The sequence below is a fragment of the Haliotis rubra genome, unplaced genomic scaffold, assembly GCF_003918875.1.
Source record: "Haliotis rubra isolate DU_JTF1 unplaced genomic scaffold, ASM391887v1 Scf426, whole genome shotgun sequence".
NCBI lineage: Eukaryota > Metazoa > Mollusca > Gastropoda > Lepetellida > Haliotidae > Haliotis > Haliotis rubra.
In genome coordinates, this window is record NW_025767109.1 from 301,335 (window position 1) to 373,423 (window position 72,089).

General features: G+C 39.2%; 2 protein-coding genes across 2 annotated transcripts; both read left to right on the plus strand.

Annotated features, from left to right (window-relative positions):
• Window positions 1–8,558: 8,558 nt before the first annotated feature.
• On the plus strand, window positions 8,559–22,469 carry LOC124288820 (ATP-binding cassette sub-family C member 5-like). The gene is made up of 10 exons (XM_046725375.1): window positions 8,559–8,673; window positions 10,348–10,630; window positions 11,887–12,073; window positions 15,807–15,896; window positions 16,411–16,603; window positions 18,281–18,440; window positions 19,002–19,083; window positions 19,619–19,732; window positions 20,904–21,068; window positions 21,628–22,469. The coding sequence occupies exons 1-10, from the start codon at window positions 8,658–8,660 to the stop codon at window positions 21,895–21,897; spliced, it is 1,560 nt and encodes a 519-aa protein (XP_046581331.1). The 5' UTR covers window positions 8,559–8,657; the 3' UTR covers window positions 21,898–22,469.
• Window positions 22,470–60,149: 37,680 nt separating this feature from the next.
• LOC124288836 lies at window positions 60,150–61,374 on the plus strand. Its single transcript, XM_046725388.1, has 2 exons — window positions 60,150–60,239; window positions 61,104–61,374. Exons 1-2 carry the CDS (start codon window positions 60,186–60,188, stop codon window positions 61,365–61,367), a joined length of 318 nt encoding a protein of 105 aa, XP_046581344.1. The 5' UTR covers window positions 60,150–60,185; the 3' UTR covers window positions 61,368–61,374.
• The last annotated feature ends 10,715 nt before the right edge of the window (window positions 61,375–72,089 follow it).

The window sequence follows — 72,089 nt, forward strand, 5'->3', positions numbered from 1 at the left end:
TATTGAAGGAATATTGCTAAAATTGGCATAAAACTAAACTCACTGACTCTTGCCATTTGTCACCTGTTTGGTAAATGTTGAGATAGACCAACATTACAATCTTAAGTTCTCTTGTCCATTATGATCTGAAAGATTATTTGTGTAATGTACATTTTTAAATCACTCACTCACAGTGGAGTTAGATTCTCACCCTTAAAGATCCAGGTTAGAACTGGTCTTCAGCAACCCATGTTTGTCATAAGCGGCGACTAACGGGATCGGGTGGTCAGGCTCGCTGACATGGTTGACACATGTCATCATATCCCAAATGTGTAGATTGATGCTCATGCTGTTGATCACATTATTGTCTGGTCCAGACTTGATTTTTTGCAGACCACCGCCACATAGCTGGAAAATTGCTGAGTGCGGAGTTAAACAACAAACAAACAAAACAGCAAGATTCCAGAGTGAAGTTTATAATTCCCTGAACCATGTTCTCAATCCTCTTGTCTGTCAGAAAGAATTACTCCACAACGAGGGTTTTCTCGGGCTTCCAGAAAGTTTCTCAACCGTCACCTTAGTCGTATGTCAACCCGTGAGGGCCTGCAGCCTCAGTTCAGTATTATATCCAACGTATCACATGGTCTGGAAGACTATGAATATGGTACGTATTCATCAGTACACCTCTGGGGTCTTCTCCATGTTCATCACTCTCCTTGTTGTGGACTTCTCTACAGGGGACAGGGCTTTTTCATTCTGGTCACTTAATAATTGTTTGTCACCATTTAAATGCAGGCAATGTTCTTTTTCTTTCAGTAGTGAAGTCTAATTTGTTTTCATAATGGTGTTTTCACAAATTAGGCCAGACCAATTTTATTTCTTGTTTTACGGATTTTTGTCCTCAGAAAACCTAAAGGCAGGAGGGAAATTATTTTTTTATAAAAATCACCAGTCAAAGTAATACCGGGATTTTCCGGAAAGCCGTCCACTCAATAAATCGCCCATGGGCACTTATTTTAGGTGGGCGATTATATGGGGTTAAAACTTCTTTTTTCATCACTGCTATCTAGAAATATTCCTTCTAAATAATAACAGTAATTTTCTTTTGGCAAGTTATGAAATGTATATGAGTCAAAAAACAATCAAAAAAAAATTCTTGTAAGTTTTCATTTATGGCCAATACAGACATTAGGATTTTATTTTTTGAGCGGGAAAATTAAGTTTTATTTTTGTTCTTATTCTTGAAAAAATACGACCGGCGGATCCGTAAAACAAGAAATAAAATTGGTCTGACTTTACAGTAGAATGTATCCAGCTTTCACTGGACCTCATGATCTCTTCTCAGACTCATGAATACTGACCTTGACTGACTGAGTTTGGTTTTGCGCCGCTTTTAGCAATATTCCAGCAACATCACCGCGGGGGACACCAGAAATGGGCTTCACACATTGTACCCATGTGGGGATTCGAACCAGGGTCTTCGGCATGACGAGCCAACGCTTTAACCACTAGGCTACCCCACTGCCCCAATACTGACCTTGAGTTCTGCTCAGGAATATTGTTATCCAATTCAGGAACCTGGAGTCAGATACATTTGTTCTTGAATCTGAGTCTTGAATATTAACCTTGGATCACACTCAGCCTGATATCATGATTTTGCAAACTTTAAATGACTTTCTGAATTCTTTTTTCTGGTTCCCTAATGAAGAAAACATATAGGCTGAATGAATTTGAATTTAAACAAACTTACTGTAATTGTTTGAAACTTGTGTGATTGGTGAGTGAATGTGTTGTGGGGTCTGGTGTTGTTGTTTTGTGCTTTGTTAGAAAAAAAATCCTGTTTTTCTGTTGTCCAAGTTTTCTTTGCAAAATGAAGTGGGTAGCCTAGTGGTTAAAGCGCTAATTCATCATGCTTGAAGACCCGGTTTGAATCCCCACAAGTGTGATTGTGTGAAGCCCTTTTTCTGCTGTCCCCTGCCGTTGATGTTGCTGGAATATTGCTAAAAGCGGCGTAAAACCAAAACTCAGTCAGTCTTGCAAAAGTCCCAAGAGTCCCCTGACCCTGTTGCTATGTATTGTAACAGGGGAAGCAGGAAATAAAAATTGTCAATTATATCAAAAATAATTCTTGATATCATTTCTGGTAATAGTATCAAGATTACTCTAGGAATCTTTTGTAGTGTCTGCTCTGAACACTTCTATAACATAGATTTTGTACATTATTATTTCAGCAACTGATCTTATATTTTGGATGACAGATTATTTAGAAAGAAGTAGTCATGTTTTTGTTTGTATTCTTTCAGTGGACATTGATGATCTAGTCTCTGCACAGGATGTAAACGACAGCCGAGTGTCGGTGCACATATACCACAAATACATCATGGCCGCCGGTGGATACTCTGCGGTGATGCTCATCTTCTTCAGTTTCATACTGAGTATCGGCATCCAGACTGCTGCCACCTGGTGGCTGTCCTACTGGCTGGAGCAGGGCGATGGAGTGAGTACCATGAAGCTTTACATCACCTCGTCAAAAAATGACTAACTGACTGACTGAGTTTAGTTTTACGCCGCTTTTAGCAATATTCCAGCAACATCACGGCGGGGGACACCAGAAATGGGCTTCACACATTGTGCCCATGTGGGGATTCGAACCCGGGTCTTCGGCGTGACGAGCCAACGCTTTAACCATTAGGCTACCCCACCGCCCCTCAAAAAATGAATGTAACTTGCACTTGTAGAGTGGTGAGCATTTCAAGCATACTGTCCGACAATAGAATCTGTGAGTGAGGGAGGGAATGAGTGAGTTTAGTTTTACACCGCACTCAGCAATATTCCAGCTATATGGCCACGCTCTGTAAATTTATAATCCAGTCTGGACCAGACAATCCGAGTGATCAATAGCATGAGCATTGATCTATACAATTGGGATACAATGACATGTGTTAACCAAGTCTACAAGCCTGACTACCCGAACCTGTTAGTTGCCTCTTACGACAAGCATGGGTTACTGAAGATCAATTCTAACCCGAATCTTCACAGGTTAGAATCTGTAGGCCCATACTGAACCATCACTTACCATCAGTAACAGTAGAAACGTTTGTCTGAATTCTTGCTACTTTGTCATTCATCTATGTCTAAGAAATGCGGGGCAGTGGGGTAGCCTAGTTGGTACGTTGTTCGTTCATCACGCCGAAGACCCGGGTTTGATTCCTCATGCACAAGGCGTGAAGCCCTTTTTTTGTGTCCTCTGCCATGATATTGCTAGAATATTACTAAAAGCAACGTAAAACTAAGCTCACTCGACGAAAATCTAATCAAATAATGCCTCAAATGTAGGATGAGTGTACATTGATTTGAAAGGATGTATTTGTGGCTGTAATCATGAGGACAATGTTTGTACATATCAATGACATAACGCTGTGAGCAGATCGTGCAGATCATGCAGATCGATGTCAAGGGATTGCTATGTAATCATGTAGTCAAACATACGACTGAGTATTGAAAAGCTGAGATAGTGAAATTGTCCTGCTGTAACATAACTGACGATACTAAGCTTCAGTACTTGGACTGACCTTCTCACTCCAAGCATGTGAGGTACTGGCTTCTGTGTATCAGTTTTAGACATCACTATGGTGATTACACAATGAGTAAATTCATAAGTTAAAATAGTTAAAATTGTTCTATTGATATCTAATGATATATTTTTTGTGTTTACAGAACCACACCAAGGTGTCTGACAACTCCACTGGGTATATGGGCAACGTGTCTGAGAACCCCGATGTGGATCTGTATGCACTTATATACGGGTTGTTTATTTGTTCCCTTGTTGTAGCTGTGGCCATCAGAGGGGTCATCTTCATGAAGGTCAGTGTCTATCTGTCTGTCTGTTACCATCTGTCTGTTACTGTTTGTTTGTCTGCCTGTCTGAATATGTGTCTGTCTACCTGTCTGCTTGTCTGTGTGTCTGTTACCATCTGAGTGTGTGTGTGTGTGCATGCATGTGTGTGTGTTATCCTGTTATTGCCTGTGTGTGTGTTATCCTGTTATTGCCTGTGTGTGTGTTATCCTGTTATTGCCTGTGTGTCTGTTATCCTGTTATTGCCTCTGTGTCCGTTATCCTGTTATTGCCTGTGTGTCTGTTATCCTGTTATTGCCTGTTATCCTGTAATTGCCTGTGTGTCCATTATCCTGTTATTGCCTGTGTGTCTGTTATCCTGTTATTGCCTGTGTGTCTGTTATCCTGTTATTGCCTGTGTGTCCGTTATCCTGTTATTGCCTGTGTGCCTGTTATTGCCTGTGTGTCCATTATCCTGTTATTGCCTGTGTGTCCGTTATCCTGTTATTGCCTGTGTGTCTGTTATCCTGTTATTGCCTGTGTGTCTGTTATCCTGTTATTGCCTGTGTGTGTGTTATCCTGTTATTGCCTGTGTGTGTTATTGTTGCCTTCTGTGTGTGTCTGTGTCTGCTCTCTCTCTCTCCTTCTCTCTCTCTCTCTCTTTCTCTCTCTGTTACTGTCTGTCTCTGTATTTCAGTCTGCTTGTCTGTCTGTTACCTTCTGTCTGTCTGATGTTTATTCTCTCCATGAATTTTGAAACATCCAAAGACTGGGTGAAGATGGAGGTTAACAATTCGACTTCAGCAACCCATCCTCAGCACCCCCATCCTTCAGCAAGCTGATCCTTGTCACAAGAGTTCACTGCCCTTGTCAACTATCTCGAGGTTGCATGCTCAGGCTTTATCCCTCTCAACGAACGCTTTTATGGGGTATTAAATGGACTCCGCGGCGTAAGTATAGGCACCGGGTCCGTCCGGTCTGCGGCACATTTGTCTTTTCCGAGCAGAACTCTAAAACTGTTCAATATTTCTTCACCAAACTTGGCACATAGATAGATCTGGTGGTGTACTGGTGCCTTTTGGTAGTTTTGGAATTCTGAATAAAACATTTTTGGCATTTCCATGGCAAAAGTTCGACTTAGCCTGAAATTGGTGGTAGTGCACTTTTCTCGAGCAGAACTCTAAAACCGTTAACTATTTCTTTTACCAAACTTGGCACATACATAGATCTGGTGGTGTACTGGTGCCTTTTGGTAGTTTGGGAATTCTGAATAAAATATTTTGGCGCTTCCATGGCAAAAAAGTTCGACTTAGCCCTGGAAATTGGTGGTAGTGCACTTTTCCTCGAGCAGAACTCTAAAACTGTTCACTATTTCTTCACCAAACTTGGCACATACATAGATCTGGTGGTGTACTGGTGCCTTTGGTAGTTTTGGAATTCTGAATAAAATATTTTGGCATTTCCATGGCAACAAGTTCGACTTAGCCTGAAATTGGTGGTTGTGCTCCTTTCCGGAGCAGAACTCTAAAACCGTTCACTATTTCTTCACCAAACTTGGCACATAGATAGATCTGGTGGTGTACTGGTGCCTTTTGGTAGTTTTGGAATTCTGAATAAAATATTTTTGGCATTTTCCATGGCAACAAGTTTGACTTAGCCTGAAATTGGTGGTTGTGCTCTTTTCCAGAGGTGAACTCTAAAACTGTTCACTATTTCTTTACCAAACTTGGCACATAGATTGGTCTGGTGGTGTACTGGTGCCTTTTGGTAGTTTTGGAATTGTGAATAAAATATTTTTGGCGTTTCCATGGCAACAAGTTGACTTAGCCTGAAATTGGTGGTAGTGCACTTTTCCGGAGCAGAACTCTAAAACCGTTCACTATTTCTTCACCAAACTTGGCACATACATAGATCTGGTGGTGTACTGGTGCCTTTTGGTAGTTTGGGAATTCTGAATAAAACATTTTTGGCGTTGCCATGGCAAAAAGTTCGACTTAGCCTGAAATTGGTGGTAGTGCACTTTTCCGGAGCAGAACTCTAAAACCGTTCACTATTTCTTTACCAAACTTGGCACATACATAGATCTGGTGGTGTACTGGAGCCTTTTGGTAGTTTTGGAATTCTGAATAAAATATTTTTGTCATTTCCATGGCAACAAGTTCGACTTAGCCTGAAATTGGTGGTTGTGCTCCTTTCCGGAGCAGAACTCTAAAACCGTTAACTATTTCTTCACCAAACTTGGCACATAGATAGATCAGGTGGTGTACTGGTGCCTTTTGGTAGTTTTGGAATTCTGAATAAATATTTTTGGCATTTCCGTGGCACCATGGCAACAAATTTGACTTAGCCTGAAATTGGTGGTTGTGCTCTTTTCCAGAGGTGAACTCTAAAACTGTTCACTATTTCTTCACCAAACTTGGCACATAGATTGGTCTGGTGGTGTACTGGTGCCTTTTGGTAGTTTTGGAATTGGTGATAGTGCTCCTTTCTGGAGCAGAACTTTAAAAACCTTTCAATACTCTCCTTCCACTTTTCTATAATACACACCTAAATATTTGACATAATCATACCTCGTAGACATAATCATGAACAGTATTTTGCCATTGCGGGGGATATTGATGACTTTGTCTTCTTGTTGACGCATGTTTTGGTTTCATAAACTGTGTAGATCAATACTTACTTGTTCGGCCTAGATCTGATTAGTTTCAGGCCATGTCATATGGCTGGAATATTGCATAGAGCGTCACTAAAATGTAACAGCGATATATGATTTGAAAACAGACGAATACTTGTAAGTGGTTCAGGGATTTATTGTCTTGGATGATGGATCAGGTGATAAAACCCTTGAAATAAAACATAAACATCTCAAATAACACAATTAAATACAATCTATATTACACAAACACACACACATGCACACGCACACACACACTCTTTCTCATGTCATCCATAATATGTACCTAATCTACAATGTATACACTATAGTCTACATTAACCAAACGTGTAATAATTATAATATATAACAGTGTGTCATGATATTAAGCATATAGAATATTTACATCATATCATCATGTAGATGATATTACAGCACATAATATATTTCAGACATATGATTAAAATGATAAATTAACTAGACTAAAACATCATATCCTAACCTCCTTATGATAATATACATACCACGACATCTAAAGTAACTTACCCCAATAATTTCAGTGCTGTGATAAAGGAGACAGAGTTGGAATTGTTGCAGTCAAGAGTTGAAATTGTAGCAGTGACCAGGACAAAGAATGTTGGGGTACATAAAACTCCAGATCTGGTCACATGCTCTAGAAACAATAGCAAATCAATCACTGGCCATGCCGTGGCTGGGCCAGGAGTCTGAAGAAAAATAGAACCCCATGCAGGCTTACATAACTTAACCTAGGGATAGTAGAGTGCTGTGTGAATTCAAAGGGTTGTTATATTGCTTAACTAAATTATATACTTAGGTTTAAAATACTGTTCACTATTTCTTCACCAAACTTGGCACATAGATTGGTCTGGTGGTGTACTGGTGCCTTTTGGTAGTTTTGGAATTGGTGATAGTGCTCCTTTCTGGAGCAGAACTTTAAAAACCTTTCAATACTCTCCTTCCACTTTTCTATAATACACACCTAAATATTTGACATAATCATACCTCGTAGACATAATCATGAACAGTATTTTGCCATTGCGGGGGATATTGATGACTTTGTCTTCTTGTTGACGCATGTTTTGGTTTCATAAACTGTGTAGATCAATACTTACTTGTTCGGCCTAGATCTGATTAGTTTCAGGCCATGTCATATGGCTGGAATATTGCATAGAGCGTCACTAAAATGTAACAGCTATATATATGATTTGAAAACAGACGAATACTTGTAAGTGGTTCAGGGATTTATTGTCTTGGATGATGGATCAGGTGATAAAACCCTTGAAATAAAACATAAACATCTCAAATAACACAATTAAATACAATCTATATTACACAAACACACACACATGCACACGCACACACACACACACTCTTTCTCATGTCATCCATAATATGTACCTAATCTACAATGTATACACTATAGTCTACATTAACCAAACGTGTAATAATTATAATATATAACAGTGTGTCATGATATTAAGCATATAGAATATTTACATCATATCATCATGTAGATGATATTACAGCACATAATATATTTCAGACATATGATTAAAATGATAAATTAACTAGACTAAAACATCATATCCTAACCTCCTTATAATAATATACATACAAAGACATCTAAAGTAACTTACCCCAATAATTTCAGTGCTGTGATAAAGGAGACAGAGTTGGAATTGTTGCAGTCAAGAGTTGAAATTGTAGCAGTGACCAGGACAAAGAATGTTGGGGTACATAAAACTCCAGATCTGGTCACATGCTCTAGAAACAATAGCAAATCAATCACTGGCCAAGCCGTGGCTGGACCAGGAGTCTGAAGAAAAATAGAACCCCATGCAGGCTTACATAACTTAACCTAGGGATAGTAGAGAACTGTGTGAATTCAAAGGGTTGTTATATTGCTTAACTAAATTATATACTTAGGTTTAAAATACACAATATTTACATTCTGCTACAAAAACAACAGACGAATGTCCATGAATCAGGATAGGTACTGTGTCTGTAGTGTATGTGACTGTATTCCATATAGACAAATGGCTTCCTTCTTTCAGATAATGTTGAGAGCCAGCAGCCGTCTCCATCAACAGTTGTTGAAGAAAACAATCAAGAGTCAGATGAAGTTCTTCGACCACGACCCCACTCGGCATAATACTCAATAGATACGCCATGGACATGGATGAGAGTACGGTTTATTCATCTTCCCTGTAAAAAATAGCTTCAGGGTTTCAGGATCAAACATGCCCTAAGTTAGCTGGTGCTTGGTGGGAGACATGGAAGATGTACCATAGCTTGAGGAAACGCTTGGGGGTTTTAAGATCAAACATGCCCTAAGTTAGCTGGTGCTTGGTGGGAGACATGGAAGATGTACTATAGCTTGAGGCAATGCTTGGGGGTTGTTTCAGATCAAACATGCCCTAAGTTAGCTGGTGCTTGGTGGGAGACATGGAAGATGTACTATAGCTTGAGGCAATGCTTGGGGGTTTCAGGATCAAACATGCCCTAAGTTAGCTGGTGCTTGGTGGGAGATATGGAAGATGTACTATAGCTTGAGGCAATGCTTGGGGGTTTCAGGATCAAACATGTCCTAAGTTAGCTGGTGCTTGGTGGGAGACATGGAAGATGTACTATAGCTTGAGGCAATGCTTGGGGGTTTCAGGATCAAACATGCCCTAGGGGTTTCAGGATCAAACATGCCCTAAGTTAGCTGGTGCTTGGTGGGAGACATGGAAGATGTACTATAGCTTGAGGAAACGCTTTTAGGGGTTTTTAAGATCAAACATGCCCAAGTTAGCTGGTGCTTGGTGGGAGACATGGAAGATCATTTAAGCTTTGGTTTCAGGAAACGCCTAAGCTTGAGACTTCAGGATCAAACATGCCCTAAGTTAGCTTGGTGGGGAGACATGGAAGATGTACCATAGCTTGAGGAAACGCTTGGGGGTTTCAGGATCAAACATGCCCTAAGTTAGCTGGTGCTTGGTGGGAGACATGGAAGATGTACTATAGCTTGAGACAACGCTTGGGGGTTTCAGGATCAAACATGCCCTAAGTTAGCTGGTGCTTGGTGGGAGACATGGAAGATGTACTATAGCTTGAGGCCATGCTGAAACAATGCTTAATTAGAACTGAGGCTATATACACTAGCCAAATGATTTACTTTGTTTTGAACATTTTTCTAAATATATTCATGTGTGAAGCCCATTACTGGTGTCCCCCACCGTGATATTGCTGGAATATTGCTAAAAGCGTTAAAACTAAACTCACTCAATCACTCACTCAACCGTTGACCCATAACTCATAGCCACGGTCAAGGTGATGTACTTGTTAAAGGACAGAGTATGGTCCAAGTCCAAGTTCCCAGTTTCTTCAGTAAAGGTCCAGACAGTGTATCTATAATACCTTGAGGAATAACACTAAAAATTATTGGGATGTTCTTCAACTGTTTGACAGATGTACATCTTTGAGTAATCAGAATAACAAAATGATGTTCAAAATAATTGAATAAATTTTGCCAGGAGGTCCAATTAGCCAGGGGTCAAGGTCGCTTGTTCATCATCCCTCTAACCTCTCAGGATCGCTCGCCATCTTCAAGATTGCTGTGACGATATATCTGATGAATATACCTGCATGGATGTTGAATGTGTTTTTGTTTATTTTCATAACATCAGTATATTTTTTCCTGAATGTGTATGTTATTTATTTTTTATTCTAACATAATGCAATGTATCTAAGATTCTTTAGCCTTATACTTTACGTTCTTAAACAAAAACAGTATTTATTTTATTTTGCATCTAAATCATATAACGGAATGATCGTATGACTGGTATTTCCATTATTTGACTGTTCTCCTTTTTTTCAGTTGATGTTCGATTGCCGTCTAACTGCGAGCTCTTCCTGCAGAATGTGTTCCTCGTGTTGTTTGCCCTTGTGATGATTTCTGTCGTGTTTCCGTGGGACCTGCTTGTGATTCTGCCTCTTGCCATTGTGTTTATTGTGTTGACTGTTGTGTTTGCTCCAGTCCTGCAGCAACTCAAATACGTTGATAATGTCACCCGCTCGCCATACCTTAGCCACCTCGCTGCGTCCATTGACGGAATCTCAACTATACATGTATTTGGGCAGTCTCAGCGCTTTATTAGACAGTAAGATATTACAATGTCGTCATAATATGCAATGTATTCATTTGTGGGGTAATATTGTATGGATGTCCTGCTTGAGATATATTTTTCAAAACACGTTAAAGAACTTGGAATTTGGAAGGTTGTGTTTTGTAAAACCCACAAGATTAACTACAGTGGAAGCTGTCAAAATCGGCACCTGTCCAATCTGGCAAGTTGTCAACACCGGCATAAAATCTCAGTCCAGTCCGTGGCTAGAACATTTGTCGTGATTTTAAAGCTCTGCTATCTGGCAGCTGTCAATTCCGGATTTTGCAGAAAATGAGACGCTCAAAATTGTGTTTATACAGTAATTAGCATTGTCTAACTCAGCGCATGGCGAGGAGTGGGCCCGGATGTGTATTGTCACAAATTAATCCTGCGTTGAAACTACATGAAGATAATTTAATCTTAGTTCAGTATGGGTATACTTGTACATGTAATTTGTGAGTATGAGCTCAAATGTTTGTCTTTTATTGTCAATGTGTGCTGTAATTGAGAGAATCACATGATAAAACAATGCACATTGTGTATGAGAGTGACAAATCTGGTACAGTTGTAGTCGATGGTAACCGTGTCAACTCTACAACCTGACACGCTGTCTAAACCGGATTATTTCTTCAATCATGACAAGTGCCGATTTAGACAGCTTCCACTGTATAGTCATGGGAAAAAACTGGGTTCTTGACTTCTATTGTGTAGTATACGTAAGGAAATCTGGTTGCCTTAATTCACCTGGTTCTGGTCACACAAAGCCATCATGGAGCTAAGGTGGCTGTAACTCCACAATTCTTGGACATTGGCTTATGACTTGATACATGTCATCGCATCCCAATTGCAATGAATGAGGTTCATGTGGTCAGTCATGGGATTGTTTGGTCCAGGATTGATTATTAACAGACTACCATCGCAGCTCAAAAATGACTGAGTTCAGCATTAAACAACAAATCAAACCAAATCAAACCAGCACTTTGGCCTCTTTCTAGGTCATTATTCCGGTAAACCTTCAAACAAATATTATGTAAAATTACCGAGTGCAGTGACAAACTAACAAGTGAATAAACAAACAAAACTATTGAGAGAAGAAATTTTCGTCACATTGAGTTTTCTCATATTGACAAATGTCCTTCATGTTTTCAGTAGAAATTACTTCTTGACAAACTAAAGGCCAGATATTTACATTGAAGAATTTGTTTGATTAAGTTGAATGTTTTCTAAGTTTCATTATATTTTTGTTTCAGATTTTGTGATATGTTGGATAAAAACTCATTGCCATTCTTCCTGTTCTATATGGCCAATCGCTGGCTTGCTCTCTTTCTTGATCTTATGACGATCGCCGTCATTGGTGCTACAGGATTTCTAGTCGTATTTACTCTGGACTCTGAGAATTCAGCTGATGCTGGCTTAGCCCTTTCTTTCGCCATTCAGGTAAGTAAATCTGTTATTGATCTCTATGTAAATCTGTAATTTCATTGTATTAACACATTGATTGGTGTAAGAATGTAGTCTGATAGTATTCATTGACATTGTACAATGGTTGGTATTAGTGGCTAAAGGATCATTAAAGGTCACATAAACCCTAGGGGGTAAAAATACATAAATCACTAACTGGCATCGGTATAAATGAAACCCCGTCATTAAAACTACTCATTTCGACCTTTAATTGACTTAAATCGACCTTTTTGACAACAGTGCACAATTCTCACCCCAAGAACGAAATTTCAACCAATCAGGAGCTGCGCACTCTGTGACGTCATATGAGGAATAACTTTTAGGGCCGATGCAGAATTCATCTACATTTTAGGGGGTAAATTATCTTGTTTACAGGCTTGTATAAACCTGAAATCGCGTGACAATTGTTGTGGAAAATGAAAGCTATATGTTCTCACAATCTACTGGCATTTAATTTTGTCTCCTGCTTTGCCTAGTTTCCGAGTTACAACTTGTTTTTTCATAGACGCTTCTGTCACAATTGATGGTGTCGTTAGGCCCTATTTGTATAATGACTGATCCAAATTGATCCCATTTCTGTGTTTTTTGACCTCGATATTTAATCATGTCATGTAAAAATCTGTTTGTATTCTCAAAACAGTGTCGGCCCATAAGTTTTCACATGCAATACAGCAATTAATACTCCCTTGTTGTAACCCGTGTTAGGTGGTATAAACCTACACATGTTATTTGTCATAATTCACTTGATGGTCAGTTAATGAATTTATAACAGGTATAATTAGTGGTAACACACTTAGATTACCCGACAAAGGTTCCCATTTGGCATTTCTTGTGTCTGGAGTAAATATTCAACATTATAAACATCGATCAAAGGATTAACCGATAACACGCTGATTGATTAATTACTTTTATCTTACACAGCGGATTGGTCAAAAGGTAGTGTTTATGTTTGTAGATTTACTAATCTATACTGAATACACTCTGCCGTAATCGGTGTCTCTGCGTGAAAACAACGTCCTTCTTTCAAAGGATTAACCGGCAATACATTGATTGATTGCCCATTATTGGCTAACTAAATTACTGTTTTTTAATGAAAGGCGGACATTATGCAATTAGTTGCCAGGTGTGCTATCTTGGGTGACCAATGAGACTATACACCAATACCTGAAAAGATTTATCACTTTTTCGTATATTAAACTGTTTAAAAGACACATCATTTGGAACAGTTTTGTGGATATTGATGGATACATTCCTCAAACAAGGTAATGGCCTGATATTGTTCCTATAACTTTAATCTGTTTTAATTTTAATATTTGCATTTTGTTTTTATTCATTTGTCGTAGCATTCAACAGAATCATTGTTTTTCGCCGTGAAGTGTAATGAGACAGACAACATACACTAGGTGTGTGTGCGAATTATGATTCACATTGGCAAACTATAAAATGTCTAGATATTACAGTTCTGTTATAAATTCACTATAAGTATCAGCAGGTCGTCAGCTTTTATTTAGTTTCAAAATGCATAAAAGTATGATAATAAACTAATTAGGATTATAAGACCAAATATAAAGACGCATTATTGACTAGTATCTACATACTGGTGAGTGGACATTAACCATGTGAATGTAGCAAGAAATTTATCGCAGTATTGTGACTTCGATTCCCCACCTCGCCGTGGAAGAAATCGTTATGTTATAAGTTGTGTCATGCAAAATCCTTTGGTTATGATTCCAATACATATTTAACTACGAGTAGAAAGTAGTTTTGATTTTCTAACTTGATGAAAACAAACTATAATCTCATTAATTCTAACAGACTTTACGATTTTCCAAAAATGATGCGCCTCTGTCGGGAACATCCGGCCAGTCTGTGGATAAATGCTATTTAGGTTTGTTTTCACCGAAGTTACAAAATCAAAACTACTTTTACTGGTAGTAAAATATGTATTTTATTGATGGCCAATAGGATTTTGCATGACATAGCGTATAACATAACAATTTCTCTCCTGGCAGCGAGGTGGGTGTCAATATAATACTACTTTACAATATTATTGTGACTTCGACCACAACCTCACTTCCGGAGGAAGAAATCGTTATGTTACAAGTTGTGTTATGGAAAATCTTTATGGTCATCAATCATATACATAATGTACTATAACTAGTAAGTAGTTTTGATTCTTTAACTCCGCGGAAGCCGATCTGAACACAAGTAAGATATCGTTTCAGGCTTCCACAACGCCGCTTCAAGACTCACAAACATAACCCATTTAGCACGAACTCCGCGGGTCCTGTGGAAATCTGTGCATGGTGACACCATCACCCCGACCCTAGGAGCAATTGACGACCAAAGCAACGATTCGGCATGTCGCCGTTGATGTCGAAATCATCAAAATGATGAGCGCAAGGCTACACACTTTCTATACAACTAACTGAAAATCGCTCCTCATATGACGCCAATGCAGTGCTCTGGCGACAGAGTTACGTGAACCTGTCTGTGGTTTCTAATTGGCGGTTAAGACCTGGGTTAAAATCGACCATCAGCAACCGATACATGTTGTAAGAGGTGACAAATGGGGTTAGAGACCATTCATAATTTTTGGCTAGGGGTGATAATGAGTTTTATGAGAAGATGTGCAATGGGACTGCCCCCCAAAAAAAATGTATGTACAAAGTAAGTGCCCCCCATGTCAGTGTACAAAATCAGTGACCCTCCCCTGCCTGCACTTGCACCACGCACTACTTCCCCAGAACAAAATGGCTGACCCCCCTTAAAATCATCACCACCACCCCCTAGCCATAAATTATGAATGTACCCTTAGGTGGTCTGGCTACTGACTTGTCAGCTTGTCCCACTTATGTGGATTCAGGGACATGATGTCAGTCACTGGATTGTCTGGTCCAGACTCGATTATTTACAGACTACTGTCGTATTGCTGGAATATTGCAAAGTATTGCGTGAAAACATGAACTTACAAAAATTAGAAATGGCATGTGGAAAGTAAAAACTAAAAGCAAAACAAAATCAACCTGTAGATCTACTTTCTTTCATGACGAAATGTATATCATGAATATGACATAAAGACCACTTAAATAAATTATCCACTCAGCCACAATGCTAGTGTTCTGAGAACAGTTTCTCATGGCTTCCAAACCCCAAAGTCCTGGTTATGATTCTTAGTCTCTAAACACTATGATCAACATATCTGTATATGATTTTTGCCTTTTAGAGTCTTTCTCCCTTACAATGCAGTCACACTGACATAATGTTCAAAGTGGTTTCAAAATCCAAATCTCACAGACAGTGACTGTATTGAGTGAATGAGTGACAATATCCTCCACTTGCCGTGGGGCAGTGGGGTAGCCTAGTGGTTAAAGCGTTCACTCATCATGCCGAAGACCTGGGTTCAATTCCCGACATGGCTACCATGTGTCAAGTCCATTTCTGGTGTCCCCACCTTGATATTGCTGGAATAGCAATGAAAACGGCGTAAAACCCGACTCACTCACTCACTCACTCACTCACTCACTCACTCACTCACTCACTCACTCACTCACTCACTCACTCACTCACTCACTCACTCACTCACTCACTCACTCACTCACTCACTCACTCACTCACTCACTCACTCACTCACTCACTCACTCACTCTGCCTTGTGTAACTAAGGACAGTTTAGAGGTAACTGACTCCCCCCTGTCTCCTTGCCGCAGATCACCAGCCTGCTGCAGTACACACTGAGACTGTGTGTGGAGACCAACTCCAGGTTCACGTCGGTCAAGAGGATCCAGGACTACATCGAGGTGGGTCAACATGTTGCTGGACATTCCAGGAGATCATCAAATAGGTTCATGTCCCGTATGTGAATAAAATTATCCCCTGTTGAATTTGTAACTTATGCGAACAGTAATGTCACACAATTCAGAGCTATTTAACACTAGTGAACTTAGTGAGACACAATGAAGTCTAGGGGGAATCAGGTTTATTGTCTTTATTTACAAGATTCGTTCTTGATGACTTTCTACTTGCCGGAATAAATCTGGGGCAGTGGAGTAGCGTAGTGGTTCAGGTTCTGATCCGGGTTTGATTCCCCACATGGGCATTATGTGTGAGGCCCATTTTTAGTGGGATATTGCTGAAATATTGCGAAAAAATGGCATAAAACTAAACTCACTGACTGAATATATCTGTGAACCAACACCATTGCCTTACTAAATGTAAGAAGAGAGATAACTCTCAAGGGTAACTGTTGAGAAGTTTCAATGAAAATATACCAGAAAGGAAGCATGATCAGTAACCCACTTTGACTGTGTTCAGAACCTGCCAGAAGAGGGCAGCACTCCGGCCGGGGAGAACGGAGACATTCCTGATGATTGGCCGTCGCAGGGGCAGGTCCGGTTCCGCAATTACAACATGAGATATCATGAAGGACTTCAGCCCTCCCTGAAAAAAATCACCCTGAATATCAGTGCCCATGAGAAGATAGGCATTGTCGGCAAATCAGGATCTGGTAAGCTGCTTCATTAATGTGTATAGTCCGTTTGGATCAAAGCGGACTGATGAATTGCAATGCAACTCGAAAACTAAAAAACATATAATACTCAATGAAACACTGATCTTAATCAAAACGTCAGAACAACTCTGTGGTTTGTTTGCAGAATTTATGTCCTAACATTAAAAAATGTTGTTTAACAAACTATCATTAAAATTTTGACACAGTTCACTATTTGTTACGAGGGAGGAGTGCAGAGAAAGGGAAACAGCCAGGTGTTAGAGAAGGACATGCACAAGTGCCCACCAAGTTATTGATTCATTAACCTGTGCAGTGCTGTCTCCATCCTTTCTCGCACACCTGGCTGTCCCTTTCTCTGCACTCCTCCCTCGTAAGAAATAGTGAACTGTGTCAAAATTTTAATGATAGTTTGTTAAACAACTTTTTTATTTTTAGGATATAAATTCTGCAAAAACCTCACAGAGTTGGTCTGACGTTTTAATTATGATCAGCGTTTCATTGAGTATTATATGTTTATTAGTTTTCGAGTTAGATTGCAATTCATCGGTCCGCTTTTGAGCCAAACGGACCATACCCATGAAGATCAGGGTTAGGATTAGTCTTCAGCAATGATGCGTATCAATGCACACTCATTGTGCGTTCTAAGATGCTTAGCGTTTAGAACAATCGAAAAAAAAATACATTATCAGACAATAAAGGTATAGTTTTTTGATGACGTAACAATTGAATGATGTTATCCCGTCACTGAGCCATTCTAGTGTGCCCCCTCGTAATCGAACCATTTTACGTTACGTCACAGTGTAAGCGACGTCACGATGCATGTCAGTTGTCATCGCCTAGTACAGCCTCCTACAGTAAACTACTGCATTGCATCCCGTTTCTTGGTTTGCAGTTGCTTCACTCACCTAACATCACTGGTGGAAACATTACATTTATGTTTTCTGACGCTTTAATTGTCTCAATTCGACTCGCTAAAGTTTTCAGCGATTAACGGTAACGTTCGCGAATGTTTACATTCCCACAATGCAATCGTGGAATGTCGCTAGACTACTCAGCTTCGTCTGGATGTACTGATCTAAACATACTTTGGTAGTAGAAATGCGACGCTCACATGGCTTACGTTAATCACAGATTTAATTAAAATACTTTAGAGAAGATATTTAATCCGAATGTAAACCGTCATGAAACTGTTTATCATTTGTTTTTCTGGTAACGTTCGTCTTAACGTAGGGGTGCAGACACATCAATAGAACAGCGCGCCAGTTAGCCCTGTGCGAGGATTCTTAATTTAGGTCACCGACACCGCCGCTTTGTTTTCTGCCTTAAATTATCGTAATTATCCTTAGAAAGTATTAAATTTGGCATCATAGAAAGAATAGTTAGAAGCTTTATCATCATATAGTGTAATTAAAACACACTTTTTCCCTGAACTATTATGACGTTAAAGCACTCGGACGCAAGCCGCCCTCGCTTTTAACTATAATAGTTCAGGGCAAAAGTGTGTTTTATTACACTATACATGGTGGTAGAGCGAACTGTATTTCTTAATTAAGGCTTGATTTAGAAGATTCAAATGGAAATTTGATACCTCATCTAAACCAATCAGAATGAAGCATTCTTTGATGTCGCTGTAGAATTCCTGTCAATAATTCAATGACATTTCTCCCCCAAAAGGAAAGTCATCTTTGGGCGTGGCTCTCTTCAGACTTTGTGAGACGACATCAGGAGCTATTGAGATTGATGGCAAGAATATCCGGGATGTCAAGTTGTCGGACCTGAGGTCAAGGTTGTCCATTCTGGTGCAGGATCCTGTTTTGTTTGTGGGAACTATCAGGTGAGAGATGATTGCCTGTGTCCTTGTTGCATTAGTGTTACAACAGACAGGTGTGTCCCTTCCACTGAGTCAACTCTGTAGATAGATACTCAGGGTGTTGATCACTGGATTGTCTGGTCCAGAGTCGATTATTTACAGACCACCACCATGTAGCTGTAGTGCCGCATTAAACAGCAAATTAACAAACAAACAAACAAACAAACAAATACACAAACAAAATCCTTCCAGTGATAAAGAGTTCCATATTATACGCGGCGTGACAAGTGAGACACATCCTTGAGTTGGGGTATTGCTCAAATTTCGACGTCTTGTGATAAGATTTGAAAATTAGATTTTCTGATGCCTTGTGAACATGAACAAAAAGATTTGTTTGTCTAAAATATGCCATGTGTGGGCTGCCTCCATTCCCTGTTACATGTGTACGTTGGGGAGGTAACATACCTGTAAGTCTGATATGATCTGGTGTTGACCAATTGTGAGAGGGCCGTGAAGTATCCTGTGGGTTAGCCTTGAGTTGATGACCACACCATGAACAAATCGTAACTTATGCATGTCTTTCAGATACAACCTTGACCCTTCCTGTCAGTGTCACGGTGATGCAGAGATGTGGGAGGCCCTAGAGAAGTGCCACATCAAGCAGAAGGTCAGTCCCATGATGTCACCCAGGGGGGAACATTTAGGCCAACGCTTTGTCTCTTAAAATATGGAATTTTGATGGAAACTTGATAACTCAATTTAACCTGAAAAGTGTCCCCTGAGAGATGGGGTTTAGAATATGAACCTAATGAAAACTGAAGTCTTGATAATGTCTCGCTGCTGCCCCTCACTAAATATCACATGTACAATTCATTACACTTGGAACATTGTTACACAATAAATAACACTTCCACATTGTTCAAACCCACCTCTGGGGCGGTGGGGTAGCCTAATGGTTAAAGCGTTGGCTCGTCACACCGAAGACCCGGGTTCGAATCCCCACATGGGCACAATGTGTGAAGCCCATTTCTGGTGTCCCCCGCCGTGATGATGCTGGAATATTGCTAAAAGCGGCGTAAAACTAAACTCAGTCAGTCAAACCCACCTCTCACTGTCACTCACTCACTCACTGTCACTGTGTCACTCAATTTTGTATGTGTTTAAACTCTGCATGGGGAATAACTCTGTTACTGATTTTACAGATTGCCTCCCTTGACAAGCAGCTGGACACGCAAGTGGACGAAAATGGCCGCAACTTCTCCATGGGCGAAAAACAGCTTCTGTGTTTAGCTCGTACTCTACTGAGACATACAAAGGTCAGTTGTGTAACGTCTTAAGTGCATCATGAATATGCATATATACCTGGGACCACACCATTCAGTAACATATGGGGCCAATGGGGTAGATTAGGGATGAAGAGTTCGATCACGCCGAAAACCAAGGTTTCAATTCCCCACATGGGTACAGTGTGCGAATCTCATTCCTGGTGTCCCCAACTATGAAATTGCTGGAATATTGCTAAAAGCGACTTTAAAAACATACCAAGTTTTATTGTGAAAAAATGGAAATGTTCACGAAAAATACAACTTGTTCATACCAGTTGCTTCATGTTACAATTTGTTTAGCTTTTTTTTGAGTCAAGATTTGGAATTTGTGTAAATGACCTATATCAACTTATTGACATGAATTGTGCACATATATTGACAGGCAACATCTAATTATTATAGTCTTGATCAAATGTCAGTTGGCTGTCTGTAGGGGTGTTTTTAGTCAGTATATTTGTAAATTTCAAGCAGTGAGTTTATCCCTTATACCTGCAAGACTTGTTTAGTTTGGGAGAAACCCAGTCAATAGCTTTTACATACAGGAGTGGTGGTGGAATTGGGTTTAACGTCGTGCTTGAGAATATTTCGCTCATATGATGACGTGCATGCGTGTGTATGTGTATGTGCGGCTGCTTGTACTAGACCAGACTGAAGCTTTTTTTTCTTATAGTGCTAGCCCACTGAGATACCATACCGCAGTGAAGCATGAATACCCCACTCAGACACATTATACTGACTCCGAGCCGACCAGTCCTTGTTGTACCCATTAATGCCGAGCGCCAGGCAGGGACCAACAAGTACCATATTTTAACGTCGTTTGGTATGACGCGGTCGGAGATCGAACCTGCGACCTTCCGCTCTCTGTCCGGACGCTCTAACCACTACACCACGGTGGCGGTCTTTACATACAGGAGATGTTGTATATACAGCATTTTGTATGGCCACATTAGTTTACGACACTCGTCAGCAGAAGTCTCTGCATTCACTCTTTCATACTGGAGATGTTGTGTGATAAGCACTATTGAACATCGGTACCTCCTAATGTTAGTTGAAGACACCAATCAGCAGAGACCTGCACATTCACCTTTACATGCACGAGCTGTTGTATGACAAGTACTAGTATGACACACACTATTGTACAGCTGCGATATGCCGTCTTCAGATACTGATCCTGGACGAGGCTACAGCTGCAGTGGACACACAGACAGAAGCTGTGGTGCAGCGGACTATCAAAGAGGCCTTCAAGAACTGCACTGTGCTCACCATCGCTCACCGACTCACCACAGTGCTAAACTCGGACAAGATACTGGTCATGGATAGCGGCAAGGTAATTGTATGAACAGAACAGCTGGGTGGGTGAGTGGGTGAATTAGTGGTTGGGTGGTGGGTGGATTGGTGAGTGGGTGAGCTAGTGGGTCTGGATGAGTGGATGAGTGAATGGCTGCTTGGGTGTGCAGATGAGTGAGTGAATCAATGGGTGGGTTTTGGGTGAGTGAGTGAGTGAGAGTGGAATTAGTGGTGGATGGGTGGGTTAGTGAGTGATTGAGTGAAAGAGAAAGGTTGGCTGAGTGAGTGAATGAAAGTGAATGGTTGAATGAGGGAGTAAGTGAGTGAGAGTGGATGGAGGGGTGGGGGTTGGGGGGTGGATGAAATTGGGCCTGCAGCCTCGATCTGGTACGACCACCCAGGGGTCTGGTCTGCTGGTCCTTGGTTTCACATAATGATTTTGTCAAAAGTAATTGTATAATATTTCTTATTTTGTTTTTACCAGTATGATGTTTGAAAAAATGTATCTAATTGTTTTACACTGCAGTTAAAATGACATTCATATTTTGATCCATGATGGTTTGCAACAGTTTCACCAACAGTAACAATTTGCGTTTCAGAATGTAGAATTTGACGCTCCTTCACAACTTTTGCGAAGGAATCATTCAAAGTTCAAGTCGATGGTGGAAGCTCTGAAACCACAGTCTCGGGATTCCAATATGGAGGAATCTCTAACAGAGCAGCTGATCCGAGCAGAACTAGCTCGTCTGAAAGAAGCAGATGCAAACAACCACATATCAGACTCTTATATATCTCTCTCGCCGACAGAACAGGCAAGGGAGCTAACTCCTGATCAGGAAGTTCATATTGTTGATGAAAGGACTAGTTAGTTAACAGTGCCTAAGAAATGGAGGGCTGATCGTGGCTTTATCTTGGACATCAATGAACCCTGAAGTGTTCAGATGCTATATACTTGGGTTTATGTTTGCAGCTCGAGTGTGTAGAGCCACCCATCAAGACTTCTTGCGTCACAGATACTGTGTGTGAAGGTCACTTTGTTGTCAATTGCCTTCATGTTTTACATCTAGATTTTGGCTTTAGGTCATTGGCTTTAGGTCAGTCCTTGTGATATATGTTTTTCAAACACAGATTTAATGCTTTTTGGTCTTGAATTGTACCTCTGTTGGGTCAGAGGTGTTTAGGTTTGCTCAGATGTATGTGTTTGGTCGCATGTCTTTGTATGATGTATGATTGTTAACTGGACAAAAAGTTTGTATTTTGTAACATCCTGACGATTTGCTGATGGATCAGTAGTAAACAATTTAGACACAAGTCTTATGCGGCCTTCACATGTCGAACTAAAGTTCGAGTTTGAGAGTGTGAACATTCCAACAACTCGCCACCAACACCAATTTCAGCCTTGTCAAACTGTTGTCGAAAAATAAGGATTGGTCTCTATTCTCACCAACTTTTCCATGAAACGTTTGAAGTTTTGTCAAATTTGAAGCGTTTGAAGTTTTGTCAAACTCATGTTGTTCAGAAACAACCAATCGCAGTGGTCAACGAAAATGTCACGTGATGTTTTGGTCGTCTGGTCAACTCGACCAACAAAATGGCATCTCTCAAATGACAGGAAAGTTTGACAACATGTATTTGACGTGTGAAAACGCGAGTTTGAACACTTTTAAAATTGTAACAGCACGTGTTTGCCATGTGAAGGCCGCTTTATATGTAGGAAGGTGCCAACCTCCATCTTAAGGCACCTGGCTACAGAAATTGTTCTTGCATCCAGTTGAAGAACTCTGGAGTCTGGTACATCTAGTACATGCAAATTAGACTGAGGTGTTCACATAGAATACATGGACACGATTGCAGATGACCTTGAGCTAAATATTTCATCGATTTGTCACTCTTTGCAAAACGAGAAGATCAAAAATACATTTCAGCATTGAAAATTGCATCAATGGATCAAATAAACATTGGCATCCGGAGTGCTACATCCAGAATAAGAGTTAACTACTCTCTGTGTCTGGTGTCCGCACCTTCGTGTCAAGTCACAGTCACCACATGAGAGACTAACATGGCAACTATATATTTATCATGTGTGTTCTCACAGATTCTCACTAGTATTAGAGGAGGTGGGGTAGCCCAGTGGTTTGAGTGTTCGCTCGTCATGTCGATGGGCCTGGTTCAATTCCCCTCATGTGTACAATGTGTGAAGCCCATTTCTGGTGTACCCCGCCATGATATTGCTTGAATATTGCTAAAAGCAGCGTAAAAACCTATCACTCACTCACTCACTTATTAGTATTAGGTCACAGCAGCATTGATTAATGGAATTAGTTCATTTGACAAAGTGTTGGACCGAGTGTCACATGAACTGCCTAGATATGTTGTGTTCGCAGTGTCCGACAGCTCTATTGGCTGGTAGAGTGCCTGCTTTAAGGCCTGATCTGCTCCCTTCTGTCCAGTTACACAAAGTGACCGACTTTTCTTAAGAGCAAATTGTGGAACAGGTTCTGTTCAAAATAGTGTCCAGTGTTATGACAACACTTCCATACTGTAACATTGACTTTTAATAATAATAATAATAATAATAATAATAATAATATTTTTTTGCATGAGAGTGAATTTGTTTTATATCAGGTGCTGTGATAAAGCAAGATTCGTGTACATTGGACACACACATTTAGCATCTAAATATTTAAAGAGGTGTTTGACGTAAAACTAACAATAACAATGTATGCTGAGCCTGCTATGTAATAAGATAATACACCTGGGTTTCAAGATGGATGACATTCGGTGTTATTCATTTAAAACAGGGATGCTGGAGTGACTGCAATACTGCTACTTAAATGTTGTTTTGTGACAAACATGATAAGCCAAATGTATAATATCACTTGGATCGAGTATCTACCTGTGTTACTATAACAACTGACAAGGCTTAAAGTTTAAACTATTTATTGATATATCAATATATTTGATACCAAAAATCAACAACCATTCTTTCCAGGTTTTCAGTTTTGAAATAAACATAACCAGTGTACTTAATGAAAAAAGAAGCTTATCAGCTTCAGAGGCAGAGACATTTGTGATGTAATTTGATTGTGATGTCATGGTGACCTATGATGTCACAATGACCTGCAACACATTTCATAGTAGTGCTATGTCCATTCTCTTGAATAACCTCTGTGGGAAGAGACTGTGCTATGTCCTGTGGAAGTTTTGAATGTTAAGAGTGTTATATTTTTATAGAACTTGTTTTTCCTGTGGAAGCAGGTAAACTGAACTCACTCACTCACCAATCTCGCTGTTGTTTCACTGTAATTTTTTGTTAGATGTTTTGATTGTTACAATAGAGGTTTCCTCGACCAGACCAGAATGGTTTGATCACCATAGTTCGACAACGCTTACCTACATGACAGCTCATCAGAGTGTTGAGTTCCAGGTATCATCATATTTGCCAAAGCCCCTGGTTGCCGAGGGGATGATCCGACCATTGTTGTGAAAAGGCTTTGCTCAATGTGCACCCCCCTTTCTCTGTATATGCCCTGGTGGAGCAACATGTTGTGAGGCATGGAAGATGGCATGGTGGACATATTGAGAAGATGGCATAAACATTTTTCATCATCATCATCGTCATCATCACCATCACCATCATCATCATCATCATCACAACCACCTACTGAGGGCATGTGTGTCCCAGTCATGAAGGCACCACAATTTGCTGTGCAGAGTTGCATGCCTTTGGCACAGCAGGATCCTGTGATTGTGGGTTTAAATCCCAATGGCCTAAGTTATAATTCTATGTTCGTCTGCAACTTATCCCTGATTGTGGGGTTCACCAAAGTGGATTGTAGGTCAATTGTTCAGTAGTAATAACATGTAATATTATAGCACTAGTGTTAGTATTCCGTATTCAAGGTGGTAAATAAATGTAGTATACCACTGTGGCATGTTGATATTAGTGTGGGGTATATAGAGGTATAGTACACGGCTGATATTAGCTTTGAGGATAATGTCCACTGCCAAACGCCTGCATTTATTATAGTGGTAGCTCTGTTTATACAAAGTAACCCTCTTGTTGATAAAGTGGAACCAGCGGTTCCTGTTTTATTTTATTATCCAGCACTTATACTGAAAGTAACAAATATAGGAACACAGGGAAATGCAAGTGTTCCTTTCATATTTTCCAGTTTTGAATAGAGCTGTGGGAGGAAATCTGAGAATAAATAAAGGATCACTGCCATGAAGTGGTGTTCCCTTATTTGTTTCCCTCAGTATATTTTGCTGTTGTACATGACCATGTAATCTGCATCTGTCGATGTAAATGTGTTGTCGATGGAGATAAACATTTTAGCATGTTTTAGACTTTAGAAAGAACCTGCCCTTATGCTGGGCTGTAGAAAGTATCAAGCAGTTTGTAAGGTAGATCTTTTTGAGTCAAAACAATTTTGGTGTTTGTTTTACTAACAGGTACTGATACAGCTGTGTGCATCCTTCAGCAAAGTAATAAGCAAAACATAAATCTACAGGAGACACATTGTTTCACCTCCTTGGTTCTCATCTTTAATGACAAAGTTTATAGATAACAAGTTCTTTTATTTCGTGAGTGTGACATTTCGGTACAAATTCTTGTACCATAGTCAAGCTGGAATATTCTGCTTGACACGGTTCAAGAATATGTATATTCCCCGAGGGTACATCAACCCATGGGCCATCGAGGGTACATCAACCCATGGGCCATCGAGGGTACATCAACCCATGGGCCCCGAGGGTACATCAACCCGTGGGACGGGAGGGTACATCAACCCATGGGCCCGAGGGACCACTACAACATATTTATCTTACCGAACACCTCAATGGTAATTTTGAACTGTTTGAAGCACGGGTAGTGGATCATAATGAGGAGTACCAGAGTTAGGCAACAGCCCAAACACTACTAACATGAAGTACCAAATGAATTCCCACAGTTCGGCATTTCCAGCAGGTAACAGAGAAAATGTTACTCGTTTGTAAGCGGGGTACATTGATTGGCTCAGCCAATCAGAAAACAACATTTATGTGTAAGGTAAGATAAGATGTATTGATTTGATTATGAATATGGTAATTATTTTACATATCTCTATATCAGATGTTATGTGGACTTCCTGAACTTACTTCAAACAGATTACATTAATGCTTACCTTTTCTTGTGAACTTACACTTTACTTTTTCAATTGCGATATGGAGGATACTAAACGACCTTCCGTGTAATACCATTTTTATTTGTATCAAAAGAGTGAAAGCGAGTTTGATACTAAATCTTTCACGAGTTTAATAAAAATGGTATTTCACGGAAGCGAATTTAGTATTTTGTTTATTACTCTTCAACATAAACTGATAGACACTGCCAGTGTGATGACTCAGCAAGGTCTAATACCATTGTGACAGAGGTATTAGCATTATGATGTCATAACTGTAAACCATTATGACATGATACGTCTGGCGGTATAACACTAGTGTAATATCGCTATAAAAATATTACACTGCAGTATCTTCCATGGGCGAGTAATAAATAATCTATATTTGCTACTCAAAATAATTGAATAAAAATTCTTTAAAAGGACCACAAAGTTAATGAAAGTAATATGAAAGATTCAAGTGATGCTTTGCCACTTTTAGAGTAAATTTATACTCACAATAAATCTGTTTTTCTTGTAATGATAATGTTGAGTCCATCATGAATTGACATAGTTTGTTTTGCATTTTACCATATATACATATACCCAAGTGAAACTTCGACTGAATCTTTCAAATAGCTGAGAAGAACAATCTGTTCATATACTTATGGTTGTAAGTAAAGCAACACCATGTACAGCTCCATGACTGTGGAAAGCCAAATATGGTGATGTTACTGCAATGTATCAAGTAACTTCTATGCATAAAAAGATATGTTGGTTCTCATTAATTATTCTAGTCATACAAATATTTTGACAATAGGTTTGACATAGTTACCAATATCAGTGGGACTCTTTGTTCTATGGCTATGGGTTTCAATGCCAAAGTTAAGATAAAATATGCATATTTCAAGGCATTGTCAACAAATACACCAGATTTGTTGTTGTTGTATTAGTGTGCTTCACTGTTTTTTTAATTAATGTTACTATTAAAAGATCTATTGAACAATTGACTGTTTTGTGTTGAGTATTACAAATGCTCCGTTGTCTTTGAAACCTATTTTCTCGGTTCAAGATGTATGTAGTTTGCCCAGATATTCACTTTGATTATGATTTTCTTTTAATTGTAGGTGATTTGTAAGTGATGCAAATTGCTCTCTCTTTGTTCCTTACCCTTCAATCACCAGTACAGTTTTCTGTACGTGAGCAGCCAATCAGAATGCTCCTTTCATAACAGCTTCATACAGGATGGTGTCAGCCATGTTTATTGCAAGGTACAGCTACTGCACATAGGTCTTACAAAGTGAATCTCTATGAACACATGTCTACAGAAATTGTGTTCTTAAATACTTTTAAGATGTTTAGACCAAAACATTTTAGTGGTTTTTTTTCAGATTTATTTGTCAATATACTGAAAAGAATGTAAAAAAAAGAAATATAAAAAATCCTCGGAGAAATGATGAGTTTACATTGTCTAGAACAACACAAAACAATGTATTAAAAACTTTTTCAATATGTTTCTTGTACTTCTTGTATAATTTGGATTGGTATGTACATTACATAATAAACAGATGTTAATAACCTAATTTGAATATTTCAAGAGGGTTCTGGGAGGACACTGGGTTTTCAGATCATCTAAGACAGTTATTAATGTGCAGAGTTGTCCCCCCTTGGTATTGCAAGGATGCATGGATCATGGGCTTCAATCACAAACCTGTGTGAATTGTTCAGTCAATTACATACATTGTCATAGTTTTCAAGTCATAAACATCTCTGACCTCCATGTTAAGCCACCATGCCCTGATATTACTGAATACCGTTAACAACGTTTGATTACACAAAAGCCCTCTTTCACAGTCCACTTAGAGAGAATGATGTACACACTTCTCTGTCAATCTGCATAATTAGTCCACAAGCATAATTTGTTTGATTTTTAAAATGTAATGAATGTTGCCAAGGAAAATAGTTTCATTCATTCATTTGATGTTGTTTATGAAGTACTTCATATGTTGCAAGGCTTCTTGTACTATTACCCACAACTGCTTACATGTGCTTGCATACTTAGTTGAACTTTTTAGTCAATGTTTTTTAGATTGTGATAGTACATTCAGTTAGTTTGTGTATATATGGGAACTATCTAGTCGACATACTGTATTGCATGTATTTAATTACTAAAGGTTTGTTTTTAACATTCTTAGAAACAGATCAAACAAATGGACACAATATAATAATCATTTAAATTTGTGGTTATTTTTCTAACAGGATGAAATGTTTTATATATTTTTTGCATTGTTTTAAAGATAAATTTATATTGTCTTGTTTTATTTCACTAAAAGCTTAGTCACAATCTGTGTTTATCATTTTTTTTACTAATAAATACTAGTTTTTACTTCTGACGTGAAAGATCTTTTCTGACGAATGTTTTAAGTGCTTTTTATCAGATTGAATGTTTGATACTCTAGATGTTTTTATATAATTATTTCAGTATGATTAATATTGATATAGCATAAGTGAATATATATGTGCATACACACATACATGCACACACACACACAGAAACACTTTTAATGATGATTGTTGTAAATTTGTGAATAGCTGATATTAAATAGAACATACACGATACATATGATTGGTTCAGGGGTTACAAGAGGGTTTATTGTCATTTGTCAAGTATAATGCCTATAATTAACTCATCTTTCCCATTTATAACATATTTTCTAACAAATAACATTTCTCTGGAACTGTTTAGGTGAACAAGGGATTAGTATTGTTTAAGTATTATATATCTACTCTAAAGTATGATTCATGGTAATTGTGTTTCGTCTCACAGCTCTGGCACAGTTTACAAAACATCATAAATCTTTCTTTAAATTGCCTGTAAACATCAGCTGGAGATATTGAACATGTGATTTTTCTGGAAGGGCTGAAGACCCAGGTCTTCAATTCCTCACATGGGTACAATTTGTGAAGTCCATTTCTGGTGTCCCTGTGTGATATTGATGGAATATTGCTAAAAGCAGCAAAAAACAAAACTCACTCACTCATACAGACATACAGCTTCACAGTGTCCATATTTGTGTGTTTCACAAGAAGGGTTGATGTTACTTTGGATCACATAGAAGTGATAATTGTGCATAATTATTTGATTCTGTTGGATGCCGTAAATATTTATGGTGTGTGAAAATATTGTCTTATTGGAATTGATCTGTTCTTGTTTTGCTGTGTCTGCACGAAGTATACTACTCAAATGACGTTAAGGACCACCCACTTTCATATTACATAAGCAGCTTGTCATGGCAGGTTTTGGATTAGTTCGTATAGTCATAGTATATCGGTCAATGGCATGTCTGTTATATAATAAGAAACAATCTGGTATTTCTTCACTATTTTCTTATATGTACACCTCAAAAGCTGTGGTCACTTTTTGGGACAATGGTATTAAGAGAGGGACAAATGTACATGACCATGGTCTTGTCATCTGACCAGTAAAATCAACTCAAAAGTGTAAAAAAATTTTAAAAAAATCTTTTTATTTAATAGAAATTTGACAAAGTAAGTGCCATATTCATAAAGAATGTTAAAATTGACTTCATTGTATGCATATTCCATACTGGAGAAATCAGGAAAATCTCGGAATTCTCGAAGTAGAATCAACATGGCCTGAAGGATTCTGGAATCGACCAATTCTAGAGACCACTGTATGTCTGACAGTATGGTTGATAGTACTTTATCAGTGTATGAAATAAGCCAGAAATCCAGCCAGACATCAGGGCCGGTAACTTCAAAATGTTACCAGCCCAAAATGGATTTAACCAGAACAAATATGGCGAATTTACTCAGATGTATGGAACATCTAATAAATTTACCAGACCATCGGGCTGTCTGTCTGTAAATTTAGACCGTATGTCAGATATCTAGACCGATTCGGGCGGTCGGACGGGCCTTATTTCATACACTGACTTTGTCCATTTTTCTGCATAATGACTTACAGTTACATCAGATTTATTGGTCAGAATGAAAGCCAGTGCCTTCCTGACTCAGGATAAAACAGCAACAATGGCATGATGTCATAATGGTTTATTGACACTATATGTTAATGTGTTGATTATGTGCAGAGACTAGAGTGATAGCAACCACACACAGAACCACTTTCCTCAACATTGACAGGGGCTGTTGATCACTGGATTGTCTGGTCCGGACTCAGTTATATACAGACCGCCGCCATATAGCTGGAATACTGTGAGTGCGGCATAACACAACGAACAAACAGTCAAATGTAACTTTAAACTTAAAAGCTTTAGCTAAAACTAATACTGGTAATATCTACTTAATCAACAAACAAACAAAGAAAACAGGAAAGGATGGATTTGTCAAACTAAATTAAAGATCTTTCTCTGATAATGGACAAGTGATATATTACTTTAACTTGTCCTTGTTTAAATATATTTTATTTTTTAAATCTTTATACAGAGTATATTCATCACTGGTAATACTAAATATATATATTATATGTGAATGGGCAACCACCATCCCTCTCTAATCTGAAAGCTGCATGTTTCGCTGTAAATGTTGCTTAGCAAGAGATCTTGTAGGCTGATTTGGGGTGGTTAAATAACCATTTATCATCCAAAACTGTGTTCCACAGGAGATATCGCTTGTGTGAGATCAAACGATATCTCCTAGGAGATATCGTTTTGACAGTAGATTTTGTACAATGCCCTGACAATGCTGTGACGTCATGTACTTGATGACGTCACAATGCATCGCTGCACTGCAAGTCTATTGGTAGTACCGTGTTCAGAGATGTACATTTTTCATTGAAAATTAATCAAGAGTGATTTTGGATGATAAATAGAATTTCACCCTCGTATCTTCTGATATCAAATATATCAACACTCGTTGATAAAAGTTAAAATATCCTCGGCAAGCCTCGGATATTTGTAACTTTATCAACTCGTGTTGTTATAATTGATATCAGAAGACACTCGGGTGAGATTCTCTATTTCTTGTTATTGAAGCATCACTGTTGCCACTCCTGAATTTGTTACAATGTCACCACGCTTCTTTCTATGGATGCAAATTTATGCAAATTCATGTAAATGTATGCATTTTCACATTTCAATGAAATCTCTTCATAGAAATAGTGTATTTTCTTGTCTATACATACTTGTATTCAGAAAAGGCAGATTTTCAAATTTAAATTATTAATTTATTTCAATGTTATCTTTTAAATAATAATATTTTCCAGGGCTTTGTGATGTGTTCTTGAAGAGGAAAGTGTAATTGTTCCCCCTTGCATAATAGTGCATAATGCTACTGGATGCGAGAGGACATATCACCAATCAGTTGTTGTTGAACCAGTTCCATGGGTATTCCTCTCAATGGTTATGTTTAATAAAGTTTACGTTATTGCTATGGTTGTTTGCACACATGTTTATGAAATTATAGATCTATTATCTGTTTGAGGTGTTGTTGACTTGTTGATTTGAGATGGACCAACTTGTACTATGCTCACATTTTGTGCCTTTAGAAATAAATAACGGAAATAATATATCTGTATTTTCTGTCTTCTTATTTCCAAGGTGTCTGGGGATCTGGGAGACACAAAAACCAAAGAAAATAAACATAAAAAACTAGAAAAGAAAGAAGAAAGTCCAAAGGTTTGAACTGTTGCAGGGGTGGAAATAACTTTAAAATTGCTAGTGTACTCTGGTACAGTGGCACATGTAAAATCACTTGCCCTGATAATTTTTCCACTATACCGGCCGTTTTCTTGTTGATATTTTAAATAAACAACTTAATTAATATTGGAAAGTGAACTGGACACCAGTACAGTAGGATATACAAATTTTCTTGCCCGACAGAAAAAACCACTGGACCCGGGCATCGGGCAATGGGTTATTTCCACCCCTGTGTTGAACCTTGTCATATTTGTGGTTTTATACCTCTTTGCAAGGACAGCCAAATATGTTTGGGTGTAGACAAATAAGTTACTCTGCAGAGTGAATTGTCAAAGCAATCAGATTGAAACTATTGTGCCTAGCTCCACATACATATGTTTACATTCCATTTTGATATTCCCTATTGATTATTTGGAACATATGATTAAGCGTTACGACAGTCTACGATTGCACTAAGTGTATATAAGAGTTAACGACCGTCTACGATTGTCATGAGTGTATATTACGAGTTACAACAGTCTACGATTATCGTAAGTGTATATTAAGAGTTAACGACCGTCTACGATTGTCGTAAGTGTATATAAGAGTTAACGACCGTCTAGGATTGTCGTAAGTGTATATTAAGAGTTACGACCATCTACGATTGTCGTAAGTATATATTAAGAGTTACGACTGTCTACGACTGTCGTTAGTGTATATTAAGAGTTACGACTGACTACGATTAACATAGGTGTATATTACGAGCTTCAAGTGTCTCCGTCGTAAGTATATATTAAGAGTTATGACAACAAGTACATATTTTAACGTCTTTTGGATCGAACTCGAGGGCGGACGCTGTAACCACATCTGGGCAATAATAGCTGCATGTATGAAATATGTATGCTTAACAGAGTAAGTGAGTCAGCTTAGATTTACTCCATACTCAGCAATGTTCCAGCTGTATGGCAGCGGGCTGTAAATAATCGAGTCTGGACCAGACAATCCAGTGATAAACAGCGTATGCTTAACAGAAGTATCTTTGTTTTGTTTTTTGTGTGGCTAGTTGACACCTTATTTTCCTGAGTCTGTAGAGGTAACGGTGGCGTATCTCTTGTAAAGGCCGTACATGGAGATCTGATCTATGATTGTCGTAAGTGTATATAAGAGTTACGACCGTCTACGATTATCGTAAGTGTATATTAAGAGTGACGACCGTCTACGATTATCGTAAGTGTATATTAAGAGTTACGACTGTCTACGGTTGTCGTAAGTGTATATTACGAGTTAGGACCGTCTACGATTGTCACAAGTGTATATTAAGAGTTACCACCGTCTACGATTGTCGTAAGTGTATATTCAGACTGTCTAAGCGCTACTGAGGCCGCTTTCATGGTACAGCGCCCTGAGCTCTTAGCAAAGTTGAGCCGAAGTGTTAAGTATAAACAATTGGACGTAAATCTAAGCAGTTTTATTGAAACAGCATAGCTTTAATTTTCAAACGGAGAAATGATAACACGGGACAGACCATAACTATACCCTATTGATGAATTGAACCCGGGTCTTTTGAAAAGCTCCTCAACTTCACCTCGACAGGGGACGAACGTTTCGTAATAAAGATACAAATTGCCATTGTGAGATTTTACCTATATTTTCAAGCTTCTTCTTGTGTTCTTAGTCAAGAATCATTGAGGTAAGGATATGGGCTACCCATTCACATTATCTTAATGTCTTTGAAACCTTGCACAAAGGACAGTATTAAACAATATGAAGTCTGACAGCATGTCTCCTGTGAAATCTGTGTTGCAGCGTTTGCGTACATGTTCTCTTTATCTGGTTTTGACATTTCCATTTGAAAACATCGCATCATAATTGCGTAGATCGATGCTCATGCATTGATCACTGGATTGTCTGGATTATTTACAGACCGACGCCATATAGCTTGAATATTGCTGAGTGTGGCGTTAAACTAAACTCGCTCAGTCCATTTGTAAAGGTACTCCCTCGTCTGCATTACTTAGAACCGTGATGGTGAGAACTGATCTTCAGTAACTCATGCTTGTGATAGGTGAAATGGGATGAGGGTGGGCAGTCTCGCTGACTTTGTTGATGAATTTTATTGTATCTTAATTGCTTTGAATTAAACTCGTGCAGGGCTTTACATATCCTAAATCTCGTAATTTTTTTATCTTATTTTTGAACTGAAAGAAAAATAAAAAGAACTTTGTATTTAACGAACGTTCCAAGAACCTTAGGCAACGGACGTACACGGACAGTAGTTTGGTGGTTGTCATAAAGACTCGGAAACAAATATATCGAAAATAATCCCCCAAACAAGTGTATGGTATGTGGCAGGTCTAGAATTCTGCAGTTTTGAAAATGAAGTGTCTGGGCTCCTGATTATATTATATAATATTCATTAATCTAAGAACTGTTGTTGTTTTAAAAATATATTCACTACCTCAGTAAGTGCCGATACGAACGTCGCATGTTCGATCTACAAACATATAAAATAATAAAAGATAAAGGTTACAGGGACGCACGCACGTACGCACACACACACACACACAGACATGCAGACCACACACACACACATACACACGTTTCGTGCAGGTTGAGATATGAAGACAATGACGGAAGAATGGAACAGCCTAATGACGCATTAATAATACTAAGGTACAGAAAGCTGCTTTATATAAATCCGGTGTTTCCATATATTGTGTACATATCAGGGCAATAATGGCTGAAATATGTATGCTTAACAGAGTGAGTGAGTTTAGTTTTACGACACACTTAGCAATATTCCAGCTATATGGCGGCGGTCTGTAACTATTCAAGTCTGGACCAGATAATCCAGTGATCAACAGCGAATGCTTAACATAAGTATATTTAGTTTTTGTGACTCGTTGACACATTATTTTCACATGAGTGTATTGGCTTTAGTTTTGAACATGCGTATGTATATGTGCGTGCGCGTGTGCGTTTGGTGCACTCATCCCTCATCCTGGGTCTGTGAAGGTAACGATGGCGTGTCTCTTGTAGACGCCTTGGATGAAGATCTGATCAAGCGGCAGTAAAATCCTCCACGCGTTGCCGTGTTTGTTAGATCAAGACAATTTCAAGCCCGCCCTGAAAATGTAAGGTGCAATAAACTATTAGTGCATATGTTAAGTGCAACTTTGACGACGTTGATACAGAATCTTGGGAGTGAGAGAAATTGGACTTTTACCCTTTAAATCTGAAGATTAAAAAGGAAGAAAAAACGGGATCTAAAAGGGGAATAACTCTGTGGGACTAATTGGAAAGCGGTTCTCAGGTGATCGATTCCCGGTTCATCATCTGTGTATATACGGAATAAGGAATGGTGTCCTTTGATGTTGAACTTGTAACAGACGCCTTTGATGAATACAATTTACACCTGAAAGTAGACTTGTTACAATCAAAGCTGGGCCGGTTAGTGCCGTCCCGACATGGAGAGGCTATTTTTAAAAAGTCACAAGTAGGTTAATCATTTTTTTCTCTTTTGACCTAGAGGCATGATACATGAAAGAAAGCATTGTAATTGCCGTTACTGCTTCTGCTCTAAGTAAATCCTCAACTCATTTCTTCCTCATGTACCGATTCATAGACTTGCCTTTGAATGAGAGAATTGATCTTAGCCCCCAAAGGCGCAGCATGCTGTATCCCAGCTAAATAACAGTTAAGGTGTGTTGAGTGCGACTATTATATGGAGATATGAACTTTTTGTGGTCGCAGTAGTAGTTTTTGTTGTTGTAGTAGTAGTCGTTGTAGTGGTCGTAGTAGTTGAAGTAGTAGCAGTAGTAGTAGTAGTTGTAATAATTGTAGCAGTAGTAGTTGAAGTAGTAGATATAGTAGTATATTGTAGTAGCAGTAATAGTTGTAGTAGTATTTTTGTTTTGGTTTGTTGTTTTACGCCGCACTCAGCAATATTCCAGCTATATGGCGTCTATCTGTAAATAATCGAGTCTGGACCAGACAATCCAGTGATCGACACCATGAGCATCAATCTACGCAACTGGGATACGATGACATGTTTCAACCAAGTCAGCGATCCTGACGTTGCCTCCTACAACAAGCATGGGTTACTGAAGACCAATTCTAACCCGGATATTCACGGGTATGTGGTAGCAGTAGTAATAGTAGTAGTAGTAGTAGTAGTAGTAGTAGTAGTGGTGGTGGTGGTGGTAGTAGTAGTATACGATGATATGTATCAACCACGTCAGTAGTAGTAGTAGTTGTAGTAGTAGTAGTAGGATAGTTAGTAATACTTTATTAAGAACCTTGTATAAAATAGGAAATAAAGAAATTACATTTCGGAAGTTACACAATTTTCAGATCACATGTTACAGTAAATCATGAAGATTTAAAATTGCCCCGCACTTCTATTACATTTTGACAGTAAAGGATACAAATTAGAACACATGGGCGCCTACTATATGTGACATTTCAGCGGGAGATTCCACGAGGGACTAGCCAGTGCTGGAATAGACCCTCTGGAATTGACGTAGAGGTGTGCACAATGCATGATGTATGCGCTGTAAGTCGTTCTGTAGCCGCGAGTCTCGCCTTGGTTGCTGCAGAGATTCGTTATTTCCTACTCCATTAGGGCTCAGTTTTTAATCTTCGCGTTTCATCTTTCGATCGATTTTGTTTTCAGACGGCAACATAAATATTATTTCGCCCCGTCGACTCGAACGTAAACTTACCCGCAATGTCAATTATAAAAATAGAATAATTAAGAGTGACGTCCCTTTGAAATGCTGACGTCAAACTGTCCTTTCGCATTTTGTTCGGTAGAAGAAGAAACAATCAGTGCTTAAAGTGCTTTTTTTTTAAGAAGAAAAAAATCCATTTTGACAGATTGCTTGAATCTTTTTTTTAAAATTCTAATTTTACGGTGTCTATACAGTAAAAAAGAAAGGCGACGCTTTGTAATTTGACGTTGTACTCCTGTCGTCCTGTTTAACCTTGACATCAACTCGATGGAGTTTTGGGGTTTAAGTTTAATTGTACGGAAAACACATTTTACTTATCTTTTAGTGTTTAAACTATATCTGAGACAGTGCTTGTCATTATTTATGCGGTATATGAACGTGGAATATAGCTTATAAGAACCATTTCGCAACCATACATTTAAAACAGGACATTGTTCGATGATCTGTTCACACACACATATACACTTCACTTTTTTTCCACGTTCAGTGGAATCTTTTTCTGCGGACAGTCGAGACCAACTAGTCTCAGCGGTTAAAGTTTTATATTTCTGTTCAGATGCATCGACTATTCTCTTAAAATGGTTTTGATTATATATACAGTCAAACCCCTTTGTGTCGAACTCGTCGGCACCAAGGGAAAAGTTTGACTTATCAGAGTGTTTGACACATCCGTCAGCATAGAAATGACCAAGTACCAACACGCTCAAACCGACAAAGACCGAGAGATGAGTTCGACACAACTGAGAATTCATCTCACCCGAGTTCGAGACATTGGAGTTCAACTGTACTATATTATATTATACTGAGTCAAAAAAGAAACTTCACATTCTTTCTTCAGGGCACTATAAAAGAACAAGAGATGGTAAGATGGTTAAATTGTTATTATTTCATTGCTGAGATCTGTGTGATGTACTCGATACACTGACAGTGCCATAATCAGTTCCATTAGGCTACACCGCCGTTCCAAAACATGGGTATACAGAATGTCAAGTCACAAGAATAAAAATGCGAAATTTCTCAGTTCAGTATCGTGTATGGCCGCCCCGTGCATTCACCACTGCCAAACACCGTCTCTTCATCGACTGCCTGATGCTTGTGAACACGTGGTTGGGGATTCTGCGCCATTGCTCTTGCAAGGCAGCGCCAAGTTCCTGCAAATTCTGAGGTTGGTTCCTAAGACCACGAAGCCTTCTCCCAAAGTGCATCCCAAACGTGCTCTATTGGATTAAGGTCAGGGGACCTCGATGGCCAGTCCATGACGTTGATTCCAGCGTTTTGAAGGAAATTTCGTGCCAACATCGCGGTATGCGGCCGAGCATTATCATGCTGGAACTGTAGATCTGGGCCATGAGCCGCCATGAAAGGAACGAGTTCAGGGGTGAGCACCTGGTCGCGGTAAGCAGCAGCTGTGAGGTTTCCACGGATGACCAGAAGTCGGGAACGGTTGTTCCCACAGAAAGCACCCCACACCATGCAACTTCCGCCCCCGAATCTGTCGACTTCCTGTACACAACATTGGGCATACCGTTGACGACGTCGTCTCCAGACTCTATGCCTGCCGTCCGCGAATCTGAGGGTAAACCTTGATTCATCGCTAAAGACGACTCGATTCCAGTCTCTCTGGGTCCATCGGAGGTGACGTTGGGCCCACAGCAGACGTTGGCGTTGATGAAACGGCGTCAATATTGGCCCATGACATGGACGTCGAGAATGGAGATTGGCAGCCCGCAACCGATTTCGAATGGTCTGTGAGGACAGTCGACCTCTAAACATCTCAGCCCTGGTTCGTGTAGCCGGCAGAAATCTGTCACGTAGGTGACGTAAGACGATTTGACGGTCTTCTGCTCGTGACGTCACACGTGGACGACCCGACCTTGGGCGATCAGAAGTGGTGCCAGTTTGTTGTAGACGACCTCGCAAGTCATACACAGTACGACGGCTGCATCCCATTGCTCTTGCGACGTCAATAACTGATCTTCCCGCTTGCAACATGCCAACGGCACGTTTACGTTGCACATTTGACAATCGTGGCATTTCAAGTACCGTTAGAAGTGTGGTTTAAAAGTGTTTTTTCAATTCTTGAGGCCAATGCAAACACGTGCATATGAAGAAAACTTCGATGCGAAGATCACGTGATCGACTGCACGTGCAAAACCTGATTTGGCACTAACGTCATTTGCACGACGAATGGATGGGTTTGAGTGGGTTTTGCTAACGATTCTCTAGAGTCGAAAGATAGGGATCCCATTTCGGATACATAGATGTATGATCAGAGAAAAATTATTCATTATTTTTCAAATTACATTTTGTGAAGTTTCTTTTTTGACTCAGTATATTAACCAAGGGCCGTGTGTATGTGCGTTTTCCGACCTCGTTACACTCATACTGGATCACATCAGAACACATCAAACAACACCATTCGCTACACGCGTCCATTGCATTTCTATGTGAATAATGAAGCGTTCAAGAATCGGAGAGGAACATCAAGATTTGCTGAAAATACTTCATCTTAAATTATAGAATTCAGTACTAAACTGGAGAGTTTAGTTTACACATTATTTTCTCTAGTTGGAAAATTACAGTATCTGGGGCGTCGGGGTAGCCTAGTGGATAAGGCATTCGCTCGTCACGCCGAAGACCTGGGTTCGATTCCCCACATGGGTACAATGTGTGAAGTCCATTTCTGGTGTCCCCCGCCGTGGTATTGTTGGAATATTGCTAAAAGCGGGGTAAAACTAAACTCACTCACTTACATATGCGATTTATTTTGAGAAGTTCTAATAATATTTCAACCATTATTTACACGTGACCCGAAGAAGATGATAACTCCAGTATCACAAGTCTACTACACAATGTATGTTATTGTTCATTGTTTTTGTACAGTTTTCCCAAATCATTATTGACAGCAATAGGTTTGCAGTGTAAAGACAACGAACATCTTGTAATGAGATATGTCGTGTATTAAAGAACCAATAGAGAATACTACACGAGGTCTCATTACATACGAATTATACGAAACGAGTGTCCTTACTATGGTATCTGACCATAGATATCATAGGAAGGTCACGGGTTTCGTATAATTCGTATGTAATGAGACCGAGTGTGGTATTTTATTTATTACCCACGTCTTACATGCATTAAATTGACAAAATTGCGTATTTTTATTATGTTTTTGGTTTCAAACCGAAACCGGTTTCATAAAGAGGTTGCGGAAGAGTTTTGTACTGTAGTACAATATTTGCATGTTGTAGAATGAATGAATTCACGTGTTTGTTATGAATGAAAAAACAGTTACGCGTCAGAATGTGACCTAACTGAGAGGTCATCGGTTATCTAATCAAATCGTTAGAATCTCAGGTCAAGTCGTTACGACACAGGTCAACGTGATACGACACTCATGTGACGTACGAGATTAGTATGCAACTACCCATACGTTGACCAAGTGGGTAATAAAGAGTGTCTGTCACAATCACTTTCAACAAATAAGTTTAAAATTGTGACGTAATCTTTCCCGACATGCTCAGAACCTCGCTGTACCTGTAGGGCATGCTGTATCGACTTCCGGTTTGGGTACTTAGGGGGTGTCTGTGTGAAGGTGTGCGAAAAATAGTTGCAGTTTTGAGTGGTCGGTAAAAAAATAATTTCATGTCATATTTAGGGCCCACATTGCATTTAATACGAGATTAAATTTTACGATACTGTCGTGGTAGTTCCCTAAACATATTACTTAAGAAGCTCAGTATCATATATGTGAGAGAGTGTTTGATACGTCGTCTTTAGCAACATCCCAGCAATATCACGGCGGGAGACACCAGCAATGGGCTTCACACATTGTACCCATGTTGGGAATCGAACCCGGGTCTTCGGTGTGACGAGCGAACGCTTTAACCACTAGGCTACCCTACTGACCCCGGTGTCATATCTACACCAATTTAACGAAACAATAACCAGTACAAGATACCTGTCCGTTACATAAGAACAGTTTTGCATATGTTTATTGCTTAAAGTTTGAATATTAGTAATTCCTGAAAGGGCAATGCCGTTTTAACGTTTCTCTTTGCTTCTTTGTGGTCGGTCACGGGTTACACGGTGTTATTCTTTTCCTTCTTTGTAGGTGTCTTTTTTCAGTTTCATTAATAAAAAAATATTGAAAGATTCCGTGATTCATGAATATTTGAATGTTGACTTTAGTAGATGCAACTTCCAGATACATCTACGCTTATGTCAGTTACAATGGCCACAATGAAAGCATCGATCGGACCTTATTAAACATTTTCAGCACATGTACAACAAAACTTACTATCACTAACCATAAGAATACTATAATTCAGAGCCCAGACAAAGACCCTATCTGTATCACAAGTGCTGCAACAGCCTTTGAAGAATGTTAAAAAAATCCGTGTTCGGTTATATCTTTCTCATTCTTTGTAGATGTTTTTCTCAGTTTCCTTTTCAACAGATAAAACGGAAGTATTCATTCTATGTCACATTCTCAGGAACTGTAGTCAACAGAATGAAGACAAAAAGCAATTATCTAACCAAGATGTAAGAGGTGCTATCTTGATGCTTGTCGTTCAAACTTAACTCTGACGGAAAGGAAGAGAACTTGAAAACAGCCTTGATATTTCTACATTGATATACTGAATGGACTCAAAAAACGTTCGTATTGGGATAATTTCACTGATGTACAACCACACAAAATGCATGCCAAAAACTGGAATTGGCGTCAAAGTCGTAATTACGATGTCGTAAATAACGTCGGTTTCGTTTTCCCTGCAAGACTGCATTGTTCCCCTAGAGTGACAACCTTCTAGCCAAGTACGATATTAAAGGTCTCTAAGTTTAAACTTTGTAACACTTTGCTACCCATCAATCATGCTTGGAATGTATTTAAAGTAGATACATGGATGGTATTTATAGTGACGTATGGATGGCATTTAAAGTAGATATACAATCAAAATTGGGGTCATGTTTTCTTTTCTGATGAAAGTTCTGTCTGTCTTTTTCCAAACTGTGCGGAAATTTGTACAACAGATACCGTGAACCCTATTGAGAATGTGTGGGGACTAATGAAGGACAGAATAAACCAAAAGGGACTTAGAAATATGGAGGATGAGGATGAAAGAAGTGGTCGAATATTGAGATACACGATTTCCTGCAAACTGTGATTGATAGTGTACCTGGGCGCAATCTGTCGTGTATTGCAGGGCAAGGAGGTCTCACGAACTACTGAAAAGATACTTAGACTGTATGAAAATCATACCTCAACATATTCATTTAAGTAAAACTGTAGTTCACATACATGTACAAAACTTTCTCAATAAGTTCTGGGAATACTATAACAGCACCTTCTCCATGGCAATGGGAGAGGGACAATTCATCCGTTGTTTCATTCCATTTAGTTACACATTGTGTTATGCAGCTATAGGTGTGGAAATAGTTCTGTTTCCGTTAATTTGTTCCTTTCAATTATCAAGGGACCACTGACTCATTATTTTCATGTGGATATATTTGATTGCATATATTTGATTTTCAGTCTCAAATATCTACTGAAATACATTAATTAGGTTTGAATGTGTCCTTTCGGCTGTAATATACTCATGCCCATAATGGCTGTCACCCCCTCCCTCCCCCACCCCCCACCCCCTCTCCAATAAAAAAATTGAAGGGGTGCAACCATTAATGGCATGAGTATACTAGAGCAGAGGAATTCAGTTGGCAAGAAAAAGAAATTATGTCTGATTACATTCGTGCAAGTATATATTTCTACATATTTGTTGACCTCCATCTAAAGATAATGTTATCAGCATCACATGTCGAGAGGGGGTAATTTGAGCAGATCGGGAGACCATATTCATGAGCCTCTGTAAGTATAGAATCAGAATCTTGAACAGCGTCGGCCTTCTCTTTTCTGAATGAAAATTTATATAGGTTTCAAAGCGATAAAATGTTAAAAAATATACATTTACGTCAAAACATACATTAGAATTGGACATGCGTAAAATTCTTCATCGAATTTTACTGCATAGAATGCACATTGCTGTTTTATTCAATGTCATAATTCTTTTTCCATTAGATTTACAGATTTGTCAAGAATGGTGACACGTAAAATACAGTTAAACTGGGTCTTTCAACAATTGCGACTTTTTAGTTTCACGTATACTCTAGAGGCCTAATCGCGGTGCTGCTAGTTCATGATGTAAAAAGGGTAATTTCTGTTTATACTTCTGCATCGCCAGCCTTTGATGTCACCATTTCACACAGTACTGACGTACAGCTGCGTATGTTCTTTCTGCAAAGACCCCAGAGAATACTTTCCAAAGGTTGTTTTAACAGGGTTACAGCATTTAAGCTGTAATAAGGCCTGTAAAACGTTTCACATCAGACATTTAAAACATTTGTCACATAACTGATGTTTGGTGCAATTTCCTGAACTTACGTTCCCCTGTTTGTTCTGGTTCATGTTCCACAAAGTGACACCCGTGAAGGTCCGGGTTAGAATGAACCTTCAGTAACCCATGCTTGTCGTAAATCGGGTGGTCAGGCTCGCTGGCTTGGTTGACACATGTCATCGGTTCCCAATTGCGCAGATCGATGGTCATGCTGTTGATCACTGGATTGTCTGGTCCAGACTGGATTATTTACATACTGTCGCCATATAGCTGGAATATTGCTGAGTGCGGAATAAAACTAAACTCACTCACTCACTCCACAAAGTTATAGTAGCGATAAGACTAACTCCGATCGTAACTGCAATCGGTCTGTGGAACGGGGCCCTTGACTTTCCTTTGCATGTCTTTGGGACACGAGCCATTTGAAAATCTCTCATTTCGCGAACACATGGTATCATCACAGTTTGACAGTGGTTCATAAACACGTGGTTACGATCTGGTCGCAATCGTACAGTGGGTCATGGAATTAGTGGCGATTTTGTGTTATTCTGGAAAATTTTATGGTTTTGTCGCATTTATTTGAAATATAACAAGCTGATTGTTAGATTGAGGTTTTGATTTCGACTAAACTGACATCTATCCGAAGAAAAGAAATACAGTTATCTTATTTCTACAAAAACAATATAACATAAGCACAATTTGAAGTAAACTTCCAAACAGGCCCAGAACAATGCTGTATTTCAGAGTACCAGATTTCTATCCCCATGAAAACAGCATGTTGAATTTTCCACTTTTGTCCGAGACTGACAACAACGCCGAGAGTTTCTGGACAAATTGGTTTCCAGACTCCCGTGTTACTGAGAAAATACAAGAAGATAGAGAATAGAGAAGCTAAAGAATTGGAATAGTTTATCATGACCTACATAAAATATAACGAAACACTTAGTCGATTAGAAGTTCGGTTTCAAATGATATGTAAGGTATCAAGTGTAACACACCCTACAACTAAGATCAAGGTTGTTTCGTCAGTATTTGTTCAAGAATTAGATTGTACAGACCGTCATCCATCTGTCTCGTATCACGAAGCATCTATGCCAACATCTATGCCAACATCTATGACACGCTTCGGCCATGTCAGCGACATGTTGTATCACCAGTGCTCGGTGGCCACTCTTCCCATCGCCATCACTACACGACAGCCGCCATTGCAGACAGTCGATACATCAAGAACCGGATCTGGGAAATGGCGATGATACCGAGTAAAATGTGTATCCATATCACTGGTATCAATCAGGAACATTTCGTTTTACTTATCCATCTGTCTCCGCACTTATTCCCTACAAGACACTCATGTCCATTACATCTGTCACTCGACACAACCATCGTTTGTCATTGTAAAACTGAAAACTGGAACTTGTAGAAGCAGAAGATGGGATTTCAAATAATCTTATTATTGAATCGGATACTATATCCGTCCATTGCACGCCAGGTGAACATCCCGTTTTATCCTTATGGCAACTCTCGTTATCGCCATAACAACGACGTTACTTCATACCACGCGTCAAGGGAGGACACTCTTATCAGCTTCGACCACCAGCTCAAAGTGAAACGAGCTTTAAATACCTGATACTTTCTTCATACTCTGTAGACAAATTTCTCTTCTGCCACTGAATATCTTTTATTTTTATTTTTTTATTCATCTGTTTTTAGGTACAAAACCATGACATCAAGTAGCAGTCAAATATAGCCATGCGTTTGTATACAGAGTTTGGCAAGCATATTATAACAAATGACATTGTAGGGAAATGGGTCGGTTGTCCGTTAGTATTAATCAAACAATTGGTGACAATCAGACCAAAATCCAACAAATTTGGTAAAATTACAAGAAGAGATGGCATGTGTTCTCTCGATATTGTAAACTTTACTTATTTCATTTCTGATCGTATCGAAACTTGGTGTACAAGAATATATTCGTATTTTAAAAAGAGTAAATTTGACAACTCTTATCAGGAGATTAAGGACATCGTTCCTTTTATCAGAGAATCCAAATATGATTTTCTTCTTATCGATATTCAATGTGATATCTGTTTTTGTTCTTATCCACTGAATATCGGTCTGAGTCATCAATTACACGCTCGGCATTAAGTCCCAAGAATACAGTTACCGTGCCGTTACGGCGCCGATCTTTTGTCTATAGCGATATTTCTCCACAGATTAGGACAGAAAAGGTAACACTTTAGCCGAGCTTGCTTCAGTTGACTCTCGCCATCTATTAGGACAATATACATCATATTACACTTCCTGAATAGAGCAGAGACATTTGTCTCAAATCGGCCATGCTTGTCACTCACTGACAGCCTACACTCCAACGAGTCTGTGTTATCATGTTAGAATCATTCCTGCAATTATCCACGCTGTGATTGTGTCTACATGTCGATACAATCTACAGAGTGAGATAGCGTGATATCGCGGACATTGCAATACGTTCACCAAATAGAAGGCTGCACTGACGCGGTATCGACAGGGAACGCTGTCCTCTCCGTGGTCACGAGGCGTGTTTACATGATGTAATTATTCCAGCGTTAGTAGGAACATTAGAGTGAGTGAGTGAGTTTAGTTTTACGCCGCACTCATCAATAATCCAGCTATATGGCGGCGGCCTGTAAATAATCGAGTCTGGACCAGACAACCCAGTGATCAACAGCATTAGCATTGATCTACGTAATTGGGATACGATGACATGTGTCATCCAAGTCAGCGAGCCTGACCACCCGATCCCGTTAGTGGTTTCTTAGGACAAACATGGGTTGCTGAAGATCAATTCTAACCCGGATCTTCACGGGTAAGTAACATTTGAACATATACTGGAACATTTGTACAGATAGCATCAAACACTGAGTGCTTGTGTCTGCAGCAACTATTTTGACATTTGCACGATGCTCTACAATGACTTGTGTATAAATTCAATACAATTCCAGATTACTTAAAGCAGAGAGCAACCTCGAGCTTTTCGTACCCAGGAGATTTGTTTTGTGTCAGTTTCAGTCTCGGCATTTACATCGCCTCTTTCTGTGGTGTATTCCACAGGCAGATGTTTATAAACCACAAATATTATCTGAAGTACGGTATTTGACGGTATTCCCAATGGTAGTGTTCATTCTGCCAAACTATTACGCTATAGCTATACATGAACACAGTACACGGTTGGGCAGAAGACTGATATATTATGTGGATACGTGTATATGTATAAGAGGATACTAAACGACCTTCCGTGTAATACCAAACTGAATGTTATTAAGCGAGTTAACCATTTGGTATTAAACGAGCGAAAGAGAGTTAGATACAAAATCTTTCACGAATTTTGTATAAATGGTATTTCACGGAAGCGGGTTTAGCATTCTGTTTATTACTCTCCAACATAAATTGATATAGAAACTGCCTACAGTGTGATGACTCAGCTATCCGCGTGTCAAGCAAGGTTTAATACCATTATGACAGTGGTATTAGCATTGTGACGTCATAACTGTGAACCATTTATGACGTCATATTGCCGTACAAATATTACACTGCAGTATCTTCCACGGGCGAGTAATAAATTTATGTTAGATATATAGAGAATACTACACGAGGTCTCATTACATACCAATTATACGAAACGAGTGTCCTTCCTATGGTATCTGACCGAGCGAAAGCGAGGTCAGATAACATAGGAAGGTCACGAGTTTCGTATAATTCGTATGTAATGAGACCGAGTGTGGTATTTTATTTATTACCCACGTCTTACATGCATTTAAATTGACAAAATAGCGTATTTTTGTTATGTTTTTGGTTTCAAACCGAAACCGGTTTCATAAAGAGGTTGCGGAAGAGTTTTGTACTGTAGTACAATATTTGCATGACGTCACACTAATGACGTCACTGCCATGGTAACCGACGTCACGATGCATGTCAGTTGTCATCGCCTCGTACAGCCTCCTACAGTAAACTACTCCGTTGCACCTCGTTTCTTGGTTTCCAGTTGCTTCATTCGGCTAACATCACTGGTGGAAACATTGCGTTTATGTTTTTCGACAGATATAATGTCTCAGTTCGACTCACAATTAAACAGCGACACGGCAACGTTCGCAATGTTTACATTCCAACAATGCATTTAAGTTGTAGAATGAATGAATTCACGTGTTTGTTATGAATGAAAAAATAGTTACGTCAGAATGTGACCTAACTGAGAGGTCATCGGTTATCCAATCAAATCGTTATAATCTCAGGTCAAGTCGTTACGACACAGGTCAACGCGATACGACACTCGTGTGACGTACGAGATTAGTATGCAACTACCCATACATTGACCACGTGGGTAATAAATAACAGGATGACCCACATTCTCTTCTACACTCCCTCGTCACTTCCTATGATGGTCGTATGGGAAATCTTTTTGTCATATGTCAGCTGTCTTCTGATGTCAAATCTTCTCAGTCTCCGAAGTAAAACATTTAGTCTAATGTCACAAACAATTTTACAGTGAGGTTCTACAAAACTCGGAAATAACGTTAAAACGTTCGTACAGCAATTTCTGACGTTCCCTATTACGTCATTTATTCCCTTTTTAGGGTAAGAACTAGTCGAAACTAGATAGGCCGTTTCTTGTGACTACCTGTACTATACGTGGGCGTTATAATTACACAACTGAGCTAGGAATAGACTATCCACTAAATTTACTGTTTAGAACTTTCATCCCATCTTGCCATTCTTCCTAATTATCAACGGGGAGGTTGACGTCATTAACAATTGGATGACGTAATCCGAACCACATCACCACGCGAAAATCTCCTGTCGTACAGTCGGTTGTTTGACAAGTAAAGCGGGCGAGTCTATTATATGGTAGGGAGCATGGCCTTTGTTGTTTTAATTAATCCGGTCCGTTCCGTATGACTAGAGAGAAATGTGCGTATGGCTAATGGGCTACAACCTAATGTAGACAGCAATGACGAGGTTTACTTACTATCCATTTTCTATCCATCTATGGTGCACTTGCATCATCCTAACCATTAAGAACACCGCCCTGGGTTTCTGTAATGGACCTGTCCTTTGGAGATCGCCAATGAATATCTTTACACTTAAATTGAAATCTTTAATTTCCATGCACCCTTTTAAACATAATTACGAACCGATCATTATTCTTGAACCAGATTTTAAAATCGAATCATAGGCCATGCTGGGATTGTGATATGGGATATTTCGGTTTAATTACGGAAAAGAAATTTTGACCTGAAGGCCAGAACAGTGTTTCTTTGTTGTTGCCATGCCAACCTCAATCATGAACGACGCAAACGTTTGATCTCCAAGGTAAAAAATAAAGGTGTACTAAAAACATCCTTCACCCTTTTTCAATCAGTAAATTACAGAGACTCCTTCTTTTGGTAACGTGGTGTTTTTATACGTTGACAAGGGATGAAAAACTGTTTTGAAATGCATTTTACCGTGCCATCATTTTTCATCCAAATTGTCACCGACAGCGCTAGGATTCTGGAAGAAGAATCGCCAGGTGATTGTCAAGGTGCGTTTGATGATACAACTCTGACATGACAGACTGTATTAGTGATTTCAAACATTTTTACATGCGTGAAATATGGCGATCATGTGATCCGACTCAGGTCGTCAGAAGGAATAACCTTCATGCTCCCCGTTTGATTATTACGAATAATTTGATTTTTTTCTTAAAAATGAGATTTGGACATCTTTAATAAAATATTGATTCAGAGAAATATTGTCTCCAATCGCCTTCAAGAGACTTCTAAGTGCAATGGTTTTGTTAGGGTTTTCTCTTCAAAATGATGTTTCAATTATTTACGTTCGTTGTAGTTTTGAATAAAATATGGGCACTTAAAGATCACTTTCTCATATAGATCATTGGCATCCAGCTTTTCGACTCTCAGAATAACGGGAGGGTCGATCAGTGCATACTTTGCCTGTTAATGAATGTAGTTTTAGAATCTTATATTGCATGACCTTTATGCATTGGAAACTCACCGTTGTTTGTTTGTTGTTTTATGTGTCTAGCAAGGGGATTTGCATACACCCAGGTTGGGATTAGAACTAGAGTGTCTGTGACAAGATAACTACATTGCTCACCCGCCAGCATGTAAATGCTGGAGGTTTTAAAATATTACCATGCTTCAAATACTCAATAACACCCGGAAATTGGCCAACACATGATGTTTAACGACATTGTAAACACAAAACTAAACCAAAGGCCCACATGGGTTTTACTGTCTGCACTCATTTACAATAGTGAATATCACATTGTCATATTACATAAAGGAAAGGACGAAGTAATTTCTCCACACTGTCATTATGACATATTCCATCTAAAGGCCAAGCCACATTTGGATGCTGTATTCTATATTATAAACCTATGGCCAATGTTGTCTAGTGTTCTTGCAGTTGCTTCGCATTATGGAATAACCTCGGAAGAGGTTTTACGATTGCAGGAGGTTTTACAATGATCATTGTAATACCTCACAGGAGGTATTGATGAGGTTTTGAAATGACCATTATTTATGACTGATACAACTTTGTCTTGCTATGACTGATCGTAAAATATCTAATTATTGAAAACTTCCAATATTCCGTGGCGATAACTGGTTTCGAACCCGCAACCCATCGCTCTCTAGCTTGGCGGTTTTATCCACTACGCTACGAAGAATCGCCGTGAAGAAAGAGATTGTTTGTCATTATGTTCTAATTCTCTTCGATCAAACGAACATAAATTATATATTTATGTACAACAAAACACTTCGCATGGATAATGCCTACCGCAGGTCACAGGCGAGCAGGTTTATTGCGCAAAAGGAGTATACATAGAACCGACAGATTATTATAGTACGTATCCATCTCATGAAGTCTGCTCCTCCAGCCATCCCTGCAAAACAAATACAACAGCAGAAAAGACAACTTACACATGCATGAAGTATACTACAAATATTTACGCAATATTATAAATATTTATTTGTTTAATTTTTAAATATTTATACACGTAAATTATACATGTAATCATGTTAATATGAGAAAACCTAAAATACTCATCTCCGATTACTTGCATCCCGACAATTCCCCGCTTCAGGCCAGGTCACATCTCCACGTCGCTGCATGTCATGTCAGAACACACCAGGTAGGACCACTCTTCACCTTACATCAGAAGCTTAGTACTTCACTGCTGATACAGAACGCAATACTGCACACATTAACCATTCGGCTTGTAATCCTCCATACGGATTAAAGATTCAAGAAACTTTCCTACATAACTTCCAATACACTTGACTGAAAAAGCTGCTCGCTGTGTGTGTGAAGACCTGATGGCTAAACTCATATTCAATCTCACCACGTCACCTTCGTCACGTGGCTTCTGCACAACTCGCACGTGCAAAAACACGCTCACTGCTGTAGGCAAGCTCTACCGTGTTTAACCCAAAATAAATTCATTTATGTTCTAATTCTCTTCGATCAAACGAACATAAATTATTTATTTATGAACAAAACACTTCATGGGTAATGCCTACCGCAGCTCGAAATTAAAAGACAGGGCAGAGAAACGGGAATCATTTATTACAGCCGAGGAAAGTTACAAGCCCTAACATTTGACACTCAACAACTCTTTTATGTCATCTTTAACATATCCGTCGCCGCGGAAGCATATGTCTCTTGAACAACTGGGCAGCAGTTGGGAATCAGAAACTATGCAAGAACCAAACTGTTGCTAATAACATCTATTCACTGGGCAGAGTTGGGAATCAGACGTCGCAATCACTGAAAACAAATCTACCGTTCTATATTCACGTCTGTCTTACTCTTTTCTATGAAAATACGAACATATCCTTCATGAAAGAAATGTCAGAGCGCCTAATTACGGAAACTTCAGAAAATCTGAAAAAGCCAGCATATGAAAGAATGGACATTGTCAGAAATCTTAAATCTACTAGAGAAGAATTCTCTTTGCCAAATCTATCAACTAACCGTTCCAAAATACCAACATCTATAGGGTCTTTCTTCTTGACAGGGTCACTGTGACATCTCCTAGCTGCCTCTTTAATGTTCTTAATTAGGTCATGTTGACATGGATCTGGTAGACCCGCCACTCTGTGCGCCCATCTTATACCATACACAGCTTCCATAATAACAGGAGATCTTTTACCCGACTGAATCAATGACGTAAGGTATAAGCCTACATGAAAAGAATTTGCAGGCAAAAAACTTATTTCTTTAAACCGTGAGGCCCATTTTTTCCAGCATGTAAAAGCTCTTCTATATTTTATAACTGTAGTATCTGCTTTAGATTTTAAAACTATATCAGGCATTTTCGTAGATAAGTCAACTAAATCTTGGTGCACCAGAGCATCTTTCTCTCTCCATATACCAACGGAAAACATACCTGAAAAGATATATAATCAATTGTTAAATCTGAGAGCTAACACGAACCCCTTGAAATTATTGAATATAGACAGCTTGCTCCCACCTGAGACAGCGATGCTGCCACTCAACTGAATCATATCTGCAATGAAATTTCTGGGTTGACCTTCCAGGAACAACAAGGGCCAATATGCAGCGGATGGCCACATAGGCACCACTAAAGTAGTAGGAGCATTGCACGCTAAGATAAAATGTACAGTTTTACACACCAAATGTACAGGAGGAACTGCACAGTTGTTCTCCCCATGCCACTGCTGAGTAAATGCATCAACTGCCTCCGTATCCGGTACCCACGATCTGGAATTAAACCTTTCTAACTTGGTATTCAAATGGTTAGCAAAACGATCTACAGAATGTGGCCCCCATCTTCCATCCAAGAGTTTGAAAACATTATCTGTAACTCCCCAATCATCTGAATCTTCAAATCTACTCAGGGCATCAGCCTTTTCATTTTCTGATCTGGGAATCCAGCGGAACTTTAACCTTATGTTGTACTGATTGGCTATCACAAAGATGGAGATGGCGACTTGTTGTAGATGCTGTTTAGAACTACCACATGAAGCTACACGACAACATGGCTTACTATCGGTAAACCACTTTACAGTCTTGCCACTTAGAACCCTGGTAAACGCAATGAGAACTAATTCTATAGCCTTCATTTCTCTCCACGTCGAACTACCACGTTTCTCTTGAGAGTCCCACACATGTTGAAACACATGATCAGAATCTGCAACATAACCTCCACAACCTATGTCACTTGCATCTGTGAACACAGACAGCATAGGTTGAATAACAGTAGACAACACTCTTGGTTTTAGACTACGCAGGTTGTCTCTCCAAAACAGCAATTCATACACACAATGACAATTTTCTAACCTAAGAAATCAATCCCAGGAAGACGCCTTAAGGACCTCCGAATACATATGCCTTGTGAAAAGTCTACAAACATCGCCCAAAACTGAAGTAAGAGCTATAACCTTCCCTGCTAAAGCAGCTAATTTCCTTGCTGTGAACCTTGGCAAATCAGATGTGAATGCTGAAAATTTAGACACTATATCTTCTATTTTCTTGACAGGAATGGAAAGAACACTAGAATCTAAATTCCATGTGAATCCAAGCCACTCTAACTCTGCACCAGGGTGCCATACTGACTTATCAACAGTAACGACAAAACCTGATTGTTCTACAGTATCTCTAACAATGTCTGAATGAAGAGAACACAAGTCCTTCGATTTAGCATAGCCAAAGCCATCGTCAAGGTACACTACAATAAAAACAGATTGCCTTCGCCAATAAGTAACTAGAGGACGAATGCACTTAGTAAAAATGTAAGGTGCAGATGTTAACCCAAACGGCAAAACTGTGAAACAGTAGTACCTAACAATGCCGTTAGCATTCCAAGCAAAACCCAAATACTGTTGTTGACTAGGATGTATATCAATGTGATGATAACCAGATTTTAAATCAAATTTAAACATAAAACCTGTATCTTGCACAAAATCCAAAGCTGTTTTATAGCCCTGAAAAACAATCTTTCTTTTGTAAACAAACTGATTGACATACCTAAGATCAAGGATAAGCCTCTTTTTGCCCGAACGCTGTGTAGCTACCGAAAGAGGATTAACAACTAAAGGGGGATTATCAAGCTCGACGATACAAGAGTTTTTTAAGAGTTCTTCAGTAGCCTGTACAACGAAAGTATCGTTCCTCAATGCTGATTGGTTATTTTTAGAAAAAGGAGGAGGACTATCAACGAATGGAATGACATAACCATCAGTAATAGTATCGATGACAAACTGAGGAGCTCAAATATTAACCCAAAAGGAAACATGCTTCTTTAAACTGCCTTTCACGATGCACGAAGTGTTGGATTCAAACTCGCAAGACCTTAGTTGAATGAATTCAGAATCTAAGTCAGTACCTCCTAAACCTGCAGAATTATCAATGTCAAAATCTGAAGCACAGGTAGTATCCCTCTGTCGTATCTTGGTTTTATGGACTGCTGGCCCCTGAACATCGGAACTGCAACTTCCCACAGAAACTCAACCTAAAACAATTGTAAAGAATACTCTCAGGAAAGATACACACTGTTCAATTGACTAAAGGAACAACTTCAGATATTACAGAAACACAATTACCTGAAGTGAATTCTCTACTTCTTGACAACTTGGTTGGACTGTATTGAATCGGAGCTGGCTGACTGGGCTGCACGGAGCGAAGCTGCCGCAGGACAGGAGATCCTCAAGTGGCCAAAACCTCCACAGAAGTAGCACTGCTGGTTGGGAGATGGACCTCGTTTGACCATGGGACGAAAGGGCTGGTTCTGACCGGCTGTAGAGTCCCTAGAAGCATCAACCACGCTAGCAGAAGACACAGTAGCGCTAGGTGAAACCAAGCTAGGTTTTCCTCTGGACCGGGAACGAGGACGCACGTCGTTTACGGAGGGCTTTATTCTCAGCTTTCTCGAATCTACGTTCTTCCTCGGACCCAGAGGAAATATCGTCTCTCTCTAGTTCAGCTACAACGGCCCAGCCAGATGGTGAACGATCCGCTAAGCGGAAATGCTTGTTCTTCCTCGAGATTTCTGAAGAGAGATCTTGGAGAATCCCCACACAATCTGAATACTTGCTGCTCTTAATATATCTGAAAGCAGTGTCAATCTTATCCAAACAACCAGCATTAAATTTATACTGAAGTTGGTTGCCTTTAAACCTAAAATTAGGAATCTCTGAATCTTTATGAGCCCTTTTGAACGCTGAGAATGACCTTTCTTCACTCTCTTCAATAATGTCACGTTTAAATGTCTTTAGTTTGCAATCCATATAATCTTTAAATAATTGAAATGTTTCATAACCTTCAACGGGTTCCTGCTGCTTATTCTTGTTAGGTGTATCAGAATCCTCCGAATGGTGTGAAGGGGAACCTGAATGTCGACTCATAGCAGAATGTAGACTGAAAAAAGCTGCTCGCTGTGTAGTGCGAAGACCTCGAATGGCTAAACTCATATTCAATCTCACCACGTCACCTTCGTCACGTGGCTTTTGCACAACTCGCACGTGCAAAACACGCTCACTGCAGTAGGCAATCTCTACTGTGTTTAACCCAAAATAAATTCATGTATGAACCATGTGTTTCTCACACGACAGGTACTGTGGGCAGCGCACGTGCAGGACACAGGTAGCGCGTGCAGAGCACGAGCATTGAGCGCATGCGGGGCAAGGTGTTGGCTGCCAGTCGCATCCCAGTTGACATCGGCTGTTCAATCAATGTTGTTCTACTCAGTACATGCACAAATTGAAAATAAGTGTTGTCTTAGACGGTTTATAAGTTTGATAAACGACTCACGCTAATGCGCCCTCGGGATTTCCTTCCCCTGAGGTTTTACAATCTCAACCAAAACCTCGGAGTCGTCTTTTATCCTACACATAAAACACACATTTGCACATCAGCCATGTCTCATCTGCTCTTTAACACGACTAGGGTGTCAAATCCTCCTTATTTAGTCCCCGGACCGCCTCCGTGGTGTAGTGGTTAGAGCGTCCACCTGGAGAGCGGAAGGTCGCGGGTTCGATCCCCGGCTGCGTCATACCAAAAGACGTTAAAATATGGTACTTGTTGGTCTCCCTGCCTGGCGCTCGGCATTAATGGGTACAACACAGACTGGTCGGCTTGGAGTCAGTATAATGTGTCTGAGTGGGATATTCATGCTTCACCGCGGCATGGTATCTCAGTGGGCTAGCACTATAAAACCATCTTCAGTCTGGGCTAGTACAAGCAGCCGCATATACACATACACACGCATGCACGTCGTCATATGAGCGAAATATTCTCAAGCACGACATTAAAACCCAATTCACCTCACCTCACCTCACTTATTTAGCCCCATTAACGTTCGCAAATATGCAGTAGCAATATAGATCTGTCATAATTATATCAAGTTCATGTCTTGTGTCAAATTAAACCCACTCGCTAGACATCCTTCCTATTTCTAGTGTTAATTGTGCAAAACAACGGATACAATTAGAAATATACCTGGCTATTTTGTCTCTGCCTACTATATGTCAGTTCGAAGGTCTTCATGGTGAAAGAAAACATGTCTCATTATTAAGAGGTGTTATGGTTCTGAAACAAATGGTGAAATACTAACCCAAAGAAACTGAGAAATATTTCTTCACTGAAGGACTTCCTTTATCCGACCAGCATGAACTGACGGGGAAAAGAAAGTATACACCAATGTCTATTTGATGGTTGCTAAAAATGATACAAAGATAGTGGTGTATATGATGGAGATGTTTATGATATGGTTAATAACTTAATACAAAGATCGTTCATGCTTCATATCAATTGTTGTCTAAAAAAGTGACTGTTTCTGGCCTAGAAATGTTTGTCTGTTTTGATAATATCCAAATGTCAAATGTATACATGTACTTTCTTTTGCCCGACAGGTTACTTTGACAAGGAGCGTCCAGGCCCCGATTTCTCGAAACAAACTTAAGTCAGAGATTGTACTCAAATTTGAGAAAACACAGACTTAGTAGACAATTTGAGTTTGGTGGATAGATTACTTAAGTTGTTTGGGAATTTTTTATTTTAAAAAATGCAGTTGAGCTAAAAATTCAGCTGTTTCAAATTGTCAAACTCAGTTTGAAATTTGAGTAAAAACTTAAGTTTGTTTCGAGAAATCGGGGCCAGGTGACTAAAGACAATATGAAATAAGTGGCACAGCTTTTGTTATAACCGACAGTGAGGTGAGGTTCGTTAACTCCAATTCTGTTATTATTTAAACATATCCCTGCCAGCTGAAGAGTATATAAGGGTAGTTTATTGTATCGTTATTCACAAGCCGATATATCAATATGCACATTGAAGTTCTGTCATTTTACTTATGGGTCATTTTACGAATAGGCAATAATTTGATTTCTTTTCTATAGTTTTCTTTTCGTTAACTAAATTCAGTAAATAAACAAACTAAAAATAAGTCAATGACCACTTGACTCCATTTTGATCTGACGGATTACAATTATTAAAAGAAATAAATAATATTCTAAATGGGGCAGGTATTTTCATTTTACCACCTAGCCTAATTTATCAAATTTAATAAACCCAATCCCCCTACCATTGAGGAATATGTAGAGATATTGCTGTTGTAACCAGGTTAATTGAGGACTAAATCCGCCATTTTGAATTTCTAATGAGGTTCATGGTTTTGAGTCTATCTTTAGATGATGAGTCATTGTATCAGGTCTATATTTAGACCATGAGTCATATCAACACCTGGTGTGTCTATTTTTAGACTGCACATAGACTATTTTTAGACAATGACTCAGGGGTTTCCCAACAACTTAATTTTAGACTCAGGTGGGTATATAAGGCCCCCCAAACAGCCCCCATGTCATACACAACTCCGCCTCTGAAGCGACTACACATTGTGGATATACTCCATACTAGTGTATTTCTTACTGGATTACTAAACAGCCTTGGATTATACTGTGTGATTCACTGGGATTTATACTTTCAACAGCTCAATTTTCTCACTGGATTACAAAACATCTTTGGATTATACTGTGTGATTCACTGGACTTGCATTTTCAACAGAACATAAAGGTAAGTGTACCATTAGATGTTTTTTACTAACATCAGAATAGGGAATTGAAACAACTTACCTCATGGGATCCATAGGAAATTCCTTAGCACAAGCTTCACACACATATTTCCATGAACAGATTGATTCACATATATTTCCATGTTCCATGAACAGATAGATTCCCACACGAGGTATATCCAATATTGAGAATATATCCAACAGCATTTATCCCAGCATGTCTAGATGTTTTGATGGGGTGGCACAAGCAAACCATTTATGTGAAGAAACAGGTTAGGTATGACTGTACTCCACAATAAATGACCCATTTGCCCACCCTTGGGCACCTTTATTTACACAAACAAAAGACACATATATGAAAAAAGTAACAATATATACACAAAGATAGCAATATGTACAAATTTAACATAATACAAAACTAACACCAACTAACACTACAAAAACGTAATAATCTTTAAGGCTATTTCTAAAATATCTAATAAGGACTCTTCATTTCATGCTGAAGAGCCCTTAGTTGCTTCTGGTTTTCCTCCCAGATAAATGGAAAATGAACAAATTGTTTCTCAGAAGTGTGATTTACAACATTACCATTGATTAACTGAATACTTGTAACAAGAGTGTTTTAAATCACACGGTGAAGACAACAACAAAACTATTTTATGGTATGGTATACTTACCCTGTATCCCAATCGGTGATGTCAGAATAGTGGGGTGGGGGTGGGGAGGAGGCTGAAAAAAAAAAATTCCTCAAACATATCTTGCCTGAAATTCCATACTGAAAAAATTATCAAAATTTAACATAGAAAAAAATGCAGAAATACTCACAGTTCAAGAAAACAGCATCTAGATACCAAAACAATACAATCATATGTAGTGAAGGGACAATATTTACTTTATTTCTTGTTATTTCAGTTACAATGAATAGTTGTTGAGTCATTGAAAACAATTAATAACACAAAAACACAAAAAAAAATAATACTGATAACCATGCCTGAATCATAATTAAAAACTAACACTGCAGATACAAATAATAATCATAATATGTGATTACATAGTATGTGATGAATTATGGTAAAATCACTGAGTCACTTTGTATATCACAAATATAACAAAATGTGGCCAATGTGGAGAGGATTGGGATTCCCATATAGACATATAGGAAGTATGGGTATATATATATACCCAGGGAAAACCAACCATGCCACCAAGAAGAGATTAGTCTTCAGACAAGATCCAAGAAATACGCTCCCTTCGCGGGGTGCTCCCAGGTCAAAAAGCGCTTCGGTATTGGGTCCACAAGGCTATGGCGAGAGCCTGCTGTAGAACCTCTGACGCCCAGCGCGACTGTATTGCCTGCTGAAGAACCTTCACCCGCTAGCGAGACGTCTGCCGGCAGCGTATGGAAGCTTCTAAGCAAGGTGCACCTATACGTCTTTTTCTCGCTATTCCCCATACTACTACTACGCTCACCTTGAAACCATACTGGATTTGTACGATCTAAAGAACAGTCCAGAGAGGATTTATAATCTAGATGAGAAAGGTTTGATGGAGCATCACACACCCCCAAAAGTCGTCTCATCAAGTGATGTGGCCCCAGTTGCCAATGTACTTCCAAAATCAAGTACTACAACTGTGATTGGATGTGCTAATGCTATTGGTAATGCTTTACCACCTTTCTTCATTTTCAAGGGACAGAGAATGAGGGAGGAGCTCCTTGAAGGATCGTTGCCTGGAACTGCTGGAACTGTCAGTGAAACAGGATGGTCTAACAGCCAGATCTTCAGGAACTATCTCAGTGACCATTTCCTGAAATACAGCATCCCAGCCACTAAGGAGAAGCCTGTCTAGATTTTGTTTGATGGTCATGGTTCTCACCTTTCAGTGGCCTTGAGTGAATGGGCAAGAGAACGGAACTTGATTCTGTTTGTACTTCCCGCCCATACTTCACACATTTTACAGCCCATGGATGTTGGATGTGTCGGTCCTTTTGAGAGGATATATTGTAACATCCGTCACATGTATCTGCGGGAAAATGCAGCTAAGGGAGTCCGGAAACATTCGATCTGCAGATTAGGATGCAAGGCATATTCAGCTGCTCTCACACCAGCCAAAATTCAAGCATCTTTTCGTAAATGTGGAATATCACCATTCGACAAGCATGCTGTTAACAAGATCAATTTCGTACCAGCTACAGTGTACAAGAAGACAGAGAATGCAGCCATGGCAGGCACAGAGAATCAAACAAAAGCAACAACAGTCCTGTTAACCACCTCGGCAAGTGAATTGTCAACCCAAAGAGAAAAACCAATCTCCACTTCAAAAACAACAGTCTCAAACTTTTTCCAACGGCTTGATAATGTAATCTTTGAGGATCCAAAACCCACAAAAAAGAGAAATGTGATGAGTGCAATTGTCGGAGGAAAAGCTATTACTGAAACAGCCACATTGCAGAAGATGAAGGACCGTGAAACTGCTCATCCACCACCACTGAAAAAGACAAGGGGAAAATCTACCGGAAAATCTGCTGAACCATTGCCAAGAACATCAGGGACCAAATCATCAAACATGAAGAAAACTTTGGAAGTGTCTGACAGTGACTCAGAAATCGTTGATGATGAGGAGGAAGTGTGTTGCAAGTGTAAACTGTTCCAGCCAGTTGAGGTTAGAAGCTGTGTCTCCCTCATATTCTCGAAGTAGGCTCAATGTACACATCCTACTTGCCAGCATTGCCCTGACAGCAATGTTCGTTGGGCCAACATTGGCCCAATGATGGCCAATGTTGGCCCAACAGACATTGCTATCTGGGTGGGTACATCTTGGATTTTGCACTCCAGTTAAAACTGCGTTGCAAAATCAGAATTTTGGTGCCCATGCCATGATGAAAGAGAAGAGTAAATGTGATTCATTCAAAGAAAAGACTGATGTAAATATTTGTGTGTGCATTTCACAGTTTTCTGACGTTAAAACTTCGTATTTGAACTGTGTGAAGTTTTTACTGTGATATAGTGAATTCTGACGATGTAATGTCCCCAACGGAGCACCGTACATCGCCTTACATTCCTCGGAAACCCTTCCATCGGACTGACCAATCAGTGTTCGAAAACTGGTGACGTCACTTCATTGATCGGATGTTGACATCGCATGCAAATGGCAGCCGCGCTTTACGAGGATGTTTCTGACATTGGAATTTGTGCTTATTGCCTGCTGGAATGTGTCAGCTAAGGTAGGAAACGTATTTTATTGTTGTCCGCTGAATTACTGATGTTTTATAAACACCCTCGCCTTATCTGTTCGAAAACCGGTTACGCGAGAATAAATATAGTTCATAGTCTCGTATTCGAGCCAGGGTCTACATCAAACACATCTTGTACTATGTGTGGTGATATTAAACATGTCAATGTAAAATATAGATGACGACACTGAAGATGGGATTAAAATCGTAATCATCAGTTCATACATACCACTATGTGTGGTGATATTAAACAATGTAAATGATCTGTCCCATCATCGGCATGAAAATCATGAATGGCAGGTTATACTCACCAAAAATTGTCCTCCGTATGATCCCATCAAAATATTGAACAATCCCATCACGATATAGAATAATCCATCGCACAAACTCCACACATTTTGTATTGTTTCAGCAATGGAAATTAATTTCCCTCCATTTCTAAGATCAGACAAAGAAACGGCACGCACGTGGGTTCAGTAGACTAGAGTTACGTCCCTTACCTGTCTCAGTCTAAAACCGCTTCTGCCAAACCGGTTCAGTCAAACTTGGTCAAAACGGTTCGCAAACGGATCTGACTCAAAACGGTTTTATCAAAACCGGCTCACACGTGAACATTTCTAAATGATGTATTATTTTAAGTGTATATATGAATATAATAATTACAGAACATTTAATTGTTATTGCTACAGATGATGAACAGTAATGACGTTTGAACTTGAAGTTTTAACTTTTATGAATGATAATAGTATGTTGTTGAAATGACTTAACAATGAATTAACTGTTTCATCTGTAAATGAATCATGTGGCAAAATCACATAGTTCAGTGGTTCAGGGTGAATATTCCTTATATTTCAGATGGATCTCCAGGCTAAAATAGATTCTTTTGATGACTCTGTCAGTTTGATGAAGTGGGCAGAAGACCATGGTCTGTCAAACGATGAGCGAGTGAGTATGAGGTCTATATGCTTGCTGTGTAGACAGATGGAACATCAGTCAGTTGCAGCAACAACAACAACCAAAGACCAATTGGAGAAAATGACGTCTTTAGATGGCCCCAGCTCTGAAGACAGTACCTCCTTGGAGAGTATCAAAATTAATGATCAACGGCAGAAGGGTTGACCTTGTTACTTCTTTGGAACTACGTTCAGGAGAAGGCCTGATCTTTGAAAACACAGGATGACCTGCCCTAAACGTCCATCTGAAACACCCTCGTCAGCCAAGCCCAGTACCTCTAAACAAGCAGCTTTATATTCTTCAAGGAAACATTCAGGCTCTCCAGTACCAGGACCATCCCAAAAGCGCATAGACAGGGGGTCTCAGCTATCTCAGTCAATGGACAACTTGACTCAGGACAGTCTCTTTCAAGGGGATCTTGATTATGATACATATTTATCCAGTCCAGTGGGGACGAATGAATTAGATATCTATTTAGGCAGTCAACCGGGCGCTGGAAATGGAGAGGAGGTTCAACCTGCGTATGAATTTAACCTTAGAAAAGAAAGAACCTTTGCAAAACATGCAGCTGTGGAAAGAGTGTACAAAGTGAGATTTAATGATCAGTGGAAGGGTAAAAATTTAAAAGATTTACAGGATAACTTACATGCCATGTTTGATGATGTGTTAAGAGAAGCTAGAGGAAATTTACAAGATGAAGATTTGGCTCGAGTCGTGCTTCACCATCAAAATTTGCAAAATCCCATTGTGGTCCCACTAAGACCATTGCAAAATTTGAATGCAGATGTGATTCTAAGTCATATAGAAAATGTATTAAAAAGTCACAACAATTTGGCCTTGGACGATTCTTTCGATATTGATATTGGTTTTCTTGATATGCCCAAAGGAGGTGCAAGACATAACATATCAAATGTTCAAGAAAGTGTCAAACAAAAACTGTCCCTGGTAGAAATAAAAAATAAAGACAGCATGTGTATGGCAAGAGCTTTAGCTGTATGTTTTGGAAAAGTTCATCGAGTGTCTAAGGCTGAATGGGAGGATCTCCTCAAGGTTCATCCTTTAGATCAATGTGAGTGTCAGTATCTAGTCATGTCTGCCAATGACAAGAAAAATATTCATATGGCTCATTTGGCACTGAAGCACAAGAAATGTCCCCCTACACTGTTCACCAACTTGAAAAAGCATAACAACCATCAGACTCTCTTTGCCAAAACCATTTGTGACAAAGCAGTTGTGTCCAAAGAAAGAATGGCAAGTTTGACAGATATTCCTAATTTTGAAAAAGTGCTAGGTTGTCAAATTTTGGTGGCGTGTGCCAAGTTGGGAAATAAATTCATCACCAAAGGAATGTGTCATGTGTCTCTGAATATTCCTTCAACAACCAACGTGGAACTACCTCCTGTATTGAAACGTACCATTATCTCTCTATGGTGCATACTTGTGTTGTTAAAAACCGTGGGATACTCACTGACTCTAACATGGAGGGGTAGGAGTATGTTACCCATGGACTATATTGTGAATGACAGCCATTACACGAATGACTCAGCTGGAGGAGAGTATAAATAGCAGTGACTTTGTTTGTCATGGTCTTTGAGGGAGTCATCCACGAATAAGACTGTTGTGTATATAAATTTTGGTGAACATTGAATGAAACGCCATTATGTCTAAGACACTCAGACAGAACGGATATTTCTTACGGTTTTTGCAGGAGAGTACATCCGCTGTTCAAAAGAAGTTACTGTTGCAAAGTGCGACTGCTGAACAATTAAAAGCCTTGGTAGAGATTATTTATAATCTGTTACATTCAGATGTACCTCTGTCAAAGAAACATTTGACTGCACTGAGAAAACACAGAAAAGTGTTACGTTTTCTTGGTAATAAAACCATATCTCATGCACAGAAAAAACAATTACTGTCAAAAAGTGTGGCTGTCATTAGTTTAGTGTTGAAGGTTGTTGGGCCTTTATTGAAGACTTTGTAATGGAGCATATCCCAGAACAGGTGCTCATTCCTATGAATAGATATAAACGGCTCTTGAAATATCATGTGAATCCAATAAGTGGTGGGAAAATGGATATGTCATCAGATATAAATCATCATACCACCATTGATGATGAATCAGAACCCATGGATACCAGTTTGATTCTGAGTGTGCTCCCCAAACCTTACAGACAGAGAGGTGCTGCTTTATTGAGACACATACAAAATGATCCCGACCAAAGACTGTCATGAAATCGGAAAGGTGTACTCATCTACCTGGGTCAAGTCATTCAGGGGAGTCATATTGCAGACTTACTCAAGGACTCACAGTATCTGTATAAACGTTTTCAACCCAAGGGAATGACTGAATTTTATCAGGCCTTAAAAGACATACATGTGCCGCAAGGACTTGTAGGCAACAGACAACGGCTGGAAGTGGAAATGAATTCCAAAACACTGACACTGAGGTCTAAACTTCCTGGAATACCAGCGCATACTCAACAGAGGAAACAGAAGAAGCCTTTCAAATGGATTACATTGTAAATTTATGCATGTGGTTGTAAAGTAGACTGTGGGTTGACCCCTAACCTGTTGTTCTACTCCTGTGAAAAGGGGTCATTAAAACTTGAAAAAGATGTATATGTTCTTGTTTGTCTGTAGACATCTATAATAATAATAACAGAACACAGTGCCATACCTCCCAACCGTCCTTCTCCGATTGGGGACTTCTGTGGGCTGGCTAAATTTCAGTGTTTTTTATATTTATTTCCAAGTACATTATCTCATCACTATGAACATGAAACATAGTTAACATCACTAAATCTAGATAGTATGGACAGTTTTACACACATACATTAAAATACTTAGAAGCATAGTCATACATCATGGCATCATTGACCATTGTATTTGAAGTGAAACTACTTTGAATGTCATACAACACATGTCCTTTACATTTCATCATAATGTAGTAAACACAATAGAATCCACAGGTAGAGCTGTCACTGCTTTGAAGTACTTTGGTATTGTATTCATAACATGATACATTTTTACATAAAAAGTCTTGAATTTCTCTTCGATAGTAACTGGGTCTTTCTCCAAAGCTGTCAAAGTATTCTCCATAATTTGGTGAATGTAACCAAATAGCGATCCAATGCTGACCTCCTTGTGTTGAATCTTGGGTATTGACGATAAAACCTCGAGGGTAGGAGATGATTTTCTTAGGAAGTTAGTCTGCTGCACCTATTGTGACATTTAACTGTTTTGTGATTCCATCCGTATTGAGGGCACACATCAGTTGGAGTGAAATCATGGTGTAGAGTACAATATATTTCTTGCGTTATCCACTGTTAGCATGAGATTATCCTCGGAATAGAGAATCAGATTTGTTGTCTCAGGTAATGCCGTGCTAAACGGAAGGTTAAGCCTTACGCTTCCTCTTTTTATCAGATCCAAGTAGTCGTCTTTCAAATGATATGGTTCTAGACAAAACTGGTACAGAGCATATCCGCGCTTAAAGTCGTACCTGTCGATATCGAACCCTCTGGATGCTCTTCCTTCAAACAATGTATTATAAGCTGTAATGTACTGTTTATCAGTAACCCGTAGGGGTTCCCCTGGCAGTGATTCTCCATCCACATAAAGAACAATAGAACTGAGATTATACATTTGAAAATTAAAGGGAGATTTGGTGTAACTTCCATTGACGGCTTATGCAGATACCAATGCTACTACAATTTTATTGGGGACCTTGTTTTGAAACAAATTATCCTCTGTGTAGTTCAGCTGTCCTTTGGGTAAAGATACAGTTTTTATTCACTTTTGGTGAAAGGATACTTTGCTGTGTGATGGGTGAGAACTTTGGCATGACTGGTGGTGATCGCTGAGCTGGGTCGAATTTTACACATTCGCAGATAGATATCTTCTATTTTCACCTTGTAACTGGGTGAGTCTTCTCCAGACATGAGATTAAATGCAGCAGGGGTGCGGAACATTCGTATTTGTAAATCCACGCCATTAATCAAGTAGCGTGTTGAATCCATCAGATCTTCATAGAGAGGTCTACACATATCCACGGTTCCAAGACAAGTGTATTCATATCTTCCCAATAAACCTGTGTTGCTTGAATTAGGATGAGGTTCCTCCAAATAATCCGCACCGTCTTTGTAATAGAGTTGAGATTGTAGTAGAGATGTTTTCGATGATGTGGTTTCGTTGAGAAGACCCTTGATATAACTCTTGTAATCAACTTGAGAGAACAGACTTTGAAGCCATAAATTGACTGGTGCTGTTTTTCCATCTGTTGTAATGTCTGTTCCATCTGTTTTGATTATCTTGGCCTGCACATGTAAGTGAGTTCTCCTCAAGTCAATGTAATCTACCCCTTGCCCTGAGATGTTAAATTCAATGGGGCTGGAATCTGTTGTAATTTGAGACGTTGGTCTGTAGGTCATGTAATACTGTTTATCTACCGCTGTATAGGTAGGAGATACAGTGAAGAGATCAAATTCATCAGTGTTAGCTTCAACGGATACACTTTCTGTGTATGAAGCCATTATTTCTTTTTTTTTGGTGGGTTTGTCCAAGTTATCTCCAGAGCCACTTCTTTTAGATGTGCACAGCTTGTGCTTCTGGGAAGAACTGTTTTTTCCAGCTTTAGTTCCCCTTTTTTATGGGTTTCTTCTGCATCTGAATAAGAGCCTTGGCCTGTTAGACCACTTGTTGAGTAAGGGTAACGAAATTAATCTTAGGTTGCTCTGTGGTTTCTGGTTTTTGTTTGTCTTTCTTCCACTCTGGATCATACAGTTCCAAATAACGAACGACAGACATCATGGCAGATTTTTCTCCTCCACGTATTATGGAATGATAAGGATCTCCTTTCCCTTCAGCCCTGAGCATGTAAAACCGTGTCCATTTATCAGCATCGGGTACGAAGAGTTTGTATTGTGGATTATTCATGATGAAAACCAAAATGGGAGCGGCCTGAGGTGAAGCGTCACTGTCACTGGTCCACGGATAAATGAAGTTGGATTGCCCTCATGGTCTTTTATATAGACATCCACAGTCTGAAAATCTCTGAGATTCATAGGGACATACTGACACTGAGAAAATGAAAAAGAACGTTCTTTTTGGTTTTCCGTGAGACATCTCTCCCAGAGCCGTGAAATGGTGCTTTGGTGAACATTCATCCGTCGGGCAATTGCACGTTGAGACTGGCCAGCTTCAAGCAAACCAATGGCGATATGACGGTTGGCTTCACTTAGACGTGGCATTTTGCGTTCGTCAACAATATTCCAAATACAGTGAATAATCGACAGATAGCGATCAACCTTTTATACCCATCATTGAGACTATCTGATCCCCAACTTTCACGTGCATTACATGTGAATTGTGTATTCTGTGACACTACACGCCGAAATTGAAAATCATGCTGTTAAATATTGTTAGATTTGTTAGAGTATAGTTTTGTAGTATATTGTAAAGATAATTTTATACGTTGTTGTGTAAGAGATGGCTCATCTGCTTCGACGCAGAGACTGTCAACAGGAGAAGTTCTAAAAGATCCAAGACAAAGTCTGAGACCTTTGTGATGGATAGAATCTAATATTTTAAGGTTGCTTTTACAGGCTCCACCATATACAATGGATCCATAATCAGGTTTGCAGCGAATGAGTGATCTGTAGGGTAGTTTGATTCGAATACACAGAGTCAAGTGTTAAGGTAGTGAGGCATACTTGAGAAGTGTGTACACTGTCATGTGTGAAGTATCCACGTGTTCTTTGACATGTGAAAATGTTCCTGTTCATATTGTGAAATGTTCCGTGTTTCGCAAATATTTGAATGTTCACGTTGAAGAGTGCAACTTCCAGATACATCGGTTGAAATAGCCATTGTGAAAGCACTGAGCGATGACCTTTTCATGTTTCACGAATATCTGAATTATGACTTTAGTGGGTGCAACCTCCAGATACATCCAGAATGTGTCAGTTTAAATGTCCATTGTGAAAGCATTAATCGAAGACCTCATCAAAGGTTCAGCATATGTAAAACAACTTACTATAACTAACCATAAAACGAATATTATTCAGAGCTCTGACAAAGACTCTTTCTGTGTCACAAGTGATATAGCAGCCTTTGAAAAAAATCACAGCAATTCTTTTCATTCTTTGAAGTTTTTTTTTCAGTTTCATTTTTAGATAAATAAAAGGAACATTCCTTTCTGTGTCAAATTCTCAGGGACTTGAATTAACGTGATGACAAAAAAAGCCAAATTAATAACCAGGATGTAAGGAGTGCTATCATTTTACTTGTGGGTATAACTCAACTCTGACGCAAAGGACGAGCGTTTGAAGATTGCCTTGTCATTTCTACATTGATATGCTGAATAGGCTCACAAGACGTCCGTATTGAGATACTTGCGCTGATGTACAACCACACTAAATTCTCGAGTACACTATGAAAAACCGCCATGGCCTTGGCGTCAAAGTCGTAATTACAATGTTGTAAATAACGCCAGTTTCGTTTTTTTCTGCAAGACTGCATTAGTCCCCTTAAGTGATAACCTTCAAGCTAAGTACGATATTAGATTGAGTTTTCTCTCGACAAACAACGTTAAAGTTTAAACTTGTTAGATTTTATACATCCTATCCATTAATCACGCCTATGTCTTTCCTCTGTCTCCCTACGTTGAGTGGGGATCGGGGTCATTTATCACAACGAACTGGCTGTACCATTGTTCACATGAATGTAATTGGGGAGAGGGATGTTCAACAGGGTATTGTCATACTATCATGAAGTCAAGTCTGAATGTGATTATTGATCCCCATAGTCGAATTGAACCCATCCAGTCAATAGCCCCGCGATGTTTGGTGGACCTTTCTATATCACTGCCATATTGCTACATCAAACAAACAGTTTAGTCATAGAGAAGGGAAAAAGGTAATATTGATTAAATATGTTTGAAGATTGGGATCGTATGGCCACAGTGTTGATCGGGTCGGAACGGCTGGTATATTTTTATAATTGAAACTGTTGAATAAACTATATTTCCTGAAGGGCATGTAGTGTAGGCCCTGGGCATTAAATAGAGCACGGATTGCTCACAAGGTGATACAAGCATGAAACTTGGCACAAATGTTCATAAGAACCTACTGAACAATTTCAGGGGTGGAGCCACTCAGATTTCAGTGTTGCATAGCAACGGTTGATAGGCAAAGCACCGGCACCAATGACACAGTTTCTGATCAATTGTGAGGTGCTATGATTCTGCATCGCAGCTCATTGTTCTAAAATCACTGTAAAATGATTGAAGAAGTTATATGCTAGCAATGTAAAAAAAAGAACAATTCCTACACAAAAATAAAATAAAGACAGGGCTGTGATATACCAGCTTTTCGTAGCCATCTTTATCTCAAATGAGCGATGATGTCTTCAACAATAACGAAAGCGATGATTTTAACTCGTAGATTTCATATTACAGCAACAATTTGGGTGGCCTGAATGACATCCGGTGAGTCAGTATCACACATTGTTCAGAAACTGCGTCGTTGGTGTCGATTGCTAAGCAAATGCTTTGCCTAGCAACCGTTGCTATGCAACACTGAAATCTGAGTGGCTCCACCCCTGAAATTGTTCAGTAGGTTCTTATGAACATTTGTGGGTAAGAAGTTTCATGCTTGTATCACCTTGTGAGCAATTCTTTCACCTATTACCTAGACTAATGTATCTGCTCTCTTCTGAAACCTTGTCACAAGATATATATGTATATTGTACATCGCATACCTCTACAAATGCAAACATACCCTCTGTATTCTTACACAATGGTTTACTTGTACCCTCTTCGACCAGGTTGGTTTGCTGACATCCTACAGACAAAATAATATTCTTCAAAATACGGAAACATGCAAACTCTCACGGGGAACAGCGTTCAGTGGTAAATATAGCATGTGTATCAATGCGGCTAACGTTTTACAGTATAAATGGCCAGAGTGTGTTCCGTCTACACACACCAAACATCGAAACCTTAAATAACTTGTCACACAAGTGTCAATCCAGTTGGGCACATTTAATTCCCCAAAACATCAATATTTTGCTTTAATAGTAATAACGTTTGTCATGATTTCGATAATAAAAACATTTGCTTGGTGGTAAAAGGTTTAAGACCGTTCTTTCTGATTAAAATCTATCCGATAAACCTGCACTAATACACAAGAAACTTATACGCGAGCGCAAACATGCATACTGAGTAAATGGATAAAATACAGAAATTCACAATTTGTAATGCGACGTAATGAATAATCGATATGTAGCATCGTCAATGGTTTGTCTATTTTCAAGACGCGCCTGCTTTCCGTTGTCCGTGGTGTTACAAACTCTTGTATGTTAAACGTTCTTAATAAGAACGATCTTGTAGATTGGTACCAATCTGGGCCAATTGCAAAGAAGAACATGTTTCTCAGTTTACTTGGACTAAAGTTTAATAGAACTGTCGGAAAAGTGCCAAGAAGATGACTGATTTTGATTAATCCCTCAATGTCAATAGCAAAGCCTGGCGTACAGTCTAGACAGTGTTGAGTTGATCTGCCTACCAGCTGCACTCTTCACATAATGAAGCTGTCCTCGTCTTATACAGTGAACCAAGGTAAACTTCTGCCCGACTCTCATCGTATTATTCCTTATGTGTTTCCCCCCTACATCATTGAAGCAAAATTAGTAAATGAATTAATTTTCGGTAATGATTAATAGCCACCAAATCCACCGCTTGACTCTAAATATTAGTTAATGCCATCAATTTATCCACCAGAGACAAGTCTTTGATTTAATGACGAAAGAATTGCAGAGATGTCAAGCAATTTTTGAAAGTGCACAGTCGTTAAGGGAAAGGTTTGATCATTAATATAACGCCACTCTCACTTCATAGTAATGGAATTGTTCAGGCGTTGGTTATTCCAGTTGCTACAAAGTTTCCAGGCAGTAAATAAGTTACGATATGAGAGATCCGGATAAATAAATCACGTATTGATTGCTGAGTGTGCACTGCTGAAGGTTGAGGAATGGCGCCCGGCCACCTACGGGCACGGCGTTACCACTACATCACGTCAGTCGGCTCCGAGTTTTGGCAGTGCACTTCATTAAAGACTGATAAATGAAATATGTGTTTATAATGTCTACGTATCAGAATGTCATTGTCATATTATCTATCCCTAGAGAAATGTACATATACACAAATGTTTTTTGACCAATGTACTGTGATGCTATAGCCACTAGTATTCTACTGCTGCTACTGCTAACACTAACACTTCAACTGTAACTGCGAAAACTATTACCACCACCCACCACCACCAGTACTGTACTGCAACTACTGACCCTACTCCTTCTACTCCTACACCTCCTCATACTACTGCTGCTACTACTACTACTACTAGTAGTAGCACAATAACTACTACTACTACTACTAGCACAATTACTACTATTACTACTACTACCACGATTACTACTACTACTTCTACTACTTCAACTGCTTCAGCTGCTGCTACAACTACATCTACAACTACTGCTGCTGAGAAATGTACAAAATGACTACTAAGTATTGCTATTCTACTACTGCTTCTGCTACTACTACTGCTACTTCCACTACTACTACTACTACTACTACTACTACTACTACTATTACTGCTACTTCTACCACGTCTTCTGCTATTACTACAACTGCTTCAGAAGCTGCTGCTACTACTACAACTTCATCTAGAACTTCTACTGCTGGTACTGCAGAATATCATCACCATCAGCACGATGACATAAACACAGAGGAACAATTAGCCTATCAAACATAGAAGGTTTTGTTAAATTCGCATCTCATTTCTTCATTCGAAGTTTTCGTTACCAAGAAAACGAGTTATTGATCCGGTTGTGTTATTGCAGTAAACTGTCCGTGTGTTACGTGCTTCGCCACAGAACATTTCTGAAAATGTTTATTATGATGAATTCAATCCAGCAAAAAGTCAAAGCAATTATTGAACACTAAAATAGCCATTTCTCCGACAAAAGACTTCCCTGTTAAGCGAAATGTTGTAAAAACTGACTTGAGGAAATTCATACAGGAGTACACATTGCAGTGTTGACCGAGGGGTTAATGCACAAAATAGCATAACAAAGAAATCATCGTTAATCGAGAATAACAACACAACTGAAGAACTGGAACTTTCCGAGATAAACTGAAATTCAAAATCACCACTTTTTCCTCAGAGATTGTATCCATGTGATTACCCCATCAGCTCTGCTCACGAACCAAGAATGTGAACGTTTCTGTGTAATTTTATACACATTGTGCAAATGAAGATGTTCATTGTTTTCACGGGTTTTTAGGAATCACGATACTGTTAACAGCTCTATCACATTATCGAAATAAATATTTCAAATGACACGTTCTGATGATAAATGAATGCTTTGGGAGAAAGTCTTCCTGGAAGAACGTGCTGGAAAACTTGTGTTATTGGAATAGGTTAATATCGTTTAGATGGATTAATTGTTAATCTGTGTCTCTGCCAATCCTCAGGATGTGCACTTAAGCCGCGTTCAAGATTAAAGTGATGTGGTCTGTGTGTGTGTCTGGGTAACAGGAATTACATAGTGTGAACTGTATCATTCGACTAGGGGATCGAGCCACCATCAGAAAAAGAGGTATTTTGGTAGCAGATGAATTATTGATTGTATTTCTATTAGAACTATCCATGGCTTGTGCAATAAACTTATGAGTTGTTCTTCTAGTAACACTGGCATTCCTGACACACATCTATGGTTTTTGTGGAATGGGTTTATTAATAGTCTTTGGGTGGTAGTAGTAGTAGTAGTAGTAGTAGTAGTAGTAGTAGTAGTAGTAGTAGTAGTAGTAGTATATGAAGGGGGCGGTGG

Excerpts from the sequence above, each read along its gene's own strand:
- LOC124288820 (XM_046725375.1), top strand. Across the intron at positions 10,631-11,886 it reads TCTCAGCGCTTTATTAGACA|ATTTTGTGATATGTTGGATA; the intron begins GTAAGATATTAC and ends TTTTTGTTTCAG. Across the intron at positions 15,897-16,410 it reads GGATCCAGGACTACATCGAG|AACCTGCCAGAAGAGGGCAG; the intron begins GTGGGTCAACAT and ends GACTGTGTTCAG.
- LOC124288836 (XM_046725388.1), top strand. The coding sequence starts at position 60,186 with ATGTTTCTGACATTGGAATTTGTGCTTATTGCCTGCTGGAATGTGTCA. Across the intron at positions 60,240-61,103 it reads GCTGGAATGTGTCAGCTAAG|ATGGATCTCCAGGCTAAAAT; the intron begins GTAGGAAACGTA and ends CTTATATTTCAG.